This window comes from Empidonax traillii, unplaced genomic scaffold (assembly GCF_003031625.1).
Source record: "Empidonax traillii isolate 1590-97213 ecotype Southwest subspecies unplaced genomic scaffold, ASM303162v1 scaffold1099:size633499, whole genome shotgun sequence".
NCBI lineage: Eukaryota > Metazoa > Chordata > Aves > Passeriformes > Tyrannidae > Empidonax > Empidonax traillii.
In genome coordinates this window covers 321,668-392,269 of record NW_020956292.1, presented here as the reverse complement: position 1 = coordinate 392,269, position 70,602 = coordinate 321,668, and the positions used below count along the sequence as shown (strand labels likewise).

The following is a 70,602-nucleotide window of genomic DNA, read 5'->3' as shown; positions in this document are numbered from 1 at the left end:
TCTCGAATTAAAGCAATATCAAAACATATATCCACACTACAGCAGGATAACCCCAAAAATCCTCGTGTTCCTGCTTGGCACAGAACTCCTGTCATATCTCCCAGTCCCTGTGGACATTGACAGTAACCTTGGGGTGCTTTGGAAAATTCCTCTTTTGTTTGGCCACCTGAACTGAGTCCCTTGTCCCTGCTGGCTCACCAGCTTCAAAACAGAAGTTCAGTGATGGCAGTAAAAGAACTGCTGCCTTTCAGCATGATTATATTAAGACAGGCCCTTTTAATGATTTTCTTCATTGTTATTGTCAATAGTGAAAACAAATTTCCATAAATCACATTCCAAACACCCTTAAAAGGCCTCAGTACCCACTGGTAGAGAGAAAAGTCATTCTCCTGATTTTGAACAGCCTGAAGGGTCGTGCCACTGTCACAGCAAGGTGTGAGGTGCTGGACAAGGTAAGCTGAGAAACAAGAGCACCTACTAGTTGTTTGTTCTGCCAGAGAGCCTGCTCTCTCTTCTCTTCTGACAGGTTCAGGTTGCTCCTTGCCTCTTCCAGTTCTTCTTCCAGCGATTTGGCTTTCAACACGTAGTGCTGGATGCTGCACAGGGAGAGGTAAATCCAGAGCAATTCAGCCAGTTAATGTTGGTCATCAGAGAGGCTCGAAATACAATATTTTTTAGAAGCCACCAGCGACTTATTTTTTTGGCACGGACACTTAACAGATGAGCAACTGCCAGATTTAAGCCTTTTTGTCCAGCGAGTTCATGGACACAGTGATAATTTGTCTCCTCCTTCTGCTGTCACAGGAAGGGATGAAAACCCAGGCAAGCACAGCATCCAAGGCAGGTGGACATAAACAAAAGCATGTTGACAATTTAGCTTGTTACAGTTAAATATATCGTGCTACCTGAGCACATAAACTCATCTTTACGGTGAGTTATTAATACTATGAGTATTAACACTTCATAATTAGCAGCTGCAGGAACCATTTCAGTCCAGTATCCAGGATAAGCTCCCCATCATTTTTTTTTTAATCCTGATCTGATACCCCAAACCATGTATATTTATACAACCCTTTTCCAGGCTGGCTCTACCCTGCAGAGCATCCCAGAGCAGGTGGTCCAACACAAGGGCACGTGTCCCACGCCAGCAACCCTGCAGCATTCTCGCCTTAATCTCCCTAGAAAACACTGGGAATGGTTTGGCAGCTGACCAAACTATCCCATTTTAATTAATTAGGTCAGAGGGGTGCTATGAAAAATAGGCTTGTGCTCCTGGCACTGATACGTCCCCAGGCTACAGAAATACTAAACAAGGGAGACAACTCACCTCAGTTCCTCAAAGGAGTAGCAAAATAGCTCTCACACACCCATTTTCCCTCAGCTTGGCAATGAGTATGTGGTCTGGGATTGGAAGCCTTCCAGTGCTTAGCTGTTCTCTTGGTAATATTAAGCCTTTTTATTGTTGTTGTTGTTTTTGCCTGTTTTATTTTGCTTTACTCCAAGATTTTGCCTGTGTGCACCCTCACCTTGCAAGAGCCAGGCTCTGAGATGGATGACTGATTTTATAGCAATAAAAGGAGGTATATATAAGGAGGAACAGGGCACAACGACAAGGCAAGAGGGTTAAACTACAGAAAGCCAAGAAAATCACTGTCATGAAGCACTGGGGAGGAGAAAAGCATCAAAGCAAGTCTGGACCACTTGGAAGAGCTTAGCTCTGCCCACAGCCATCACAGCTTAGACCTGGTGCCCCTCAGGGTCTCCCACCTTTTAATTTGTTGATGTAGATGCTCATTATCTGCCAGCAGCTTGCTGCTGGTCTCATCCACAGCTTCCAGTGTGAGCTTCAGCTTGTTGTTCTCTTCCTGAAGCTTATGGGTTTTGTACTGCAGGTCAGCAACACAGGTTATCAGGTCAGAAGTCTCCCTGTTCCAGCAACAAAGCCAGGAAAGATTGAGAAAGGTGATTTCACCCAATTTATGCTTTTTAAAATTCCTGATACTGTGCTGCACTGCTTAGAGGGGAGAGAAGAGCCCACAGAGGGATTGCAGTGCTGCACTGTCCAGTCTATTTGCTCTGCACAGAGATGGCAGAATATCTTCAGGGGAGTTCTCCAATTTTATAGACACCAAGAACTGTTTTGGTTTTAAGCACTTTTTTTTAAATGCTGCCTGCAACTGAAATATGCCACCAGACACCTGCCACATCTGGATATCTGCGTGACAGGGCCTTAAGCTTGGAATAATCTCCTCTTTGGCCAATTCTAATAGTTTTGTGTTGACTCTACGATTTCCTGGGTTCTTTCTTTTCCCCTAAGCCATTCCCCACTTATGTTTTCAACCAAAACTTGAACGAGGATCACCCTTTTGAGATCCTGAGAAATTCCAGGGAAGCATCAGAAAGCAGATCTTGGATTTCAGACTGTGCATAAACTACAAATGAAACTTCTGGTACTTTTTAAGTGCTTTGCTAACAGAGTCCAAGTCACAGATGTAACTACCAAAAAACCCCAGCAAACTCCCTACCACAAGAAAAACAACTCCAAACAAAACCAAAGGACCAGATTTGGAGGACATAATGTCTTCTTATTGTTACACACCTAGAGAATTTGGTGGAGGGAAGGATCCAGTTTAAGCAGGGAAACACATGGCAAATCCCTGCTCACAGGGAATTGAAAAGGCAAATGGACACAGAAGCACCAAGATATCAGTAGGAAAAACCACCAGTGTGTTTTGAAGTCTCAGTAGAAGCTGTGAGGAAGGAGGTGACAGCACCAAGAGCCACTGTAGGCTGAGGTCAGCATTAGAAACTCTGCCAGCACAGTGTTCTGGAACAGTGGTTCTAGGAATTTCTGCCAAGTAATTCAAAGCCAGGAGTGCTACATTCTGAGAAAGAATTGCTTAAATGGACTTACATGTCTCCTCTAGACACATCACCCCCAAAGGCCTCCAGGCTTCCTGATGTCACATTCATCCGGGCATGTGTCTTTTTTGCTGGAAGAGGTGGGGGTTTTGGTTATAGAGCAAGAAAGGGGAGTTTTCCCTCAACAGAAACAGAATAAAACAGTCTGCACCTTCAGAGATGTTTTTAGGTGCTGGCAATTCCAGGTCTTCCATGCTTGCTGATGATTCCCCAGTGGCACTATCTTCCCTGCAATAAGAAAGCATCAAAATCAGCGTGACACTAGACCGCTTACAACTCTGTAACATCTATCGAATTTCAGCTAAATCCCACTTCGTGGACGCTGTGTCCCAATACTATCTTCTTTCCAGAAGCCACAGAGGAACTTTATCCTCTCCTGTTTTCACAGGAGACTTGTGAGGCAGATTTATTAAAAAAGCCATTACCACTTCCTCTTGCGGTCTTCGATCCACTCTCCCATGACTGCGTGATATGTTTCCAGGTCCATGGAGACATCCTTCTGATCTGGGTCCAGCATGTTGCACAGCTCTTCAAGACCGCTGTCTTCTGATCCCCGACTGGTCGTGTGCCTCAAATAATCGACTATCTTGGAAACTGCCACTTTTCCTGAAACAGAAACGGGTGTCAAGTGCCAGATTCATCGCAAACAACTGCACCGGATCCAATCGCCCTCAAGAGCTGTAGGCAAGCAGCTGATCCCTGCAGTTGTAGTGTGACCTGGAAAGAAGCAATTTAGATCTTTTGGCTGGGGTTTTTTTTTTTTGGTTTTGTGTGGGGTTTTGTTTGGGTTTTTTCTTTCACTAGTGGTGGGGTTTTGTTCATTAAGTTTTTTCTCTAATACAGAAGTGTGAAAATCAAGTTTACTGATTTTGTGGCCTTCAGTTTAAGAGGAACAAAAGTTGACACATTTGCTGTGCCACTGGTTTCAGGTGTCTTATCAAACCCTGTGACTGCCACTATATTATTCTGCCAGACTACTCCTTTCTCTGTTTACTTCTCCTTACTCTCAAGGCCAGGCTGGATGGGGCTCTGAGCAACCTGGGACAGTGGAAGGTGTCCCAGCCCACGGCAGGGGTTGGAACTGGATGATCTTTAAGGTCCCTTCCAACCCAGGCCACACTGTACTCTATGATCCTGCCACTTTTAGACACATTTAGGTGGAACTGGGAGTTATTCTCTCTTGCTCTGAAGTTCCTGAAAGTTCTTCTTTTCTAGCAGGAAAAACGCTAAAAGAAAGAAACAGTCCTTTCCAACAAGGGTGTTTGCCAGAAGAATGTTGCTCCTCTACCTTCCCCTGCACTAAAATCCTGCAAAGCTCAGCAGGGAAGGAGTGCAAAAGAGGCACAAGATACTTATGGATTTATTCTCCACCTGCCACTCACAGGCACCTCGCTAAGGGAGTCTCGGCACAGCAGGGACTGGCGTGTTCCAGGGACCATGACGGGATCTGAAACGTGAAAAACCTGAGAGAACAAAGTCCCTGGCAGACCTGTGTGTTCTGTGTCACACGCCCAGAAGATTGTGGTCAGTAGGTCCTCCTCAGAGATCAAGCTCACGTCATCGGATTTGAACTCCGATATCTGCCTTCCTCCTGTGGAAAAAAAAAATAATAATATTAAAAAAAAAAAATCAATCTGTTATTGTCCATCTTTATTTGTTTTCTAACTACAATACTATGTTTGTAGCAGCAACATCACACACGGAATACACCACTGCTTGAAGGGCATCTTTTTCAACTTTGATATTTTTTCAGGTGATTGAAACAAAACCACTCCCCTCTCCCCCCAGTAAAACCAGAGCTTTTACTGCCAAATAACACCAGGATCCTCCGAGCTGGGAACGGGTTTCTGCTTCTACTTCCACACACGCATTTTCTTCCCTCCCACTCCAGATATATCGTAGGGAAATCATTGTAGTCAAATTAATTTATTAATAAAACAATCTCTATAAAAATAAATAACAACAAACCCCCCAAACTAAGAGCAACACCCAAACTCATGTATCTTTTTATGCTAAAGGCAGTCTACATTAGTAGTCAAATCTCTTAACCATGAAAATAATTAGGATATTTGGAAAAAAACAGTTTGACTTGATTTATTACTTCCTCACTTTTTACATCCACATTAATATTTTTTAGAGAAAATTTAAGACCTTATTCAGCTCTATTCGTGGTCTTATTAGATCTAAGGGATACTAAAATGTATTGTTACTGATTCAAATAGTAAATAAATGTCATCTACGTAAGTTGAATGTTCAACTATCTAGGATTTTGAATTAGGAGGTTTGGGTTTGTTTGGTTGGGTTTTTTTCAGGATTTTTACCTCTTTCACTTAAAGGAAATGCCTTTGGCACAGGAGGTTGGACCTCAGCACTGTCTGGCTTTTTCTCAGATGTGAAGAAATACAAATTCGGACTCGACGTGAGGTAGTTCTGTTTACGACGCACATCTTTAGATTCGAGCTTTGACAAAGCACGTGGTTTGTTGGGAATATTGGCCTCCTGGGGTCCAAAACAGAAGGGAGAACAGTCCTCCATGGCGCATCCTGGAGCCCAGGGGTTGCTGGATCTCTCACTGCTTTTAAAGACTGTGAAGGTGGCACCTGCAGCAGAGTCCGAGAGGGGCCCGAGGGAAGGGGATGAGTTTGCAGAGAAAACGCTGTCATTGCTGGGACTGATTAAAGTTGGACTGGTGCCATCACGACTTCTGAAAGTCCTGCCTTTCAGTATTTCTTCCAGATTCTTTCTGACGTTGCACTGAGGGCTGTCGAAGTTCCTGGACTGGAACTTGGGGATCTGCAAAGCAGGGTTAGAGACCTGGTCCATCATCTGGATGGACTTGATCTTCCTGCAGATGCTGTCCACTGGGTTGTGGTGCCGTTTCTTAGCTCCCTGTTCTGAAGACATTATCAATTCCCTTCTCTGGCAAAGTATCTGGAAATAATAGGGACGAGAGATAAGAGTCAGGATGATCAACACACACATATATTCTTCGTGCCAATTCATCAGTGGTTTGAAAATTCAGCTGTGACAGAAACCTTCAGTCACGATGTTTTAGTCATCCAGAGAACCAGAATGGATGTAGATTTAGAAAACTGGGGCAACAGATGCAGAAATACTTTCTGAAGTCTTACTGCTCATTCTTAAATACCGTAATTATGGGAGGGGGGAACGAAAATTAAAACTAAAGAGCTCCCTGCAACTTAGCAGCTGACTCTTTGGGTTAAAGGAAGCACCACGTGATGTTACTCACACCAACTGAGAACTGGGGGAGTGTGGGGAGAGTCAGGAAAAGGGAGAACAAGAAGATTGTCACCCTTTCTGTGAACCTACAAGAACAAAAACCCAAACCCCACTGTTTCTTCTGTTTCTTTTACTAATTAGCCACATCTACAGCTATCAATGCTACCCCACAGGGAATTACCCAAAAAACATACCCTGCAAAGCCACTTCATCCTATTTGTATTTTTATTATCTATTTTTAATTATCTGTTCTCCCAGGCAACATTTTAGAAGGTATTTCCTGTAAGTGTGTGTGACCAAGGCACAGGAGGTGCATTTTTCAGGTGACTGAAAAGTAAAACCGAGTGTTCCCAGACTTGAGCTTTTAAGGACCTCCCAACGAGAACAAGAATGTGGCATCCTATGGATTGCCACACGTGAAATTGGACAGATACAGGTTTATAAGTTCTTGAATTCAAAATGTGGTACTAGAATGAGAAGCGTTACGTAGGGAAACACATAACCACTTGCCCACAAAAAAATAACACCACCACCAAACAAAAACCACAACAAAACACACACACAAAAACAAACAAACAAACAAAAATAACACACAACCCAGACTGGCAGTATCAGATTTTCACTATTTCAAACACTAAATTTGCTGGGAATTCATTTTAGAGCAACAGTTATAATTTCATATTTGGTGTCAACACTTAATCAATCCTGTAGATAATAAGCTTTGACTTCCATCTGGTTCTGCTCATCTTTAGATGCCCTCATCAATGGATGATCATGGTTTTTATATAAATAGGTGCATTGCCACGTTTCAAGTGAGGTTTCCATGTCTATCCTAGGCAAATTACAACCCCCTCCCCTGAACTGGGCAGGTGGGAGCTTTCACTGGCCACTATTCCACTGTAAAATTCACATCTCAATTCTTATCTCCCTCCCCCCCCAAAAAAAGCCCCATCCTGAAACTCCAGCACTGAGAAAGGCCATCCACCACCCAGTATAACCCAGCTGGCCTGGAACAGAGCTCCTCACCAAGTCTTTGCCATTGGAAAGAAACAAAAGGAAAACAAGCAATACTATTGGCATTTACCTGTGCCAGTGAGATCATTTTTAAGAGAGATGTTGTTAAATAATAATAACACCCCAAATGAAGCTAGCTGAAACTCCCAAGAATTAGATTTTAAGGGATATTTTGCTCCCAATGTTGTAGCTAAATACCTGTGTCTTTTTACTCAAACTCTGCACCAAGAAGTGAAACAAAGAAACCTCCCCTTCCCAAGAAGTTAGATCCCTGCTTTTCTTCAGGGTAGAAAAACTACTTCCTTTCCCCAAAAACAGCAACATGATTCATTAGCACGTAACACAAGAATTGCCACTTGTATAATCTTGTGAAGCAAGGAATAAAATCACATGGAAGTATTTATTAATAATGGACATAAACACTCAGTGCTCTGCTTAAATTGGTTTATTACAAGCTGCCTGCATGGCAGCAGCTTGGTTTTATATTTGCAGAGGCAAGATACCCAAGGTTATTTTTCTATTGTTGTTTCTGTAAGTAGTAACATTTATCTTAATGAGTAGGTCCTTACCCACAAAAACATTTTAAAATAATAACAATAGTAAGAAGCTCAGAAAAAAAAATTTAGAGAAGAGACTGCTTTTAATTATGTCTGCTTTAAAAGATCTACTCCTTAAAAGTAAATGCCAGGAAAGCAAAGCAGTGTCCTATATTAGGGACACATAATTAGAGGTGCATTATCTTCAAAAGGTAGATGCATTATCTTAAAAACTTTTTAAAATCCATTGCAGTTACATTTAGGTGTGTTCTCTGAGAGTACAGGAGCCTTGAAGCAGATAGAGGTAGCACTCCATCAAAGGATATTAGACTTTTTATCTGCAGTGTTTATTTAAATACCACTTGCAATGCCCCAGGGAAAAAAAAAAACACAAACAAAAAAAACCCCAACCAACCAAACAAAGCCCAAGACCTTATACTTACACTAGCACGTGGAAAAATAACTTCAGTTCCTCTCTGGGAGAAATAGCACAGCTATTTTACCTGTTATCTGAGCAGGAGAAGCTGTCTGAACCCCAGTACTCACAAAAGCAAAGGGCTCATTTGTTGGAAAAATCACCTTTAATAAGATATAACTGTTGCCACTCATCTCCCAGGCTGAGAGGGACAACCAGCTGCAACCAGGAGCTAATCAAGCACCAGGCTCCAGCTTTCTTCCCTTTGTACCTATTTTCCTCACATCTCACCTGCAGCTGTTACTTTAATTGCCTGCAATTTCAATGCCTCTTAAAGTTCTCCCTGCCCTCCTGCACTTATTTTTTAAAACAGCAAGGAAAATCAGGATATAGCTTCTTGCTGTGCCTCAGCTCAGGTTCCTGGGATGTTCCTCATTTCTATCAGCAGTTCTTTCTTCCTTTTCCCACTTACAGCAAAATTCCATGCAGGAGCAGATCTCTCCTAATTTCTCTGCGACAGTTAGAGCAGAGAATGCAGAAATTATAAATTTCATGGCTCTTACCACTTCTGAAAGGAAGATAAGTGTTGAAGTCTCTGGGGCTTATGGTGTATTAAAGAGTCTCTGTGGTAACTCCCTGCTCTGCCCTTGGTTCTGTGAAAAAAAATAAATAATATTTTGACATTGGGATCCTTAAACAGCTCCTCTTTTTATCATTAAACTACCAAACACAATTTGCATTTTAACAGTGTGGATCTTTAGGTATATAGTATATATATATATATTTGTGGGACTACTGCCTGCCCTGTACCTGCTGACTGCACAACCCATCAGACTTCTCCACACACTTGGGGAAATGACACCACTCCTAGAAAAAAAAAAATGTTAGAAGTGCTCTCACAAGTTCTTTGTGGTGAAAACCCAAAATGTGAAAGGGAGACAACATTGCTGTCCCCCCTGCTCTGTGGGAAAACTCTTAAATAAAAGTGAAGGTATTGTCATCTGGCAGCATCACCAAAGTCCATGAAGCTGAGGCAATCAGAGGGGTGTTTTTGACTGGCCACTTGTTCTTCCTTACAAATCACAGGATCCCAGAATGGTTTGAGTTGGAAGGGACCTTAAAAATCATCCAGTTCCAACCCCCCTGCCACGGGCAGGGATACCTTCCACCAGCCCAGGTTGCTCAGAGCCCCATCCAACCTGGCCTTGGACACTTCCAGGGATGGGGCAGCCACAGCTTCTCTGGGCAAACCTGTGCCAGGGCCTGCCCACCCTCACAGGGAAGGATTTCTTCCTAATATCCAATCTAAGCCTACTCTCTTATCATGCAGTGTCTCAGAATCACTTGCCTTTTTTTTTTTTCTTTTTTTTTTTTTCTTTCCTCTCTCAATTCCATCCACTGTTCACAACAAAAAGTTGGCATCCAGCCACTCTGGACAATATGTGCTTCTTACCCAGCTCGAGGGGTGAGACTGTGACAAACCTGCTCAGCCAAGAGGAGCGTGTGTAAAACATGAGCAATGCTCAGCCTCTTCTGTGGCCCAGCTGTGTTGACTTCTTGACAAAGACAAAAATCCCCTCTGCCAAGTTCGTGGGGGTGGAAGAAAAGGTCAGATGACTCCTTGGCCTTCAGTGCTTCTGTCACTGCAGAAGGGTAAGTCCTGCAAGATCCACTCAGACCTGCCCGTCTGAAGAGCTGTAGAGCCTTTGCTATGTTTTGTGCTTTGTTAGATGGTCAGATCTCTTTTCCAGCTTGAAAACTGGAGAAAACTCCTTCTCATCTAATCCCTTTTTCCCGGTGTTTGCCCCAGACTTGTCCATTACTGAAAAAAAAAAAAAAAAGGTTGCACCATCCTAAGGTTCTCTGAACTTCAGAAGTAATAATACCTCTTTCTGCGGTGTTTACACTGTGAATTCTACTCTTTCCTGGTACTTTCAAGCATCCCTCACCCCATATAACATATTGAACTTTTACCTGCAACTATCCCTTGAACTTTCTTCTCTTTTCATTAACCTGCTTCTGCAAACAGTAGTGCCTGGGCCTGATTGCAGCACTGATCACACTGCAGCCCTCAGCAAAGGCTCTGTTACCTCTCTTGTGTGAGGCATTTCCATGATCCCCAGCAGACTGGCTCTTCTACACCTTCTTCTGTACCTCAGGTAGTTTTTAGCACAGTTCTTCCCATGCAGTCCAGAGAAAAGAAGAAAAGCAGCTCTAGCCACTATGTAGTAGTGCTGGAATCAGATTTGCTCTATCAGTAGGTTTTACAAGGTAAACACAGAACTTTCCCCTGGTCTGAGAGGAATGTGTGAGGGGTTAAAGTCCAGAGTCAGCTTTGAAAGGTGACAGAAGCACAAAAAAAAACAGTCCCAAAGAAGATGTTAAGGGGTCATACAGTTCATCACAACGTGCCTGGGCAGGATCAATTTACCAATGAGTCCTAGGAAGGGGTTGGCTCACCTGTTCTCTGAGTTTCTCGGTGATAATAAATCCACAGCCATCCAAGGCAGCCTATTTGTATTTGACTGTGCTAGTGGTGGAAAGCTCACCCCACTACCCAACTTAAATCCCCTCACTGCCAATTAAGTGCAAAATTCTGTTTGCAGCTCCCTGCTTTGCAGACTCTGCCGTGATTTTTCACAGCCTTTTGAGATGCTGTGGCTCTTGTGTAGGAGCCACAACTTGCCCCGCTCTGGGTGCTGCTCAGGTGCCAGGCAGGAGTGAGATTTAACTTCCCAGAGAGTTAACAAGCTAGCAGCAAAGAACAAAGGAAATGAGAATCAGCACGAAACAAAGGTCATGAGTTTCAGGAGATCTGCACCCTGACAGCATCAGAGTATTGTATTTGCTGACGCACCTCCCGGCCACCCACACGCAACAGCTACACCTTCTACCCAAGGGCAAGCCACGGATCACTGGTGTCCTTACCAGCAGTTAAAAATATAGGGGCACAGTGACTGCAGCCTGTATTTTTAGGGAAATATTTGGGGAGGAACACGGCCGTGACGCAAGTCAGCGATGCAGGATTGACCCCAGCAGTCAAAACTCCACCACACGGGAACTTTTTCACTCACCTCAGCACTGAACTTCAATCCCAGAAATCGGCTTTTTATCATCTGCAGTGTCAGGATACGCACTCCCTGCCCTTTAGATTGTCTTTAGGAATAAGAATAGGTTATTTTCTTTCTAATAAGGGGTTGTGCTGGCTGTAACAAGCTTCACTCTACTTCCCTCACTCAGGGTATTGATTACATGCCAAAGCCACTTCCTCCTCTCCGTGAATCAGCTGAGAAATGGCAGCACTGACAATGAGTGCTCCATGTACAGCTCATCATCCTGAAGTGCTGCAGTTTTTCAGTGTGTTATGATCCATAACCCAATTACAGGCCACTTCATTTTCCAGGAGTACCAGCTCACATGTGCCCATACACATCCACATTCATCTTGTGAGAGCAAACACTCTCCTTTTTGAAATACCAAAGCGACTTGCAGTCACTGGTCATAGTAAAAATAAATTATTATAGAGCCCTAAGTCACAGAGAATTTAAGGGCAAAATAAAAACCTTTTGGAAAAAATCATGGAAATGAAATTTGGGATGGGGTTCGTCTCACCTGATGTTGTCTGTGCAAAACGTGGTTTGGAGGCAGTGAAGACACACAGGTACCTCCAGAGGTGCCACTGAGACATCTGATGGTACAGCACTGAAACCATTTAATTTAAGATGATGCTGTCAAGATCCTGCATTTGGTCTTGAGCTAACATTAACCTGACCCCACCATAACCCAGTTCAGGTTTTGACTTGTCCAGTTCAGCTCCCTGGTCCCTCCAGGCACCCTCAAATAAACCCCAGTCTCTACAAGGAGGCCAGTGGGACTCTGGGAATACAGCCAGGTTTGGAAGAGAGAGAGAGAGAGAGACTCTGGCAACACCAACCCAGGGCAGCTCAGACTTTGCAAAGTGGTCACAAGAGAAGAAAAGCTGAAGTTGCTTTCTTGCAGCGTGGTAACACTATCAACCTTTCTCCACACCTCCCATTCCCATCCTCTTCCTCCCCGGTTGCAACAGGAGGGGCTGAGCTCGTTGTCTTCCCAGTTTGTTTTGCTTTGCCTTGTCTCATTCCAGTGGCAGGAAGAGAAGTGTTTATTTTCAGTGCCAAACACATTCGGGTTTTTCTGTCACAAGGAGAACTCTCATGAAGAGAATGTACTTCACAGTGACTGATGCCAAAGGCAGAGGGTTAATTTTCACAGGCTCAGCTGAATGTTTTGATTCTGGTCCTGTGGTCTGTGCATAGAGAGAAAGGTCTAAAGTCACTCCAGGAGGGAATAGGTGAGTAGCTTTACCTTTTCCAAGTCTCTGAATGTTAAATGTCTCCTGGATGCAATGCACAGTTCCCCTTCTAAGGCTAAGGGTTAAACACCGTCAAGAAATGTCTCTGATCTGTCAGAGCAAGAGGAAAAGAGCAGGGAAAATACATGTTTCACACTGAAATAGATGCAAGTAGAATCCTCATTGCTGGCTAGGATGCACCATGGCATGGCCTTTTAAAAGGATAGAGGTGAAACAGCAGCTCCCAGCCATCACAAGAGCTGCTTGAGACCAAAACCTGAACTTTTTTCTTGTTCCTTGTGTCTACACCAGAGCGAAATGCTAGTTCTGTATATTCAATGAACCATGAGCAGAGAACAGAGTGATATTCCTCCTAAAAACCCGATCAGCAGCGACACCTCCACTGCCAGTGTTCTTCAGAGCCCTCCCTCAGGCTCCACAGACATCCAGAGCAAGTGTTTGTCACACGTTATGGGCCCACCTGAATTTGTTGTTCCACCACAGGCTGGCCCTGTTTGTGAGGCTGCTGCAGGAAAATTCTAAGCAGCCAATTTCTGACTCCCTCTTTGCTTTGCTTTGCCCTCCCCTTCTGCTTCCATCTCCTCTTTTACAGGGGAAAAAAAGGCAGGAGGACAGATGTGAAAACCCTGGTGATGGAGCAAGCAAGGCCAGGCATCAAGCATGATAAGCTCTTTGCCCGAGGACCAAACCCACTGTCCATGACTGCAGTGAGTCCAACCATCACTCAGAAATAGTTTATGGAAGTGGCTTCTCTAATCCTTGCCTCTTTTCTGTTTACTGCTCCACTGTTTGACCTATTCAAGCCCGTGGTCTGGGCTTTTCCTCCAACCAGTCCATGAGACAGAAAGGCATCCATGACGATTAACAGTTCAGGGTTGGGTTCTGTTTGTTTGTTTGTTTGTGGGGTTTGTTTGTTTGTTTTTTAACTCAGCTTTGTATTTTCGCTTGTGTGTCAGAAAAACAGATGCAAGAGATGTTTAGAGAATCAAACAAGAGGCTGCTTCCTCGAAATGTATGCCAGGAATAACCAGGACACTGGATAAGTCACTTTTTTGGGGGATGCTGGCACGTTATGAGTGGAGAGTAACTTACCAACTTTTAGCTCCCACAACAGAGAGTAATCTGATATAAATTAGATTATCCTGGCTAGACTCTCATCATCCATATTAATACCTGCTCTGTCTGTGATTATTGATCATCCAGCAGGAAGGTGATGTGCTGCAGATGCACAGGGCTGACGTATCCAGAAGGTATTCACCTGGTTAATGGGGTGCATCTCCAAGTGTATCCGTCTTTCAATCATTTCAGTCATGACTTCCTGCAAGACTACAGGTTTCCCTCAGGAGTCATCAGACCTTCTACTTCTCCATCTACAGGGCTGACAAGAGATCCCTTCAGACTCCCCCGCCCTGCCACAAAAAGGGGAGGGCCCCTGCATTCCAAAGGTTTAAAAAGGGACCCCTGAACATGTAGGAGATCTTGTGACACGTTATCCCGAGAAAAGAAGACCGAACATTTGCTGCTGAGATAAGTATGAAGGTAAGTGAGACTTTTCTTGGTGTGTAGGTAACATTTAGCTTGCAATTTATGTTGGGTTTTTTTTCATGTGAGTGCAATATTTAGGAACTGCAGAGGGGCTTCATGATTTTACCTTAAAAGTAACCTGAGGCAAATATATACATACATCTATTTAGTGTTCTTGAAACAACTGCATTAAGAACATAACCAGGATGAAATAAAACGCTGTGAATCCAGCCAGGATTAGATGCTCCCTGTTGCCCATCACTGTTCTCAGCACATGGTCTGTGAGCACAAGCAGAGATACAACTTGTTCACAGAGGATTCATGCTCAGTGCTTTCATTTGCATGTGCTGCATCAGTGGACAGGCTCCAAGAACCGAAAAAAGCCTGTCTTGTGACATGTCTTGTAATCGTGGTTGATGTTAATAGGATGATAAGTTTAAAAACTCCTTTTTGAACTCGAGGAAGTAGTGATTCGGTCTCCTGGTTGGCTGGCTAGTTTGTTTGGAATGACACATTTGCTTGTTGTCTAAGGTGTGGTAAAATCAAGGTCGACCTTATACCATCTTTCCCCTTAGTTTGGGCATTATTCTCACTTTTGGAGGATCTGATGTCTTTGCAAATAAGGAGCGCAAAAGGTACTTGCCTTGATGGCAGTTCTCACCTTTGCAATGAATTTGACTGGAGAGAATAAAGTGTGTTTGTTTTAACATCCAGCCTCTGATCAGACCAGCGTGCACTGAAACACCCACTGAGCAAGAGGGGGGGTTTTGGCAGCGAGGCAGCAACGAAGGGAAGCACCCTCACATTTAGGTGGGAAGGTCTGAGAGTCTTTTCCTGTGCCTTGTTGGCTCTTTGTTGTGCACAGGGGCTGCATAAACTGACAGCATCTGGGCTGGCCCTGCTCCTGGCAGCATCCTTCGTCGTGTTCTCCTGGAGTGCCCCTCAGGTGAGCTGCTCGGGCTGGACCTGCCTCCCCCACGGAGCTCAGAGGTTGGTGCCACCAGGTATTTGTACTAATTAGCGATACCATGTGATGCTGACATGTCTCTTTTCTCTTTCTGTTCTGTGCAAAGGCTCATTTCCAAAGGAGAAACTGGACCCCTCAGGCCATGCTCTATTTGAAGGGTGCACGTAAGTCCCCAGCTCTTTCTGTTCTGAGCAGATGTTGGCTCCACACGAGCAGTAAATCCTGAGGATGCTGTGGAGGTAGAAGCTCTGAGGACTGCAGGGATGTGCTAATTAGTTATTTCTTCTTGTCTCTGAAACAGTGGCATTGGCAATATTATTATTATTATTATTATTTAAAGAAATCGAACTGAAGAAAGCCAGTGTTGGAAGAAGAAAAGCGAAAGAAAGTGGCTGAAAACGTGCAGAGTTTGAAACTTCATTGTAAAACCTATTAGAAAAGCAGTTTACTTACCTGAAATTATCCTGAAGGGGGCTTAAGACATAGTGGATATAGTTATTATTCCTTTATTCCCATTCAGGCTTTATTAAAACAGTTTCTCAAGCACTAGGAGAGCACACATTCCTATTTCAAGGATCTTTGCATCAGAGCTGGTATAAAGACCACAAGCAACCTCTTCTAAGAGGAACTTAGATCAATATTGTGATTTTAAGGTGGTGTAAATGACATTTTGAGTTTCTGCTGTTAGTCCACAGTTAAAGTACAATTGAATATAAATATAAAATTAGAAGCTTAAGAGAGATTTTTGTCCTTCGATTCAAACCCACAAAAGTCAATGGAAATATTAATATTTTTAATAAATGATACTCTGAATTGTTAATTAATTAGGTAATTAAATTAATTAACTAGCTAATTAGTTAATTTAATTAAAAGCTAATAGGCAGGGTAGGTATTAAGAGAGCAAGAAAAATAGCTTCCTTGAAATTAGAAAAAAAAAATGAAGGTCATAATCCTAGAAGAAATGCAAAAGGGAGACAACACAAACAATGGCAACACAAAATAAATATAGGCTTCAAACATAAACATAACCGAAAGAAGTTCTAGTGACATTAATTTCTATTCATAAAAAAAGAACCCCTTTTTTGTTTGTTTTTATTTTCTAATTATCTCAACTGAACAATGCACCGTGTTACTTCTGTGCCAAGCTTTGCATTATTCTTACTGTTGCAAGAAAGAAATGTGACTTTGTTAGTTTGGGGTGAGGTTTTTTTCATTTTTTAAAGAGAAATATCACTGTAAATGGCAGTACTTTATAGTCCAACAAAGAGATTGAAGGCTCTTGACCACAGAGCAGGAAAGAGGAGGAAAATATGGTAAATCACTCCCTGTGTAGAGTTCCTACAGCAGGTTAATACAAGAAAGAAAAGTGCTGAAACACCAGTTCTATGGAATAAAGGATGTTCTAGCCCAGGATGGGCTAATCTTGATTTGGAAAGACCCTGAGATGGACCTACATCTCCCACCTTATGTTTGCAGAAGTTCTGCCGCAATTCTGTATTTCGAAATGAGCGCTTTAGGGACTGTACAGGAGGAATTCCCACACACTGGGGAGGTTGATTTTAACCCTTCTCCCACTGCTTTTGCAGAGGGACGTCGGTTCATCCCAGAGGAGAGCCAGAGGAAGGACCTGTATGACCGGCTGCAGCTCGGTAAGTGCACGTGCACAGGGGCAGGTGGCACACCAGTCTTTCCACAGGTTATGGGAGAAATCTGTGGGATTTGTTTTCCTGGAATCCTAGCCAAGGCAGCAATGAAACCCCTTTCTGTTAGTTCCTTCACTCCAAAAAGCCCATGACAAAGTGGCTTTCCATTCTTGTGCACCCGTGTGACTTTATTTACATAATTTCCAGACTGACCTGGCTGTTCAGTGGGATTCTCATCAGTATTTCTGACTTGCTTTCTCCACTGGGATAAAATCAAGTCAAGTTATTAATTGTGCTGAACTGAAGTATTACAAAAGTAGATAACATTAACCCCTGCTAGGGCAATGTTTCTGGAGGAAACAGGTTGTTGTAGCAAAGTAAGGAACATATAAAAAAAAATAAAAAATAAAAGAGACTTTGAAATAACCTCCCTCCTAGAAAGATTGCTAAATATCTTCTGTGTTATTTATCAGGCTCGGCAGAGAATATTACAGAGCAAAGGAAATAACAATATTTTCTTCTATTTGTGTCTCTAGTTACATAAATAATAATAAAACAAAACAACAGAGTAAAGAAATGCCCTCAGGCACTAACCAACCACGCATCTGTGATTTTATAATTCTAGAGACACGAAGCCAAAACACAAATCCTTTATCCCTTTCTGAAGCTGCTGCACTGCTCCTTAGTTCCTTACAGAAAGCAAAAGAAGGTAAATGCATGTTTTGTCTTACTCTGGCTTTTTTTGAAAAAGGATTTTTTCAGCATTTCATTTACTAACATCTTAGTAAATTGATCTAGTCTGAACTGAGACAGCGTTCTACAGAGTGCACTGTGTTACAAGCCCAGGAGTTTGCCCAAATTATGCTCTTCCCCTCTTTGGTTCAGGACAGGGAGGGAGAAAAAGTGGCTAAAGCCACCTGGCTGTGAGTTCCTTATTCAAGCTATTAATTGCTTACATCCTGACAAGAAAAAAAAAAAAAAAAGGCTTTATTTAAATTAGGAAATGTGAAGCAAACCCTTAGTAAAATACAAGGTGATTTTGTACCTTTCACACCTTTCCTGAAATGCCAAGAGGGTGTGAGAAACACCTCACAGAATTTACCTGGTGTATGGACAGATGTGCTGGGACCACTCCTGTCTTTGCCACATCCTAAAATCTCCCACTGTGCCTCACAGTAGTGTTGGGGGTCCAAGCTCAGCTGTGCCTCCCCTGTCCTGGCCTAACTACACTAACAAAAAGAAAATTCAGTGGCATTTTGCAAGGAGAGAGAGGCAAACCTAAACATTAGCATTGTGCTTTGGACAAAATACATGAGCAGTTCTAAAGATAAAACAGTCAAAGTGTCATTTGTATTCCAGCAAAAAGAGAAAATCCTCTGAAGCTGGATTTTTATAAATTTTAGTGGTATTTTCCTGAATGTTGGTGCTGTTCCAAAGAGATGGTGGACAGCAACAACCTCCTGAGGGAAAAGGTGATTTATCTGAGAGAGCTCAGCAGAACTGGCAGCCCTTTTTGAAAAAAAATACTATGTGGAATAACATTACCATCATTGAGCAGGGAATAATAAGATATTCGAATTTGGGCAAGCCATGAACTTTCAGGAGATAATTTTCAGGTGATTTTAGAGTCCTCTTGGCTGAGGGCAATGTGCAAATAAAGAAAAAATACCTTATTTTCGTCTATATGAAAAATTTTTGCCCTGTACTAAAAGACACCTCTGGAGGGGGTTTGTATCTTTGCTCTTCAGCAAGCAGAAAAATTCCTACATTTAAAGTGAGAGAAGACATCACCATTTCTAGAGATGCCTTAATATGACTAAGAAGTCACATTACACTAGGTCTGTGCTTGAGGCACATCTATCTCCTGAAAAATTTGCCTGGCTGAACTTACCTTCATCCACAACTTACTTTTCCCCCCCTTTGTGTTTTGTCTTTACAGCTGAAGAGGAGAACACTGATCATCCTGGCTACTTGACAGACAACCTATCAAACTGGTGAAATATTTCAAATTTCTTTAGCATTTGTATTGCATCGACCTCGAAAGCATAACTTGTGTGAGCAGAGTGTTTCATCCATTCTCACTTAAGTTCACCAAGGGTGACATGTAATTTGCATTGCAAAATTCTGAATGCAAAGGGGTTAAAAGGCACAAGTTCAGGTAAGGGGAAGCGTATGTAAAGTTCCTGCTTTCCTTTTGTATGTCACACCCAAAATTTAAAATACACCAAAATACCTGAAAAGAGGATTAAAATGGTCTCTTTTTTTGGACAACTCCTTCATTAAAAACAGTTTTTCAGTTGTCACTGGGGAACCTTTTGCCACCTTCCACCCAGCTTTTTTAACTTTCACAAGGACAGATTCTTTTACCACTTCACTGCTGGCCCTGTAAGGTGCTGATGGCCAATAAATTCAGTGAGATATTAAAGAAGTCCAGCTATTTTTGGCTGCAGGTATCAGTCACCAGAGGGAATGGGCAGCAGCACCTCCTGCCCCAGTTACACACATGCAGAAATGTGAATAATTCTACCGAGCAAGTCCCACTACATAAAGACACTATGGGGACTTTTACACTGTCAGGGCATCATTAATGACTGCATAGTTATTGTGCTTTTTTGTTCCTGCTTTTTGAGAACTGGAATTGTGCGTAACTCTGTTAATTATCATTCCATGCTGATAAGGATGTATCTAGCATTATCCACGTCATTTTGTGCTCTTACTGGAAAGCCCTCTGTAGTTCTCATGGTAATTAAAAAAGTAGCCACATGATTTTTGCGTCCAAGCAACTATGTTTTATTTGTTTGACCTTTAACCCTAGTCATGCCCTTCATCTTTGAACACAGCTTTCCTCCAGTCTTTCTCAGGACACTGCTAATTAACTTGGTTAACTCACACTAACAATAATTCTGCTTCTCCTCAACACAAAGAGAGGCAGCTGAAGGAACAGAGGAATTCATTTCTATCACGGGGTTAGAGGCATTCTCAGTAACTGTTTATAATCTGTATTATTTTATGGAGGAAACATAACTGGAGAAATCAACATGCCCAAGTTTGCTCATTTTTTAAGCACTAATGTATCTTTCAATATGTTGTGTGACAGAATACATTCCTGATGAACTTCACCTGAAGATCAATGGTATCCCCACCAGAATCCTTTCATTAATTTAACTGCCCTTTGTTTCAAGAAATAATGTCAGGTTTCTGGATTTATTTTTTTTAAGAGAACATCATTAACTTTCAGTCAATATGCCCTTTGAATGCTCTTTCACTGGGACTCTCAGCCATTACATTCTTTGGCTCTGCAAGGGAACCCTGATTAAAAGCACTTCATGGAAGAAACTCACAAAGTGCAGTTTTTCCATTTAGTAAACTTTATGAAGGAAAATATTGGCAGCATCTTGGCTTTCACCACTCTCATATGAAAAACTGTTGTTTTAATTATTTTTAAACAGCTAAAAAATAGTGACTCCTTTTAAATCCAAATAATTTTGCCATAAAAGCCTGAGCCTACTTCTGAGAATAGTTATTCTTTCAGGTATCCAAACCAGATTAAGATCGAAAATCCAATTTGATTTTAGGTGGCCAAAAACACAAATAGGCACATTGTCACTTTTATTCCATATGGCCTAAAATAAGAAGCATGTCATTAAATGATGGTTAAGTGTTTGAAAGGGAGGTGTCTAATCAAAGTTGGACATTTGGAGTTCCCCTGGGGTTGGCAGTGAAGGCACCTCCAAAGGTTACATCCTCCTACCTGCTGAAGAACAGGCTGAGTCAACTCCTGGAAACGCCTTTTCTTGAACAGCATGAGAAATTCTGGATGGCTCCTTCTTGACATCTTCATGTTAAGATCTGCTTCTGAAGAGCATTTTCAGGAACTCTCTGCACTTCTAGGAACTGAAAAGCTTTCTGTAAGGCAAACGAAAGGTCCACTTCTTGTTGTGAGGTTAAATTACTCCCCGAGCACTTAGAAGTTTCAGGTGCATTTCCAAATCCGCCTGTGAGTTCTTTTAGCATTATTTTTTAGATTAGATCTCTTCTAGAAGTGAAATAAATCAGTGGGCTAATGGAGCAATTGTTCCCCCTCTTTGAATGTTGCCACATTACCCCGTGGCCTGGAGGTTTGTCTGCAGGGGAAGGTGTTACTTGAGGAAGTTTTGCCAATCACTTTAGCCAAGCCACGTTAATTTCCTCCCAAAGCAGTTTGTTAACAAACCTAGAATTGAAGCAAGATGAAAACAGCAAAAGAGACACACCAGAGGGATCAGAAAATAAACGGTCTGCTGTTTATTGTGGGTCTAAATGGCTGCAGAGAGATGACTTCTCTAAAATTCAAAATGCCCACTGCATAAGACTTTATATTGTTCCACAGGAAGGATGTTTTACCACTGGATCAAGACACTTCTGTGTGCTGTAAAAAAAAAGTTTTAAATTATGTAAGCTTACAATAAACAGCATAAGGAAAAAAAGGAAGACCATTTTCTTTCCAGTGTATCTTTTTTTAACTCTTCCAATATTTCTCTGGTGAAACACTTTTTTTTCCCTCTAATTTTTTGAGCTCTGGTTTAAAGTTCATGTTAGTTTAGGATGGGAAGAGGGGAAACATAAATGAAGCAGGAATTCATTCATTTGGGATACCCAGAATGGAGCTATCTGTGTAGACTATGATTAATAAAGTGATTCTGTAGACAAAGGTATGATCTGCAGTTTGTAAAAGCTCCCGAGGGGATTGTTGCATTCTCTAGATTTATTAACCTTAAGAAATCTCTCCTACCTCAAAGGGGCACAGGAAAATTGTCATTTAAACTACTTCCAAGGTGAAATAATGTTAGGCTTTCCAAGAGTGTAGCTCAAGTAACATTTAAGATTCTCCTAATTATATCACACTGTCCTTAACACAAAGCTTGCCAGGCCTACAGGAGGAACTGTTGAACGGCTGGAGGGACACCCTGCCAGGGTGAGAGCAATGAATTCAGTTCCTGTATTCCCCATGCTGCTTCTTTTTTCCTTGTGGCAACGCTCCAAGGGAAAAGGGAGACTTGATGTTCTGCCTGTCCCTCTCGGCCTCCTCGTCCTCGTCGTATCTTTCATCCTCATCTTCATCTTCGGCCTCGCTGTGGTGGGGGCTGGAATGCTGAGAGACAGAAGGTGATGGTGGCACTGAGGAGGGCCTGGGGTACCTGAAACCTTCCGTCTGGAAGAGAGAGACATGAGTTGGATGTGTTAGCACAGTGTTCCCCAATCGGTTGTACACAGAATTTTAAGTCAGAATATGCTCGCTGAAATTCAAGACTTCAGTTTGAAATTTCCAAACAGTTTTCCGGTTGTAATATCAGTATCTGCAAAACCAGAACCAACCAAGGGTTTTAGGTTTGAGCCTCCTTTCTGCTACTTATTTAAAATAAAAAAAAAAAATTAAGTTGCTCTCTGGAGGTTTGGTTTCAAATAAAATCATTCTTACAGTGGTTCTGAGCAGCCTCCCTTCTCAGACTGGTGCTAACACATACTAGGCAAGAACTGCTTGAAGGTCTGCCTTTAAACTGACCCCTTGCAGTTCCAGACAACATAACCATGTTTAGATGAAGGCAATACTTTGCCTCGGTTTCCCTAGAACATCCTTTCCCAGCTCCTTTTCTGTTTGGTTCGTGCAGAACATCTCCATGACGTTTATCAGAAGCACCATTAGAAGCTGCCACTCTTTTAAGAGGAATTTCAAAGGCCAGCTCCTCAGCTGGTCCAAAGTGTCATAGTCCCATCCAGGGCACTCTAAATCATCTGAAGAGTTGCTCCTTTATCACTCCTGACTGGTGACTGGGTCTATAACTTGTTAATATTTTAACTTTGAGTTCCTATTTCCCTCCAGTTAACTCAAAACTTGCCGATTCTCTTCTCCCTCTTTCTGCCAAACACATACACACACCCACACCCATCTTCTCTCTCTCTCTCTCTCTCCTTGTAAAGCAGTTAAAATGAACTCAAAAGCAGACTTTACCTTTGGTGGAGCACTTGGTTCCATCTCAAATTTGTCTGGGAATGTTCTGCTGAGGGCCAGGTGTCGGGCGTGCATGTAGTACTGCAAGGTAAAAGAGAAGCCTTTACAAGTCAAGGAAGCCTTGGGTAGATTCAAGTAGGGGGACAAAGGAACAAAAAATTAGAGTCTTCTAAAAGATGATGCTGAACAAAGTCTAGACATCTTTTCAGCTAAGCTGAGTCCAGCTGATACTGCTGCCTGTAATGAAGACATTGTTGTGAAGGAGCAATCCATCCATGGTAGATTCACAGCAAAGAAGTCTGGAACAGAAGCTGTGAGAATAAGATGAATTAAGATGGAAACTAGGACTTGCCTTGGCCAATGTAGTTCTTACTGAGGTATTCTTTACCCCTTAAGATAGAATGGGCTCTTTTTTAACCAGGAAGATTGACACCTGTAGGTGTACACATGTATACACATAAACTTCAGACTCATCCTTGCATAGGAAGCACGTGGAACAGTTACAGAAAAAATAGTATTTATCAGTTTACTGATGCCTGGCTTTTAAGAATTTGGCAAAATTATTTATGGATCCACCATACTCCTGAGTTTGCAGCACATGCACAGAATAAATAGCTTGCTGTATCAGGGCCTTATGCTGTGGGGAACCATATAAACACTAAGGTTCTCACACACAGGTATCAGAGCAGGAAAAGGTCCAAAAGAGTTACAAAACTAAGATAGAAGTGCATCCACTTCTTTACTCCTTTGGCCTTGAGAATACTGCTTTGCTGCTGTCTTCTTAGCAGGTAGTCCTGCAGTGCTTTCTCTGTCAAATTAAAAACACTACTTTGCCTTTTAAGGCACAGAGGTAGTTTAGTAGCATTGAGGAGCCACAGGGGCCAGAAACATCTTATGAAGAACGGGTAGGATTTTGGAAAGTGTCCAGGTAGCTTTGGAGCACAGTTCCTACTCAGTGGATGTGCTGCCAGTGTCACCAGATTTTTACATTGTCCTTAGCACCAGAAGAGCTCAGGGTGACTGGCTGCTGCTCTAACCTGTTCAGTCAAGTCACATCTCTCCTTGCCACTGGAGTATGGAAGCACTACACTGGAATGTCAGGGCAGGCTTTGCCTTTAGCACTTTTGGGAGATGCTTGTCAGCACAAGGCTGTCTCACAGAATCACAGAATGTGCCAACTTGGAAGGGACCCACAGGGATCATCGAGTCCAGCTTCTGGACCTGCACAGGACCATCCCCAAGGGTCACCCCCTGTGCCCCAGAGGATCATCCAAACCCTCCTGGAGCTCTGGCAGCCTTGGTGCTGTGCCCACTGCCCTGGGGAGCCTGTTCAGTGCCAACCACCCTCTGGGGGAAGAACCTTTTGCTGAGATCCAACCTGACCCTGCCCTGACACAGCTCCAGCCACTCCCTGGGTGCTGTCCCTGGTCCCCCCTGAGCAGAGCTCAGTCCTGCCCCTCCTCTGTCCTTCCCTAGGAAGTCCTTGCACTTCATCACCATGTGAAGCTGGTTGATCAGCCCGTGAGCTTGGAATTTTTAACACTGGTGTTACACAGTTCCACACACCCTGCCCAGGTATTTCCAGTCCAGGAGGTCCGAGAGCCTCTCGGTTCGGTTCCTCTGGATGATCCTCTGGCGAAGGGACTGCTGACAAAACCCGTACAGGAACTGGGTCAGCTGGTTGCACGACTCGTCCGGGGAGCGGAACCTCCTGTCCACAATGTAGATACCTGAGGGACACAGAGAAGTTGGACATGAGTGGAATTAAAAACGGGATCTGACCTCTCACATGTCCAATCTGCCTTCTTCCACATGGCCTTACAAGCATTACATGTATTACACCCTCTTTTTAATGTTAAAACACAGCTACAACTCTATAACATTTGTTACTGCTCTGATGGAATGGAAAGCTGAAGAGAACTAGGTTTTTTTATTTTCGTTTTCTTTATCTGAAATTCAGCCAATTCTTCAAAACTCAGAGGCTTTGTTGTGGCTGTGTAAGTATGTCCAGAAGGATTCGAGTTTCTCGATAAAGACACCTCATTTTTTTATCTCCCATAGTTTTCAAAATACCGACTGATCAAAAAAACCCCACACAATCCAGTGTTTTTCTAGTTTGCTGTAGAATTTTTGAGTGTGGATGGTCAGAATCAGCCTGTAGGAGAGAGACTGTGTTTTCTGTAGAAAGACAAGTGTTTCCATAGAGACAGTGAACTCACGTACATCAGTCAAGAGACAATTCTGGCAGAGAGAGGGCAGAGGTGAGCTTTGCCTCTACGTAGTTTGTTAAGATTAATACTTTATTTTTGGCACCTTCCTTACACCAGGGTGTTGGGAATACGATGGTACTAGACCTCAGCTGTCTTTCACTGCTCCTTTTGAAGGGCTCAGAGGCATTAAAGGGAAATGCTGGGAGACTCTACGCCAGTACGAGCAGTGGGGAGTTTGGAAGGATAAAGAAGATCAAAGGTTAAAGGGAGACAAAAGAGAAATAACCTGGGAAGGGTTTGGATAAAAACAAAAGTTGGAAAGGCTCATTCAAACATAACAAGCTATTGAAAGCTGTAGATCTGAACTCCACTGCATTAGGGAAATCACCAAATTGAGGGGTGACAACACGGTTGTTGTGCTTTTTGCTTCCCTAACTCAGAGGGGATGAGTTGATGTGGCACGACAAAAATTTTTACCATAAGCTGCTGGGTCAGAAACATGTTCCTGCATGAAACAGCCAAATCCAGAGAGGTTTGTGGTCACACTGGGAATGCCCATCACAGTACATTCAGCTGCCAAAAGAAACAGACAAAAAAAGCGTTTCAGGGCGACAAACTTCATGTGGTTTCACCTCAAGAGAGAAAATAAAAGGAAGAATAAAGAGGCAGAAAAGAAGGTCCCATAACACTGGAGCTGCTCTGAAAATGTCAAGTGAAAACCATAATGCTTTGTTGTGGATTTGGAGAAAAAGTTAAAAAAAAAAAAAAAGGAAGAAAAAGAAATTTTAAACACAAAATTTCATACTGTGTTTGCAAATATATATATCTGAGTTTTCCAGCAGCTAAACTGAAAACTTTCTGGGAGTGCAGTGTTGAAACAGAGAACCCCAGTGTATGGTCTGTATTGTTTGACTTTCAAATTGAAGCCTGGTGTACACTTCTGTTCATCAGTGGTTCACAAATCTTTACAAAACTGATTCTCTTAGGACCAGGATCATCTTAAACCTTGGGTTTGATACTCACTGTTTGTAAATTGGTCCCTGCAGCAAGAAAAAAAACCCCAACCAACAAACCCCACCACTAACTCAGGACTGCATTCACAGTAGAAGTGGAGCTAATTTTTTAAAATCAGAAAACATATGCCTATTTTGTAGTTATTTCTGTCATGGCCATGAGTAAGGATAACTGTCCCCTCAGACTTAAAAAAGATTTTTGCAGATGAAGTTAAGCCCAACCTAAGCCAGCACACAGGTCAAGTAAACACTCTGGTCTTTGAAATGCAGAAAGCCATCTTTGGGGCCTTCACTGATATGACAGTAAAACATGTCTATAAAATATACTTATAAACCTATATTAAAAAAAAAAATCACTCTTTGTTTCTGGGAGATTTAAATGGGTATCAACAAAGAGAATTGCTTTTGCATCAGCAAAGAGAAACCACTCTTCTGACGAGTGTAAACCACAGTTTTCCTCAAAACTGTCAAGTACCAGTCTAACTTTTCTGTCCAGGTCAGAAATCATCCCTGGCTGTCACACTTACTTTATACCTTGGCTGAGGCTAGAAGAGGAAGAGAAATTGCTGGCATGCAAGAGGGTTATATCTTGGAACCGAACAGCTTTCTTACTCAGAGAGAGCGAGAGCTCTGGAGAGCGACAAAACTTGCAGAGTTTCTATTCTGATTCATTGGCTTAAAACAAATGCTCTTACAAGGGGTACCCCAACTTCAGATGTGTATCAAGACTACAGAAAGTATTTTGGAGGACATGAAAAACATGGACTTGTCAGCTTTGATCTTCACAGGTACTCAAGTTCATAGTTCTCACTGATTTCATCAGGTGTTCAGTTCCTTTTTTTTTTTGAATGGGGGCCAAATTTCAAGTCAGAATCTATATGGTCTCTGTATTTTTAGAAATTCCCACTTAATTCCATGAGATTCAGCACCACTGTGTGTATTTGTGGCAAATAACTTAGCTATGGTGTAACACAATTCTCTCAAACCCAGCTGTTATCTTGAATTAAATCCACTGAACTGTGTCAGCTTTCTTGCATCGGATTTCTTGCCCTTTTTTCAACATTTACATGTCTGTAAATCTTCTTTGAAAATCCTTGAATCCAGTTAAGAATTAAGTTATAAAAATTATTTCTTGTTCTAAACCCCCAGAAATCAAAGGAGTACATGTCAGTGTGGGAAAGGGTGCAGTCCAAGGACAAATGTGAGAAGTTGCCAGTCAGTGGATAACACTTTATACCACCCAGCCCCAACATTTTTCCAGCAGTTAAGACCTTTGCACTGCAGAGAAAACAGAGCCTCAAAGAGTTTTTGCAGCCCTCCAGAGGAGACTGGCTGCAAAGCCATTTTACACCAACCCTCCATCCTGGTTAAGGGTACAGGTTGCCTACCTGGAGTGTAACCCCAGGGCTCGTAGTAAGATGGGAAGACACCGAGGTGGCAGCCTCTGACAAACTCCTCATAGTCCAGGGGCAGCAACGGGCTTGTTGAAGAAAGAAACTCTGGATGAAGGATCACCTGGATATTCAAAACTTAACGTTAGAGGTGAAAGAAAACCGTCACGGGTACATTTTAATTATCAATAAGCTTAAGCAATTTATTCACCCTCTTCCTAAGTATCTGGACAACACCTCCTCTGACCAGTCATCTGTTATCTAATCCACTTCCCACACTGAAGTGTATCCTGCACACAAGAATTGTTGCATTCTTGTCCTGGAAACAGAATTGATAATGAACTTTTTTTTTTTTTTTCTGGACAGGCCTTCAGCTTTATCATTCTTCATCAAGAAAAATCATGTGCATTGAGAATTATGCCTAAAGCTGTGGCATTTAGCAAGACCACAGGGGTTGTCTTGGTCTGGTGTACCAAGGCAGAGGATTTCCAAGGGCCTGGAGGGACAGGACAAGGGGGAATGGCTTCAAACTCACAATGAGCAGGTTTAGATGGGATATTGGGAAGAAATTCTTCCCTGTGAGGGTGGGGAAGCCCTGGCACAGGTTGCTCAGAGAAGCTGTGGCTGCCCCATCCCTGAAAGTGTCCAAGGTCAGGTTGGATGGGGCTCTGAGCAACCTGGGCTAGTGGAAGGTGTCCCTTCCCCTGGCAGGGGGTTGGAAGGAGATGATTTTTAAAGTCCTTTCCAACTGAAACCATTATGGGATTCTATGATTTGGGATGTCTTGTTAAGAGGAGGCCTCAGGCAGATAAAGCTCTTGTGAGCCCCACAGCATGCACTGAAATAAAGGAATATTTACCATACTCAACAGATCTCCCAAAAACAAGGAGAATTTTGGACCCGGACATATTAGAGCCTCATCACCACATTCCTGTGCCTAGGGCAACTAATCCTGCTGGAAGACAAAGCTTATTAACTTAGGCTGATGTCTGCATGACTCTGCAGGGCTTTGGGGTCACTGCCCCATTTCCACTGGCAGGCAGGGAAGTGCTTTGTATGATCTGTCCAGTCAGCTTTGGGGGGGGGAAAGTGTGTGGGAAATGGTTTAAACTCCCCTGGGCTTATTTCCCTGCATAAACACACTGCAGCCATCCCTCTATGCCCAGGATATGCTTTCATCCCTTCTTAAAAACAGTCATGCTACTCACTTGAGTAAATAAATGAAGGTACTCAGCCAGTAAATGAGCTGTAGACTCTTTCTGCGAGTTTATTTGATGCCAGTGATTCCACTGGCATTGCTGAGGGTATTTTTCACATGCCAGCTGTGTCTGATTGGATGTGTCACACATTTCTCAAAATTTGTTTTCCTTTTGAAGCTTTTTTCGTCCATGACATTCAGCTCATTAGGAATATTAAGAATTAAGCCTGTTCATGCAGCAGGTAATTTTCCAGTGGTAACAACAGTTTTCTACAAACCTGACATATGCCAAGACAACCAAGTCTGCTGAGAATCAGGAAGAGGTGTCTGCATTGTTTTGTACTATTTGCTTTCTAATTTTCAAGCAGTTGTCTAGTTCCAGGTCTGGGGAATTTTTTACAACATTTATATCCAGTGCATTTTTCCACCCTGCTTTTGTTACATCCAGTGTATCATTACCATGTTATGATCCCAGAATTCACTGGAGACACACATTTAGCAGAGAATATGTTAAGCCAAAGAGAAGCAACTAGGAAGTTGAGGAAAATATTTACTCAGTTATTGACATGGGTTTAAAAACACTGAGAACAAGTAATATGTCATTGTCAGAGATAGTACGGATATGACTTTAAAAAGAAGGTTTGGAAGAAGAATAATTTGAAATATTAGGTTCTACTTGGACTGGACAGATGTTGAGAAAATTAACAGAAAGACTGTCAGACCGAAAAAAAAAACATTGGGAGAACTTGTGAGAGCAGGAGCTGATATTTCTGTGGTTTGACAAAGTAACACGTGGAAATAAGGAAAGGATTTATTTACATACATTTAGTTTCAACCAAAACAGGAATTCTTTCTGCTCAGGATTGAAGCCCTGGTTATTTTCTACAGCAAATACTGAGTATCAGGGGGCTGTTCAGAAGAGATGAATCAACACTCCATGAATGTCTGTGCTCCAACTTTGGACCTCTAGTTTTACGCAAATTAATCTGTGACAGAGTTTTTACATCCAGGTGCAAACAACCCGTGGCACTTCCTTGATTTCAGGAGTAGAAACTCCACACTCTGCACAGGAAGCAGACTGATCCAGACTAGGACTGGATCGAAGAAAGTCCATTTTACATCTAAAATCCCAAGGGCAGGATGTACCTTTACTCTGTCTGTCCGGTTGTTGAAGAGGCCGATGCGCCGGATGGTGTTGAGGATTGGGTCGTTGCTGTCGTCAATCATGTTGTGGGTGGTCACTGGAGGCAGACAGTGTCTCTAAGGACAGAAAAATAAACCCATAAGCCAGACAAAACTCTTGGCAAACAGTTCTGTCACCGTTTTCTGTTACAGTTCTATCCCCATTTTCTAAGGTTAGTGGAAGACAGTGGGAGATTTTGTCACTGATGTGAGCAGGTTTTCATTTTAAGGTAAGAAAGAATGATCACATAATGTTGTCTTCCATATAGCCAAGGCCACAAATGAGACCATAAAATCTGGATTTGCTTCATTTACCTCAAAATACACATATTTGTAGTAACTTTTAGAAAGGCCTACTGTTTATTTTCAAAGGTTTTTAGTTAATATATTGTATTTCCTTAAGAGTTTGATTTTACCTATTTAATAGATCCAGGCTTCAAGAACAACAAAATATTTACATGTAGTGCAGAAGAAAAGAATTAGGAATTTTGGTGTCCTGCATGTGTTCCATGAATTTCCCAAAATAATTAGTTTAGGTCATGCTGGCATTAAAAACAGCCACAGCTGATCTTTAAATGTTACCAATGAGAGGTATATCTGCTGAAAACATCTTCCCAGATGCACAGACAATCCTTGTACAACATAACATTTATCACTTGTACTGGATATTTATGAAAATAACACATTTTCTGACCTGAGTTGAATAGATGGCTCTTTTCATAATGGTTATATCATCTCGGTCAAGAATCTTGTTCAAGTCTGGAATTTCTCCTCTGCCAAAGCAACACAAAGCCTGTTTTACCAAATGACTTGTTAACAGGAGAAAGAAAACAAAGAAACAGCAAACAAGGTCTGATATCAACATGAATCTTTACTTTTTTTTTTTCATGCCCTTTCTATATTCCCTCTATTTTGTTCCCCCATACACTTGCTGACCTGTCAATCAGCTTCCAAAAAAGCTAAGCAATTCTTTTTTTTTTTTTTTTCCCCTCTGTTTTTCAGACACAGCTTGTTATTTGCTGAAGTTCCACTCATCTCACTTGTGCTTTGGGCCATTCACTTCCAACTGTCTTTTGAAACAATATGACTAGAGCACTAACAAATATTACTTTATGCTTTATGTTATGCTACATCCCAGATGTCTCTTAAGACTCTTTACACCACGAGATGCTAATATTTATTTTTTTTCCTCTGTGATTTGTGATTTGCTGTATGTGGTCCCACATCCTTCCTATGGATGTCAAAATTTCCTCCCCAAAGAGCAGAAGCACAGAACCACCTGCACCGCTGGCTCTGCAAGGCAGAGCAAAGCAACCTTATCCACTCACTTTAGCAGGGCATTGTAGAGCTTCTTTCCAAACTTTTCTTTCACAGACTGGGCAATGTCCCTAGGAAGATAAATAAATACATGTAAAAAAAAAAAAAAAAACAAACAAAACCAAACAGGAGAATCCAGGACAAAGCATAAAAGAGATTTCCTGCTGTGGGAAAATCAAACTGTGCTCTGATTAGTGGGCCATGTTTCCCATGTTGTCAACCACGAAAAAGAAAACATATATATGACCCTGCACATTGAAACGTGATCATTAACACTGGACATTAATCAAGGCTGAGAGGTCTCCAGTTCAACTAATAAAAAGACACAAGGGATTTTAAAAGAAGCTCCCTCTTTCTGCCTTATTTCCCAGCTCAAAGACTTTTGAAAACAAGCGTTAGACTGAAAGGCAGTTTGTCGTAATTAGTTTGGAAAACAAAAAAACTCCCTGAAAAGTTTTAAGCTAATAATAAAGCCTGTGCCAGACAAATGTTTTATTTTTGGCTACGAAAGAACTCCAGTTCTAAATGCAAAGAGTAAGTTATATTATTCTGCCCCTAGTTGAAATAACTTGAAAATGTAACTGGAAGTTCTGCTGTCAAAACAGCAAAAGCGCTCTGAATTTGAGTAAAATACCCACTTCCTGGAACTTTTCCTGCCTTTCTGATTTCTGTCCGTACTTTGGGCTAAGACAAAGCTCGTTAAGTGAAATTCTGAACTTTACCAAGCTGAGAATCCACACACCTGTTGTTAGTTGCTCTCTCCCAATTCACATAGACACAATAGTTGATGGGTTAATTTTGGATGAGTTGTAAAGCAGCTAAAATGTCAAACCACACTGAATCAAATCCCACCAAACTCATCTCCCCTCCACCACCATATTTTCTTAGACTCATGCCATGCACAATATCCAAAACTCAGCCCAGATGGAACAGACTGCTTTTGCAGAAGCAGAGGAATTTTATATCCCAGATCAGCCATCGTCCTCTCCTTCAAAAGTGCCATCCTCTTCTTGTATTTCATTTCTGTGGCATCCTTAAAATCATCTAATGCTATTATGTAATACTGTAGTCAGGTGATTTTACCCTGGAGCTCCAGATTATGACCATGATAATGCTGCAGATGATGATGATGCAGAGGGTCTTTTGCTTTCCATGGAGCACAGTGGGAAGGACAGCTGGAAGCAGGAGATTTTCGCATGATCTTACATTTTAGTTTTACCTTTACTGTTATTGCTGTTCCTGCATTGCTGAGTACCAGAGAAATAATCATGTATTAGAGATACAACACTGCATATTTCATGTAATTTAAATTTTCCTTAACATCCATACATTGTTTATTCAATGTGTACCTGTCATATTATAGTCACACTTCACATACTTTATATCAAAGACAAAGCAGAGGCCAAAAGCACTCACTGCAAGCACAGCTGTGTCTCACTGCACTCACATTATTTTCTTCCAATTCCTGTGTAGTTCTCATTAGAAACTCCGGCACAACTTATTAGAAATTAGAAAATTCTCTTTAGAAACTCTCCTCTCACTTCAGCCCTCTAGATTTTAAGCTGACTGCACAGATCCTCCCCACATCCTCAGGGTGTGACATTCCATTTCAGAGCATCATTCCTTTCACCCATCACTTGGCACTTCCAGAAGTGGTACAGGATGGAACATCCTTTGGGCTGAACCATCCCTCGCCACTGGCAGTGCTGAAGGCAGCTGAGACACGTCATTGTTGGGAAGCCAGAGCTGGACAATTAATTCCAACCTGTACATTTGTGGGACCTGTTTCCAGAGTGGTAACCAGGCAGAATGTTCCCTGTAAGTCCCAAGAAGCTGCTGTGTGATGACTCCAGAGATAATCCAGAGAACAGAGACATTTTTCATGGCTGCCTTCTTTCCCAGATATGGCAAAAGCTGAATTACTTCAGTGACCCCCTGTTAAACTATTTCTGTCCCTGTTTTTGGGGAGGTTTAGTATCTTTTAGTCATCGAATTCAGCTGGATTACAGATACCCAGAAACTAAGCCAGAGATCATCTGCTGGAGGCAGTTAATGAGAGAACAAGAAAATCAGTCCCTTTCCCTTACATGGTGCCTTTCATCTACAGATCTCTAAACTAGACTTCTATCATTTTATAGATACAGAATTGGCATCACTTTAGAGACTTTAAACGTGTTGAGACACAGGCAGAAAGGGAGGTCTTGTGGGTTTTAGTCCTTCTGTTTTATGACCAGCTTCCTTATTTCTGCAGCAGAGTTTCACTGCTGCAGCCCCTGATAAGGTGCCTGTTTCCATTCCCATGCTCAGAGAATTAATCTGTAAATACCTTGCAAAATGCAATGGCATTTTTCACCTTTTTAAACAAAATTCATCCCTGATAACCCACCACTGGTTTTTCTTTATGAATTCGAAACTTCAGCTGCACACAAAATTACAGACAATTATTATCAACTGTTATTCTGCTGCCTCAGCCAGCACAATTTCCGTATTTCTACATAGAAAAGGATGTGTAATAATTTCTTTTTCCTGCAGAGAAGCTTCCTGTGATAAATCAGCAGTGAGTCTTTATTTCGTGGGAGCTCTATGGCACATCCAAAGGGAATACCAGAAACAGTCAGAAGACATCCAGAGCAGTGGATTTTCTAGAACATTTGACTTTGTGGCTGCAAAGCAAATCCTACTTGCTAATGTGTTACAAAGAATGGCAAGGGAAGTTTACTAAAAAGAAAAAACAAAACACGGACATAGATAAAAATAATAAATAAAAAAGGAGAAATATTTACCCTCATTTATCATTCTCATCTCTTTCATCCCTGAAATACATTCTAATTACCCACAACCCTCAATTTTAGCAGAGCAAAAAGAAAGGGCATCATTCCTCAGCTGAAACTTTTGCATGTGTCCCGAATTCACTGCACCAAGCCCTTGGAGAGAGTGGGAATTACCAGAGCTGCTTCCTGACTGCTTGTCCTTTCAGGGTTTCCACGTTGAAGTTGTTTGTCTTTGCTGGCATGATGAAGAACACGATAACTGTAACGTCAGTCTTATGGACCTACACGACAAAGAAAGGAGAGGAATAAACCAAAAGAAAAGTAAAATCTCACTGCAAAGTATCACAGCCAACTTTAAGAACTGATCACAGGAAAATCCAATGCACTTGGGCTGCCCAGGAAGGCTCTGACCTCTTCACTCTCCCTTTTTTGCCAGACACACAGCTGAGGATAACACAGGTAAAATATATGTCACACAGTGTCAATAGGTCAGTACAGATCTTCCTGACCTCTCATGGTTTAGAGGCCATGGCTGAGGATGTGGAAATAAACTTTAAAAAAAAAAACAAAAAACAACCAAACAACAAACCCAAAAATCCTACACACATTTTCTCACCTGACACAAACTGGTTTGGCTTAAAGGAGTGAGCAAAGGATTCCTTGCATGAATGAGGTTTTATTCCTGTCACCAACTGTTTAAAGAAAAGCTAAGGGTGAGCCCTGTTCAGTGCAGTAAATATTAAATTATTTTGGGTTGCCTCTGTTTTAAATTTTACACTTAAAAACCTGCTGTTAGCAGGCCTTCTCTCAGACTGAGATACAGGGAAATGCAGAGTGGAAAATAACCTTCAGGAGTCATCTGTCACGTTCAGGTTCTTCCCTTCCCTCTCTTCAAGGCAGGTTCAGGGTCCACCATGCCATGATCTCGGTGTGTATTAACTCTCTGTGCCAACATTATTACCTTACCTCCAAAATGTTAGTGAGGTACTCAAGTAGCAAAGGAAAAAGACTCTATAAAATAAAATAATTGCACCCAATTCTATGTATTTTTTAGGGCACACCACTGCAATGTGTTTCAGAAGCAGCAGCATTTCCAGATTCAGAAGCAGTACCAGGTATTCTGCCATTCCCAATGGAATTACCCCTTGAAACAACTACAGAGCAATAATTACACTTGAAAATGATAAAACACTTGAAAGAACTGCAGAGCTGTTCTTTGAACAGCTAATCAGACGCTGGCATCCAAAATGGAGCAGTAATGCAGTAAAGTCAGGCTCAGCTCGTGGGAGGAGCAACAGCAGAGAGTTTAACGATTCTGTGATATAAATAATTAGCTACAATAAGAGATTGCTGCAGTGGTTGCTCAAGCAACTCTTTCCCTCTTATCACATGAGACTTTCCACATTACCCGTTTTCAGAGTTGTTTAAATGCCATCAACAGGTACTTGATGTTGCCCTGAAACGCCAAACAACTGACTTCTGTTGTGGAAGAAACACTTGGGTTAGGTGAGGCTGTGTGAGTGAATGGAGGAAGGATCTGCAGAAAGTCCACGGTGTGGTAGAACAAGGTGTTCTTAGGGCTTTGGAAATCAATATTTTTTTCAGCCCTGCTGACAACACAGGATCGTTATTTTTATCCAGATTTTCCATATCATTTAAATGCTAAGAGCACAAAAGAGGGAGTCTGGCAACAACAGCCAACTGATCCTTGCTACGTGACCGAAAACTGATTAGTACAACTTTTTCTGTCTATAAATTTAAATGTATCAATCTTTAGGACAGATATGGAGACATTTTCAACAACCTCACTGTGGGTGGTGAGTGCTCTGATCTTTGATCAGAACAAGGCCTAGCTCTTATCTTCCCTACATTAAAAGTAAATGAATTTTAAAAATTATTTAAAAATATTTTTATTAAATAAAACACATTAGAAACATTGCACTCATTTTATACCTGAGGGAACAGAAGCATGGAGAACTGAGTTTCACTTCTCCAGGCTTCCTCACCAGCCCACTGCCACAGTGGGAATTTTCGTTGCGAGATTCCCATCCAGTGTGGTAACAGCAGATTTAAAAGATCATTATCAGGTCCCAGTGAATTAAACAATTTGTTTAAAAAGATATTTTTAAAAGGCATCATTAAAGGATTACTTTTATTTCCCTTCTAGTAGGTAAACCTTCAGGGCAAACTCTTGAATAGCATTTTAATTATTTCTCTCTGAAAACAAGGGAGGTGGCCACGGATTAATTCCTAGAACTATGTAACCAATTATTTTTAAAATGTCTGAGATCATTGTATTCTCTGAGGGTTCAGAAAAAGGGCACTGTGGAAACTGTGAGCATCCCATAATTACTTTCCCATAAACCAGAGCTTATAGGAATCCTTGCAGGTGACTTCCACAGTGTGATAATTTGAACATAAGCTCTATGTTGTCAACAGCTGCACAAGTTTTCTTACCCTCAGCAAAAAGTTTAATCTTGATAAGGCTTCTAGAAACATGTCAGCTCCCTTGTTGGAAAACTCGTATCTCCCAGCAATGAAGAAAAATAAGGTCTTGTCGAGATTGAAGTCCAGGTGGCTGAAAGTAAGAAAAAACAAACAGACAAGAACAAAGTATTTCTCTAGATGTAATCAAGCAAAGCACACAACAGCTTTCTATTCTGGAGGAATTTAATTATTCTGAGAACATAAAGAAAGTGAGGCTGTTCTGCTGTTCTTTAAATCGACTGCCTTAATCTGGCAAGCTGCATCTTGGGTAAATAATGAACAAATCAGCACATCTGCTCTCTGATATCACAATCTGTTAAGCAGAGTTAGGACTGGTGTCTAAAATTCCTTTAGCTTCTGACTGAGAAATCCCAGACAGATATTTGTAGAAGCTGGTAGCATTTCAGCTCCTCTATGAAGCACTCATTAGTCTTCCTGCTTTGGTTCTTGCTTTAAATATTGTCGGACAACCGTTGCTAATTTTTGAAAAGTAAAAGCATACCCATAGAAATGACCTCGAATGAACTCTTGGATCCTAGCCTTGTACATGGAATGCAAATTCTGAAACTCATGCATTGCTGAAAATTTCTTAATGTTCAAGCCATTTGGGGTGACAACATCTGGAAAAGCAGAGAAAAGGCAGAGGTAGACATCTTCAGAGTCAGAGAAATCTTTCAGGAAAGAACCACCGTGCCTCCCGGCTGTCAGCACGCAAACAGGTTACGGGTTATGTTATTTCTGGAGAGGGGACAGCACCGCCTGACACAACAGTCTCCACCAGCTCATTCCACAAAGCTCCTGCACGTGGGCACGTTGGCATTAAAGTGGCTTTTCTCCCCTTTGCTCAGCACTAGACAGATCCTGCCCTTTTGTCCCGTCAAGACTCGGGTTGTGTCTCCGTTCGGCCGTGTTTGTTGTGCAATGTGCCCCTTCCCTCTCGATTTGTGGTATCACTGGTCCCTGCTCTATCACCAGAGACTGAAAGTTCTTGAAAGCAAAAAAACTGCACAGGACTATGCCCTTGTTTGCTGCATGGCACAAGAGATACCCATCCTATCAAGACTTCTGAGGGTTTAGCAGAAAAGGGGGAATATAGGAAACCTTTTAAAAAAAGACCTCCCTTGAGTAATCTGTTGGATTTCTCCTAAAAATAGCCACAGAATAATATGCTTTACACATTTATAGCTGTTCTCCTCCAAGATTCTAAAGGATTTTTCAATTAAAATGTGTCCATTTCCAGCATTTTTAAGGTAGGCTTATGGGATATACACAGAGGGCAGACACAGCTTGTTTCAAACACTGAAATCCAGTCCCTCTTCAACTTCCTGGTAGATCACAGCAATTTAAAGGCTTGCCCTAAATCTAGTTCAAATAAATGGAAAGAATGCTACTTTCTTTTCTTTGAGATGGTTTACGAAAGCCATGTATGGAAATGAAAGGGGAGGCCAGTCCCTCATTTCAAAGGAACACAACTGCCTTAAACAAACCTGCACTTATTTATGATACCAGATATCCTTCAAATACAAAGAATCTTCAAAGGAGCAAGAAGCACTGATTATTAGAGGGCACAGTGGTGCCAGTTCCAAACTTGTTCTCCTGGAGGGGTCATTGGGTGTCTGCTCATCACAACCATTAACTGGAGTAATTTTAAAGGTTCCAAAGGACCTTCAGTGAGATATTATCATTCCCTACAACACATGGTTTATGCAATCCAAACAGCACCTCCTTTGATCCCAGTGCTCATGGTTAACTCCTCCCGTACACCAGGGTTGCTGATGGGAGCACAGTCTCTTCCTTGCCACTGATACAGGTCCTGAACGTCACTTTTGCTGTGATTTTTCAGTCCCAGATGCCTGACATTCGGGGTTTCCCATCCTTTCCCCCATTAGTAGAAGTTTGCATGTCTAGCATTAAACATCTGGCCTGATATAAAACAGTCTCCTACTTCTGGAGAGACTTATGGAGACTTCTTTTAAACACCTATGGCTCTTCTGATTAATCCCCTATCAAGATGATCTTAAAATAAGTACAACCAATTCTCCATATGCTATCTAATATATTTGCCTGACATTTTTCATGCAAATGCCACAGCCATTTTCAATTACTTCCCTGAAATTCAAAGTCTACTTCAGCAATATAAGCGTGTCCCTGACAGGTGAGTGATCTCTGATTAAACCTTATCTTGTAAAGGGTTCTGAAACACTCAAGGTTAAACAGCAGTAGATAAAAATTCAACCTTTATTAGCAGCTATGAAATACCCAAAATTTTGATGGGTCTGTCTTGGAATACCACATTTGAAACTAAAGACCAGGAAATCTTTACTTGCTAGGTACTTAAGATTTGGTTCTCGATGACAAAAAAAAGGACAGTCTTGGTGGGCCTGACAAGGAAAGTTGTGCTTTTACTTTCTCCTGCCCAGCACTAAAAGTTCTCTGAATAAAGACCTCTGTGGCCTCATATGAATGAGGAAGCAGCAGAGCAGACACATCCTCCCTTGCCTTTAGCAACCATCTCCTCCTTCCTCTGCACTGCCCTTTATCCAGCATGGAATAACAGGCTCCTGCAGGACATAGTTTTGAAAAGACAACCATTTCAAACTCTTCCCAAAAAACTAGGAATGCCTGACTGGGTATTTCTGGCCAATTTCCATCCACTCTCTCACATTTATTTTTTATTTATTGGGGAGTTTTGATCCCTCTCAGCCACCACCAGCAGCCTGTGTATAACCTACTGCCACGTCCTCTGATTCATCTGCAGCTTCATTTACCCTTTCATCAGGATTGGGGCTCAACCCATATCTTAGTCAAGGTTTTGAGAACAAACTTTGGTGGCCCAAAGCACCCAGTTCACTATTTCTGCTCAACAAACAGTAACATTCTGAACCTGTGTGGGGCAATGTGCCCTCACCCTGGGGAAGAAGTGATAAAAAAGAGCTTTGTCCCTATGTCGAGTGTTTTCTTGTTGTTTAATGAATTAATGACATTTTTGTTCAAAAAAATCTTCCAAAGGAGGTCAAATCAGAATGTTTTGACTTCTGTATTTGTAGGAAAGAAACTGGCAATAATTTAAGTAATATTGGCACAGTAGTATGTTTTCTGCTAAGAAGTCACTAACATTCAGGGTTGACTCATACTTTTTCAGAGTCTTCTATGATTTTGATCAAATACATAAAGATAGGAAGCCTAGATCTAGATCTCAACTAATACCTAAGTCTCTTGGAATTTTGATTCAAAGCCTTCTGTACTGCCAATACGTTTCACATCTGAATGAAAACATTAGAAATCCTGTAATATCAGTTTTCATGGAAATGTAACTTAGGATCGCTGACAAGAATCTTGCTTGATACTTCAAATAAAACAGGCTCAACATCAGATAGTCAAACTTTCGACAAATAAAATTTGTTTGACAAAATATTGATCAAATTATAAAAAGCAGTCACTCTGCCAGGGTTAGGCTGGCAAATTGGCCTTTGTCCTGGTGCAAACTTTCCCCATGCAATCAGGTTAGCTAAATTTTAAAGGCACTTTTCCAAGTGATAAGATTTACGATTTAAATTATAATCCAAGTTTAACATTAAAGAGAAGTAGCAGAGACAGCTCTACTTGGTGCATTTCTCGGTTATTTTTAGCTAACAATTTGGTTACAGAGTTTATCTCTCAATAAATGCAAATAAAAGTTAATTGTGCCAATTCTTCATCCCCCTTCTAAAAGTTTATTTTTGAGGTGGGTTGAGAAACACACACAGACTTTCAGCATTCAAGTTCCTTTGCAGAATTCAAGCTCAATGACCTACTGAAGGATAAATGCTGAACTTTCCAAATGGCCACTGTGGATTTCACAACTTCAGAGAGAATAAATAGTATGAGAATAGACCCCTACCCAGTTTATCTGTGGTCTAGGATTCAAAGAAACTAATAAAGTACCTATTCCCATCAGAACATACTTTCCACTTATAGTTGTCTCCCAGGATTTGGGGTGGCAATTCCTACTGAATTTCTATCTAGCGCTGTCAACGTGAAGCATGATATTTGTCAGTAATTTTTTAACTCAAACATTAAATATATTTACTTGGTTTCTTCACAGTTGCAAGAATAATCACAAAAAAGCTCAGGCCTGTGAGTCTCTGTGCATGGAATTCTCTTCAGCTTCAACTGACGTTTTATCTGTGAGCAGTCTGCAGATTTTCTCTCCCAAATTAAACTGGAGTCATACTCATTTCAGTCTCCTAAAATCCCAAAACATAAACTATGATTTCCAAAGGCAGCTGTTGCGAGGAGAAGCCTCATCCCAATATAAAACAGCTTCAGAAGTTGGATTTTCAGAGGTCAAGTGCTCAGCACTTCGTAAAAATCAAGACCTTTCAGAAAAATCCCAGTTTAGATGACTGAATGCTTAAGGGACTTGTTTAAAGGTGTCACGTTTCAAATGAAATTTAAAAAAATCTAAGTTCGTCATCCTATTGACACTTAGCCAGGAATGAGGCAAAGGATTCAATGAACATCTCTTTTGTGTTGATTCAGGAACCACGATATGGCTTGAAATTAAAGATAACAATCCCAAAGTATAATTAGCACTGCAAATCACCTAAAAAATATACAAAGGAAAAAAAAAAGAAAACTAAACAAAACAAGAAAATAAAGTCTTCTGAGTATTGCTTAGCTTAAAATAACCAAGATGTGAACACACCTGCTCAAAGAGTCTCCAGAATCGTCGTGCAGTTTTCCCCTCGTGACGCTTACCTGCACATGGAGCACTGGACTGACTTAAAGAGAGCTTTAATGACACATCACCCTGGGATTCATTACCTTGCTCAAACTCCATGCATGGAGCACAAAAAGGGTTTGAAATTTCGTATTTTATGAGGCCAACACAAAGGGGAAAATCAGGCAGACTGCTGGGCACATAACTCGACTATTTTAGAAAATATTATACGTATGAAGCTTTTCATGGTTTGGCCCTAAAAGCATGGAAACCCTGGCACAGACAAAGCTCCTGAACCTGGATGTTCTTGCAAAGAGTAAAATCAATGCTCTCCTAAAATGGTCCTGAAAGCAGTTTATTAAATGATGCTGAACTTGATTTCTTCTGGACTGCACCACACGCTGCTAGAATGTGTTCCGAGCGATATCATCTGCACTCGAATTCTGAAAATTGGTTATTCTCTGTCTCTATTATGTTCCTTCAGTCTAAGGAAATGTAGATAGTAGGAGGAAATACAGCAAAAATAAAAACAACAATTTGGGTCTTACCAGGAGTTCTTTTAAGCATATGTTCTGCTTCTGTGGCTGTGATCTGTGAGACCGTGGTGAACACATGGGCGCAGTGCACAGATGCCCGTTCCATACAGTACCGGTGGTAAATTTGCCTCTCTCCAGCTTCCTTGTCAATGTCAAACTGGTAAATGATAAAACAAACACAGAAAAGACACCTGTGTGTGATGAGCTCCTCAAACTTATGGCCTCGAAGGAGGTTCCTCGTGCCAAGCTCGGTTTCCCCAGGGAATGAGAATCGTGGGATAATTCTGTGGTTTTGCTGTTCCTGTTTTTTGAACTATTTTATCAACTTCAAAGGGTTCTGAAGGAGCAAGAGAGGTCTCAGGTCCTGCGTGTTCCTGAAAAAATGGCAGCTCTACAACAGGACAACTAGATTAATGATGCCACGAAAGGTAAGGATCTGTGGTATTTGGCCTGCTGGCTGAGAATGGGTGGAATAGTGGGAATCACAGAGAGAGAAATGTAGTTGTGGTGGAGAGGCAGGATATGAAGACTCAGACACAACTCCTGAGCGGACAAAGAAAGTAGAAAATGAGATATTTTCTGATCCTGAGAGATGTTCTTTCTCCAACTTCATCGCTGTTATTTTGCTGCTTCTCGTGTTTCAATCTGAACTCCATTAATTTCTAATTTCTAAGTTAATTTCTAAGTTTTCTTACTAGATGAGACCATCCCAAATACCAAAGCATTTCTGAATCACCTTTCAACCAGGCAGCTACTGCTTTTTTTTTTTTTTTTTTTTACTGAGCTTACATCATCCTGATGCAAAGAAAAAGCCCAACACCTTCCGAGCTTAAAGGTTCAAATGTTCACTCAGATGTCCACTGCAAAACCGCTGCAACGAGTCTAAAAAAAGGCGTCAACGATTTCAATTAAATTACAATCCTCTTAGTCTCAAATGATGTTTCACTTATGGGAAGAGAAGTCTTGACCTCCTAAGGTTGACAGAACAGGCACCAAAGGGACTGTGTGGGTGCCATGGAGAGTGACAGTGACTCTCAACGAGCTCTGTCCTTCTCGCTGCCTAATGCTGCACGGTCTGACTTTGATTGCATTTGACTGTGGGACTTCATGGCCTGTCAGAGATTTAACCCTTATTACAGGCAGGGCAGACAGCACTTTCTATAGTTAGGGCTGTGTGACCTCTGCTTCCAGCACTTTAGAACTCAGCCAGAACAAAGCTATTCAGACCCTGACCTTTCCTGCCAAGTGGGTGCTTAATGTCGGTACAGAACATATTTTAGGAAACTTGATCAAACGTGAACCATTTCAGGGGACTAGAATTAAGCAAGCAGCTTTTAATTTTTACTGAGGCAGGTATAGATACAGATGTAGCTACGAATGTCTTTGCTAAGAAAGTACTTTTATCTTCTTGAGTGGTGCTACACTACTTATGAGAAAGCGGCTTCCACTCTATTACTTGAAAATGCCACCCTAATGCGACCAAAAGAAAAGGGCTCTTGATAAATCTCAGCTAGAGACTTCTAGAGAAATTAGATGATTTATTTTGGCATTGATGGTCTTCTAGACCGAGAGTTTCTAAGTTTGCCAAAGAGATTTCTAGAAAAGGTAGGAAATGCACTTTACAATGTGCTACCATTTCTCAGTTGTATCAGCATATCTCATATTTTCAACGTTCCCCATGGGAATCTTAAATCATCTTTTCTCTAGGACATATATCTCATTTGTCACAGAAGTTGGATGGTAGAAGGAGCACTGAGTAGGAGGGCAGAGAAAGAAAAAAATAAAGGTGAATTAATTTTGACTTGGTAGAGTGCCACAGATCCCTAACATTGTGAATCACTTACCCTAAACCAATTCACACACAGCTTTTAACTGAGTATTTGATTGTTCAAACATTCTGTGCAAAAGAAAAAACAAAACAAAACAAAACAGAAGGGGACAGTTCTTTAAGATGCTGGACAAACACACAAACGGGATGGGCACCACTGCAGTCAAAACTATGTATGCCTTTTCAAATGCATCTGATTTTGCATTAAAAATAATGTTTAAATTGCTAGCAAACAAACAGTTGCTCAAACTTTCAAGGGTTCTTGTTGTATTTTCCCTTTCTCAGGAAGAACGGGTTTCAATTACAAAATGTGATTAAAAACTAAATTTGGGGCATGTTCACTAACTGTGGAAAAACACTCCCTCCAACACTACTGGGAGAAAGGTTCATAAAAAAATTGTTGAGCATTGTGGCTTATTTCTAGCTAGCTTTTACTTCTTTGATTGCATGAAAACACTTTACACATTTAACACATATCAATGCTTATTTCTTCATTGCTATTCATTGTCTCATATTTTGGAAATGAGAAGTATTTTATTTTGCACATGCTTGCATGACTTTTGGCATTTTTCTGCAAAAGTTCACGATTCCAGGGCTGCTGGGAAGTAGAAACAGAGGTCAGGGAGTTCTCACATTTCATTTGCTCTCACTCTCCAGCAGCTTCCACCACTAATCAGCAAGGCAAGCCCCTGACTTCTGACCTCACTTATAATGTGGAGCAAGAACTGTGCGCTCCTGAGCAGGCTAGACAAGTGAAAATAGCCTCAGACAAGTTGAAGGGCAGGTTAAATGAAAATTAATTGATGAGACAGGTGACAAATTTAGACCACACTGCCCTGAGCTCACTGTGCCAGCATCAGCTCCAGAATTAGAAGCAATGCGGGGCTGTGTGGAGCAAATCTTGCCCACATGAACAGCAGTGCAGCTGCTTTGCTCTCCACCCCCAAACCACTGTTCCTGCCCAGCAATGGGCTCTGCCCTCTGGGTGCTTGTCCACCTCTGAACTGTGTCCCATGTCCAGCCTGAGCAAAGCAAAGCACCCGTGAAGTGCGTCACGCTGACTGATGTTTGTTTGCTGTCACCAGCAAAGGGGAACACCAGGCACACCACAAAGGGAAAGCTGCACCCAGGGGAAAACAGATCTAAGTCACAATAACTGTCTGCAGACCCATTTAGGGCAGAAAAGACCCCTGGGATCATCGAGCCCAACTGTTTGATCCCTCAGAGGTTGTTAAAGGTTCCTCCAATATCCACTTCCCTGTAAATATTTTGCTGCTTCTCCCAGTGAGGATCCCCTCCTGCCCTGCCTGTTAGAAACCAAGCAGATTATTAGAATTTACAAGATGGAATGAACTAGAGGAGGAAAAGACTCCTTTGTAAGCCCACTCTAATTTCAAAACAACACAGGAAGATGTCCCACAGGCTCAGTGCTTTTGGAGCAAAGCTTGCATCTGCTGCAGTGCAATCCTGAGGAAAAAATTTCAGCTCATTTCTGTCTTTGCTAGGGATCCATTTACTGAGTATAACATTTCATTCATGTCCTAAAATCTAACGTGTTAGGAGGCACAGCAGGTAATCACTGAACCTCCCAGCATGGCATTCTGCTTAAGACATCTAAGATGATCTTTGAATGAAAAAAAAAAAATCAAGTAGTGATGGGATACAGGTGTTACGTTTCTCCTGGAAGCAGAGAACAGTCACTGAAGTAGCAAATCCAAATCTGACAGTCCTACTTCAAAATGATAAAGACAAAGTGCAAAATAATCCCAAAGCACAAGAAGAATTATTCGAGAGTGGAAAAGGAGGAAGGACTGTATTGGCTATGTAAATACTTCTCTGAAAGACAGATAATTTGGCACAGTCTGCATAGACTCTCCTAGGTACTGACTATGCTTTCCTAAAGAAAAAAAAAAAAAGTATGATGAAAACCAATGGAAGTTAAACCAGTACAACTGCAAACTGGCATTAAAATACATAATTTTCCTGAATAAAACATTGTGACACCTTTGCAGAACAGACTACCCTCACCACTTAAGCCCTACTACCTTGAGGCTGGATAGCATTTTTGTTAAGTATTTTGTATCTCAAAAAAAAAAAAAAAAAAAAAGTACAGGTTTGATGCATGAATATTTAACTGAGGATTTTAGTCAGAGAATGAAATAATCTCTTCTGGCCTTTTAAATCAGCAGCACACTCGAGTTCAAAGTGATGCTGCAGTGGAATCAGAACAGTCAGAGGTAGGTCTGAAGTCCCAATTCCTCACCCACCAAAAGGAAGAACGGAAAGCCCTCTGCTTTCAGCATAATCTCACTGGTTGCCAGTGCCTGAATTATGTAAGAATGACTCTTTTAAAACGCAGCTTACGTCAAATTTACCTCCCATTGACTGTTATCTTGTGCAAATAGAACTCTCATTCTGGTACAGCTCTGCAGTGCCAAAAGAGAATGAAATCTACACTTCCTGGCTTAAATCAGATTTCCATTAGCTGCTCTGCTGACAAAGAGGATCAGCTCAGTGACAGCCTGGACAGAGCAGCACTAGTTGCAATGAGAGCCTGTGCTCTGATATTGGCAGCATAAAAGCTCTTGGCTGTTCATTTTCATTGGGATTTTTAGTACTGTTCCTTTCAGACTTCTTGGGATGGGGTTTTCCACCCCTTTTGCAAACCAGACTCAGCTGCACTTGCATGAGCCCAATGAAAATGTTGCAAGTTCTTCTATACAGAAGAGTCACCCAAGGCAGGGTAATAGAAGTAAAAAAAGAAATGAAGAATAATACTAAGGTTTCCTTCTTCTCACTGCAGCACTTTTCCCATTATAACTCAAATGGGTTTTTTCAGTAAGAAGACTGAAAAAGAAGACTTTTTTTGTAGACTTCAGCATCAGAGGCTGAAGTCTACAAAATTCTCCATTATGCCAGGCCAGTGGTCCCCAAAACCATTCAGATGGTCACCTCTCAGATGAAATTCCAGGTTAAATCATTTGTCAAAACGAGCTGTCTATTCACCTATCAGCTTGCCCAGACTGTCTCTCAGTCAATTTATGAAAGGTGTTGGCCTATTTAAAACCCTAAAGGGATGAAATGAGACCAAAAAAAAAAACCCCAGAAAACTAAACTAACAACAATCACCACAAAAAAAAACCAAACAACAACAACAAACAAATTAAAAAACCAAACAACAACAAAACCAACCAAACAAAAACCCCAAAACCAACCACCACCTAAATAAGCCAGTCTCTTTAAACAGTGGGGAAGCAATAAAAGATTAACATTCTGGATCTTCAGCTGAGAGGTCAGTTCCTCCTGAAGAGAAAATGGCTCTACAGGCTCAGAACTTTTTTCACAGAACTTCCTAACTTCTGGATTAGCTGTTTTGGTTCAGTTTATCTCGGCAACAAACATAACTCAACAGTGTAAAAGCCGCACTGGACATGGGGATAATGGGAGAAATGCACTGCTGGTTGGACTATTTAGACCTCCAAGACCTCTCCAAAACTTCTGTGGGGAATTAAGCTCATAACACACTCCGTTTATTAGTGAAATTATGAAGTGTTGCCTGTGGAAGAGTTCAAGCCAGTAACCCACAGGTAGGGTTGGCAGTCCCCAGCCCAGTCATCTACCTGGGGATCTTGATTTGCCTAAAACTAGATAAAAATTTCACACACTGCCAATTACTGGGCAAGAACTGTATCATTTCATACAGCAGTCACAAAATCTTTACTGACAAACTGTTTGTTTGACCTTAATAGTTTACTGCTGGAAGGCAACAACAAGAATAGTCTGAAGATCTATCTCTCTGTATCATTTAATTACAACCTCTCATTTCTCTACTGACTTCTGGGCCAAGCTGACCTTTTTACAGGCAAAGGAGCCCTCACTAAGATAGTTAATTTTATCAGGAGCAGCTTTATCACACCCTAAGCACGTTAAACAGTGGTGCAACAACTTGGCATCATTTCCTTCATTGGCACCTTTAAATGTCAATCCACAGAGGGCATAAAGCATTATTATTATTATATTCACAAGTTTCTTCCCTTGAATATTATTTACAGCAGTTTACAGTAATACTCTAAACTGATACTTATGTTTCATTCCATATATTCTCAGAATAAAATCTGAAGAGACATTTCTGTGTTTATGATGTAGCTGATGGTTACCAGGGGAGTTTGTGAAGCTCTGCAGAAGGGTGGACAGTACCTTCTCACATAATGTTGTCCAGCCCATGTGTGAACAGAAAAAAATATATTATTGCTGTGGCTAGATTGTAAATATATTCAAATCTTCAAGTCTACTCTGATGCGAGATCATTACTTTTTCTACTGAGTACACAGAAAAGGGTGAGGCACCCAAAGTTACCATGCAGGAGGAAAAAAAAGTTGCTTTTGAGAAAAAACAGACTATTTTCTGGACTTCTTGCAGCTCATCAAATTAACCAGAAGCAAAAGAATTTTTTTTTTTTTAATTTCCTTTCAAAAGAAAAACAAGGCTCTGACATAGTATTTTAAGTAAATTTTTAGTAAAACAATCAACATTCTCTTTTTTTAAACACTGATTTCTCATTTTGAATGCCCTCATTTTGTTTTTTTTTTTTACTATTGTTTCCTTACTAACAAATTATGTGTAAGAATGCAAGGGTTAATAAGTGAAAAAAACCCACTTCCTCAAGAGATAAACCTGACACCACATGTGTTTAGCTCTTTCAATCCAGCTCTTTCCAGTAAAAAATAATTCAATGTACCTTCAAAGCTAAATTTTGCATATGTACACCTAAAGAGAGTATGAAGAAGCAGGAATATCTGGACTCCTCGACTGGGTTATTTGTACAGCCTCATTAATGCACCTAAAAATGTATCTAATTTAGGAGACTGATTTTAGTAGGAGAGAGATGGAGAGAGATTGGACAGGCAGAAGGGATGGGACAAGGGGGAATGGCTTCAAACTGACAGAGAGCAGGTTTAGATTGGATATTGGGAAGAAATCCTTCCCTGGGAGGGGCCCTGGCACAGGTTGCCCAGAGAAGCTGTGGCTGCCCCATCCCTGGGAGTGTCCCAGGCCAGGTTGGATGGGGCTCTGAGCAACCTGGGATGGTGGAAGGTGTCCCTGCGCATGGCAGGGGATGAAATGAGATGATTTTTGAGGTCCCTTCCAACCCAAACCATTCTGGGATTCTGTGATTCTGTGTTTCTGAACAAGGCCAGCACTACAAACACCTTAGGCCTTATCTTTGGAAGACAACGTTCCACGCCATGTCAAGCTTCAAACATCCAACCTAAAACTGCCAACTGAGTAATTTTCTTCACTGCTTTCAGCCAAGAAAACATATGCACAATGACTACTAACTACTACTGACTTAACTACTTCTACCCTCACTAAGTGCTGTAATGCAAAAATCTCTTTAATTCAGCTTTGTCTGTGACCATATTAGAAACCCCAGCTGGTGCAATGTACCTGTGCTGAAAGCAGTGCTGAAGACGTTTGGGTCCTTGAAAGGTTGGTTTCTGTAATGCTTTGAGTGGAAAGAAAACAGTGAAACCCCAAAACCACGAGACAAGTTAACAAAAATTCCAAGAAACAGGTGTGGCTCCTTGGAACTTAGAAAATGCTTCCTACATTTGCCAGGAAGTATTTGCCATTAAGCCTAACCTGAAATGGTTGAAATTGGAACAACTTATTATGACTTGTAAGAATTAAGAAATAGGCTGGGGAAAGAAGAAAACCACCCTTTAATACAATTCCAGGGTATTTTGAGCAAGAGGAGGGCTGCTGGTTATTTTTTCTGCTGTCTTTCATAACGAAAGAGTATCATGAGGCTGCACCTGCAGGGTCAGGTGATGACCACAGCTAAAGAGGTTTTACCTTCCCTGGTTACTCATGGTGCTCTAGTCCACCGAGCTTTAAGATGACATGCCTGGACACCTCACAGTCTTACAAATACCATTTCTTGTGCTCTGGAACCGACAACTGATCGTGGGTCAACCACAAAGGATCACACCAGACAAAAACCACAATATATAGTGCAGCACAGTGAGCAGAAAAGGAGCCAGGAGCTGATTAGCTCAAAGGAAAGGAAGGAATGAGAAAAATGTCTCTTACCTGGTCAAGATTGTTGTAGAAGTCAATACTGGCTGCACACAGGTATCTCCCAAGCAGAGTGGCGTGGGTGGTGAAAATCGTGGCGACAGGAAGTTTCTGAGACCGAGCCAGTATCAAACCCACTCCTGCCTGCCACTCGTGGAAGTGGGCAATTATATAGGGCTTGTCCTCAAACTGACAGGAAAGCTGAAAAGAGAAATAACATACGTGGAACAGGCACTATCCTGCCCATCATCCCAGACCCGTGAAACCTCTGGGTTTGTTTTCTTTTTTAATATGATGCTTTTTGAGTGCTTGCTTTCTTTCCTGGGACAAAAAAGTACAACGTTTGAAGTCTTGATTTCCCTAATCCTGAGCCTCAGAACAATCTCCTTCCTCAAGTGTCAGGGAACTCTGGCAAGGACAGTCACTCTTATTTCCTTTTACTTGCTCCTCTGCTGTTGAAGCTCTGGTTTGGATAAGAAAATCGTGAGCATCTATGACAGACAGATGATTCTGCAGGTGAGCTGAGCTTCCCCTCTGCAGAGTGACATCTGAAAGTCACAGTGCCACCCTTAATTCTGTCTGTCTGTCTGTCTGTATGCCCTGTTCAAGGCAGTTTCTAGTTGCTGAGACATGGCTTGACTGCCTTCGAGGATAGTTTGGGAGTGTGACAACTTGACTTCCACAGGAGAAGAAAAGGGAATTTGAGATCCTACTTGGAGAGCATCCTGTGACAAATAAGGGAGTTGAGAAGAAACAGTGGGAAGTGACATGAAGACACAGCAGAATTCACATAGGGCAGCCCCTTCCCCCTTCTCCTGGAAAAATATAGCTAAAAGACCATAAATACAAATTTGACCTACATCAGGTATCCAATTCCTTAAAATTATAAACTGGAGAATAGGAACAACATCCCAAAGCTTTTTTTTTTTTTCAGTCTGCAGGCAAGGCTGAGGTTTAAAAATCTCTGGGTTTAAGAACTGTACCTCTTTTAAAAACCAGGCTGTTAATGATCCAAAAATCACAGCATCGTTGGCTTCTTGGTCATGAAAGGGGATCCCTATGTTGCTGGCTTCCCAAAATTCACCTTTCCACTTGTCCAGATTCCAAGCTGCTGATCCTATGTCAAATAATAAGACATATGGGCTGCCCTCTATCAGCCATCTTCCAAAAGAGACCTATGGAAAAGAGGCGAGGTTACATAAAAGACAGTAAATAAACAAAATATAAAATATAAATAAATATAAAAAATAAAATATAAATGAAAAGGAAAATAAAGAAAATGTTAAAGTGAATGTCAATGTAAGTTAAAACAACTGTTTTCATCCACCAAATCTAAAGTATTTTACACAGGGAATATGTGATCACAGTCCCGCACACCAAGAACTTGAAGTTTTCCTTGCAAAATACACTGAATAATACTGGAACAAAGGAAACCACGATCTTTAGAAACATTTTATTTTTAAGACTTTCATTTTACGTTTTCATGGCAATATTAACCTTTTTCTCATGGAGATTAAAAAAAAAAAAGCTTAGGAGGACTGCACTTGGTTGAATAATGAAGCTTTATGTTCTTATTGAAGAACATTTGGCTTTGTTCTTATTTCGAAATTATTATTTTCTTTCAGTCATATTTGATTGCCACATTTTGGCAATCTTTTACCATTTATGCCAGATCACTGGGGATACTTGTGTCTACCATGACATTTTCTCATTCTTCCCACCTGGCAGAGTAGAAGGATCAACCAAAGGTGTACTAATGCCTAACCCACATCAGGCTAAAAACACAGCTCTCCTGCTTTATCTTTAAACGTTTCTAAGAGTTTAGAACTTCACTGCCTTAACTGACCCAGCTGTGCACAGTCAAATTACCTCACATTAATTCTGCCATCAGAATGGCTGAGACCTCAGAGGCTGAACCCAACTCTGATGTTACAACAGGCTGAACAGAGGCCAGGTCTTGAAAAAAAAAAGGAGTTGAAAGCTCTTGGGCCTGTTTGCACAAAAAACACAGGGCGTAACAAAGAGAGGTTTGCTCCTTATGTATTTATTCCAGGCCATCCCGATTTCTTTATTCAGGGAAAAATAGGTTAAAAGGCAGGGACAAACCAGACAAACCTATTCCCCCAAATGTGTAGTCAGGTTGTGGCAAGGGACACACCTGACCTGAGAAGTTTGGCACCCTGGGTTTAAAACTACCCATTGTGATGCATAAGCAAAACCCAGACATGAATGTTAATAGGATCAGTGCAGCCCCTGGAAACTACAGCGTCATTATTAGAGATCAGAGCTAGAGCTGACGTCCCTGGGACAGATTTGCTGCTGCTGCATATGAATATTCCAGCAGCACAGTGCACATGTGAGCCTGGCAGAGTTGGCTGATTAAATGGAATGCATTGCTGGAACAGCATGAAGTGTATATATAGCACTGCAATTAATCTGCCCCACGAGTCTTGAGCTGCTTTCCAAACAAAGGAGTGTAACACCACTTGCAGAGACACCTCTTTATAAGCAACAGAGGCAACATGGATAACTTGGTCGATCACTTATGAAAATCTGATAGGAATAAGTTAGATTAGACCTTTTAGTTTGAGCCTGAACAATGGAAGCATCACATCAGTGTCCCCAGCAGACACTTTCCCAAAGCTGTGGCACATATTCATTCAGCAACACACATCTGCATAACATGCAACAGGGCATCAAATCCTAATAGCTGCAGGACTGCTCTTACAAAGAGAGATAGAACATTGCCAGAGCCACAGCTGGTGGCAGTCCAAGAACCTCATGAATTTTTACATTAAAGTGTGCCGTGCCCCTTGGCCACAGACACTTGTAAAAACTCTTCCTTGCTGCTGTCCCAACATCTGCTCAGCACACATTATAAGCAGAGAGGTTTTTCCTCCTGAAGGGCCTAAAGGCTGGATCAGAGTGAAGGCAGGTTCTGGATCTAAGCTAAAGACTGTCAAGAAAGGAGGTCAAACTCAGCATGTGTAATCTTCCACCCATTCTCAGGTCATCAGCTGTCCCCAAGGCTGCAGGTGCTTGCAGCTGCTCATCAGCACAGCAGATTCCATCCCTTTCATCAACATCTGAAGAAATTTATTCGTAGTATATTATTGGAGAAATCAAGTCACAAGGTGTGACTGAGACCACACAGAAAACACTGGTCGAAAATTGTGCTGAACCTTGTTAAAAACTGAGATGAATTCGCTGCTGGTGTGGAGGTTTAACCTCCCTTCCTGGGGAACGGACAGTTCCCTAGGACTATCAAGCTGCAACGAGCTGAGGAAGGTAAAAAAGTCCCTTCCAGGCTTTCAACTCAGTATAACGCTACATAAGAAAAACCACAAGCTAGTGGAACCCTCTCCTCGCTCCAGCACCAGAACGTGGAATGTAAGGGCTCAGTCAAAGTAAGGTCATGTTATACCCACTGAAATCTCACCCTACCTTGAGACTAGATAAATAAGTCATTAATCCAATCAAGCAGTTAAAACCTGTAATTGGATAAACCGGTTCTTCCTCAAAAATAACCTTTAATGAATTGACTGTGCTGTTCCACCAGTGGGTTCTGAGCCTCTCCCGTGGTGACATTGACCAGGACTGCTGTGTCAAGTGGAACGGCGAGAGCATTAACCCGAACCGTAATCTCCTCAGAGTCAGCTTTGTTGCCCTGGGAAGCAGCAGCAGCAGCACATCTGATTTACCTGACACCCCTGGCTTTTCATGGTGTCCATTGCCTTCTTAATTGCAGCGCTGGGAGGCTCACAGAATTCCACCTGAGTCTTCACGTTCTGCTCAAAGTAGGGGCCGATCAGGAAATAGTTCTCGCCCCACTCGTCCGCCGTGGTTTTGGCTTTGGTCTGGATCACGGTGTAAATGCCTCCCACTGCAAAGGAAGACCACAAAGAACAAAACATAGAAAGGAGAACGGGCCACAGATCTCTGTAAGAAGCTCCAACCCACCTCTAGTTAAACCACTTCACACATGTAGGTTTTAAGTGAAGCCCAGACTCTAACGAATAAATAGACATTCAGTCTCTTAAATGATATCAGAGTTTCACTGCTCAGTTGAGGGATTCAAATCCTGGGGCTCATGCTTCCACTCTCTCATTGATTCTGCTGCATCCCAAGCACAGCCTTCTGCTTTCTTTTTTTTGCTGCAGTTCTAATTTTCAAACATATTTTTCATTATGTGGTAAGAACTGAGCTGGCACTTCCACCTTGTTTGACACAAATCACTGAGAGAAGCGGAGGGACTGATGGATTTCACTGACTAATAACGATAAAAAATGGATTTAAACCAATATCCACAAGACAGAAGGTGTCTTGCCCCATCATCCTTCTAAAGAATTATTAAAGCTGGAATGAATGTAGCCTACACTGACAATAGAAATGTCTGTACTGTCCTTGGCAATACTCCAGGCAAGAAGACTGTGCTGCACCTCTCAGCAGTGACATCCAAATTACATGTGGAATCAGCACTGAAAGTTGCCAGTGATTCATAGCTGGCACTCCAGGCTCACTTTTTTCAAGGTACTGGGATATCCAGAGGTGCCAATGCACCTCATCCAACTGCACCTGTTGAGAATCTTGAGAAGTTACCCACTTCTCCTTAAAAATCTGCCACAACCAACCACTATTTACAATGCAGCAGGATGACCTTTTTTGGGAGATTAGTTCCCAGATTAATTAAACTGTATCTCCCGACAACTACAGAAAGCTTTCTGCAAAGCCTGGTATCTTACAGCCCTGAGGATCCCAACGACAGAGATACATATTTAATTAGGCTCCTAGAAAAGAAATTGTGCGCTTTATTTCCTTTTTGCTACAAATATCCCATTTGTTTTGAGTGCTGGAAGGATCCCTAGCTCTAATATTTTCATGTCAGGATTCTAGGTACTTTACAGAAGAAAAACAAATGCAGTTCCAATCGACCAGCTTGCTAATTAGAATTAGTACATTAAATTACTTCCCTTAGCAATTCAAGCCCTAAGAAGACAAGAATCTCGCAGATCTGTGTTACGAAATCATACTCACAATTTTAGACTTTCATGTCATATAGGCATGGGACTGCAGAAGGAAATTCATGCATAGCACTATTACTCTCCATTTCATTAGGACCAGAAAGCTTAAAAAACCCTAATTTATAGTCATCATATTCTTCCATGGCTGCTTTGCACAAGGATTTAGAGAAATCTTAGGTAAGTAACACTGTATTTTCCCTCTGCTCACAAGCTGAGAGATTCTACTGAAACACCCTGGATTCAGATAAACATAAAATTTTAATTATATGAGGCAAGTTGGAAAGTTCAACCTAGAAAATGATAGTTAGGATGGTATGCCTGTTCTTACAGAGTGGTAAATGCATCATGTGAGCAGAAGGGGCTTCAATCCAACACGGATGAACAGGAGGCTTGGTGGAAATCTTAGTCATGGTTTGAATTGGCAGGAGTACAGAGCTCAGAATGTGGAGAGAAGGGAGTGCAAAGCAGCCTGGGGATCCAGGGGGGGGGAAAAAAAAAAAAAAAAAAAAAAAAAAAAGAGAAAATATGACTTGCAAGGATGAAAGATAAAAACATGATAAAGCTGTATATGACTAGAGTGGTGCAAAGGCCTTTCCCCCCATCACCGGAGTGAAAATCAGCCTCTTTTCACGCTGCAAGGGGGTGATCACCGAGCTGAGGAGATGAAATTTCCACATATATTGATTTTAAGAGTAATAAGGAAGCTGCAGCTCGTGGGCTGAGTACAGCCTGGACCTTTGTTCTGCACAGCCAGCAGCTGAGTGGTTTTTTTCCACAAGGTTTTGTATGTCCCAAAAGCACCCGAGATGTAGGGAAGGCCTCTTATGAGGGGAAAGGCTGCAGATTCTTCCGTGCTCTGCCATTGTAATCTGTTGCACAGCAAGGTAAAAATAAACATTTCAGGGCATTTATTTGCCTGAAATGCAAGGAAAAGTACTTAGGATCAAATGCTATTTTTTTTTAAATTATTTTGTAAATACATATATATAATGTACATATATAAAACTGTAAATTATAAAACCAGTGCATGTAAAAATTCTTCAGAAAATAGCTAAATATTTAGACAGATAGCCCTGTTACCTGGTCCCAAAACTGGCTTTTGTCTTCCCAGTGACTGTGCAAATATGACTCACAGAGCATGTCTGTGCATGAGCTTTTTAATTGACAGGGGAGGGGAAACTGTGCAAGTGAAACTATGGATGTGGGAAGTGTTGGGTATAACTTAAAAAAAGACATCTTGAGAAGAACAGAGCAATGTCTAGAATAATGCACTGACTTTTGAAATCACACTTTTCCATAGCAAATTCAAGGAGCACACTATATATCATCAAGAGATAGCTTATACATGCTCAGTTACTCTGAATTCCCTGGAAATATCTGTGCCAGGAAGGAATATCCTACTGAGTAACAGGGTTGATGATATATTCACTTGGAGCCTTGGAGAATTCTCAAATTACTTCCAACAATTTAATTAACCTCCCTATTCTTCCCCAATAAGATGTTTCAAGGCCATATTATAACCAGAAAACCTTCCCAAATACAGGGATGTACCAAAAATGCAAGTTGCAAGTTTCTGCCTCTGAAGTTTTGTACTTTGAAACTGGGTTTAAAACAAACAATAAAAGAAAAAAAAATGAGAAATAGAGGCAGAATCGGGAGAAATCAGATCCAGAGAACTGGTTTGGAACATCACAAATACAGAGAATTAGCAGTAAAACGGGGATACAGAGATAGTATAATTTTCTGGTCTTCACTAAAATGCTTTATTCAAACATTTAAAGTTTTAATCGTTTTTAAATGCCCTTAAAAGAAAAATCTTTCTATTATTTCTTTTTAAAATATGGTTTTAACTTTTCCACTAGAATAAATTAAATCAAGTTAAAAAGTAAATAAATAAATAATATTTTTCCCACATTTATTTCCTTTTTTTGTTTGTTTGTTTGTTTGTTTGTTTTCTAATTTAAGGGAAAAAATTACCCAGCATGGAAAGGGGAATGAAAATGTTTGGGAAAGAAAGATTTTTTTTTTTTAATTCAAGAGAAGTTTGACCTCTTCCACACGCTCTTTTCCTACACAACAGAGGACCAGGATAATTCCAGGGCTCTTCAGCCTCTTTGCCACGGCCTGACCGGGTCACTCTGGAGGCCCCAAAGCTTTCCTGAGAACCACATCTGCCATGGGATCCACGAGAGCAGTTTGACCCCAGGGTCAGGATTCAGACTGACTTCACTGCCACAGGCACTGATTACATCAATCACCCTTCTGCCCTTCTCCTCACAATGTGTCTCTGGTCTACGCAGCTGTGATAAAAATTGGGACTGAACTCCTTTTTTTTTTTTTTTTCTAGTACCTGATTGAAATTTTATTGACTGATTGATTGCCTGTCGAGATATTCTGGGGACCATTAATAGGATAAGGTTGTAAGAGGCAGGTGGAAAAAAAAAAAAAAAAAAAAACAGAATCTTCAGATGGCAGATGTTTTTTCATGTATTTTTTCTGGGGCTATGTTTGTGGCCAGCACTCATCACAGGATAAGAAGTTCTCTGCGTTCTGTGAAATTCTAGCATTCCAGGCATATTTTGAAATAATGCTGAAACACTGAAATTTACAGCAGATGTCCACAATTGAGAAGCTATTTCTGTGTGCACCATCCCCAGCGTATAAAGATTTCATCAGAAATTGGTTTGACATTGACACACCACCCCGCTCTAGAGAGGCACAGAGCTCTGATGCTGTGCTCATGCCAAGTTTATGCCAGCACATCCCCACTCCCCAAAGGGTGTTACTTCAGCTGTGTCAGAAATTACAGTATTCACCTCTTCCGGGGAAGTTTCATCGTGGAAAGACATTTAACACAGAGGGGGTAAAATCCTGGTCCCGTGTCATTTCCAAGAGTCCAGATTTTCACCAGAGAAACTGCACAGAGATCTCTGAACCAAGTTTTGCTTTTAGCACAGTCTTCATTCCAACGGGGATGGAAAAAAATATTAAAGATTCATCTCCCAGTGACTCTTGAGCTGATCTGTTCACAGCTGAACGATGATAAAAGCTGGCTGTTTGCCCAGCATTTTTAAGCATTCTTCTATTTTCTATCTAAAAGCTGCTGGTGGTGCAGCAGGGGATACTAATCTAAATATCACTGGAATTACTTTAAAGACATCTTCACAGAGAACAGACCAGATCTTGAACATTCTCAGCCCTTCTCATTAACGTGGCAGAAAACCTACTACTGACAAACCCAAGGCAGACACAAGATCTACACTGTCTGTAGGCACTTCATTTTGTGCTCCTGTCCTTAAAGTTTTCATTGATCATGTTATGGGGGAAAGAAAACCTGTCTTTTTTTCCACAGATAAAAGACCAGACCTGGCTTTACTGGGGCATGATGGTCAGGAGAGAAGGGGAAGGGTGAAAAATGCTGAGCTTCCCCATGTGTTACCACCAGGTATGTGGCACTGCGTTTTTCCCCTTCTGCCACAGAAACACAGTGGATCCACTTCCCAGTGTGGGTCTTGCCCACCAGTGAAAAGCCAAATAAAGTGAGGGAAACCTGGCAAAACAAACCACACTTTTCTCATTTCCTTAGCAGAGGACTTTCAGTGCAAGAGGATTTCAATGGTGTGCTTGGTTTAGGTGGCAAGTTCCTTTTCACATGACTTGGGGGAAATGAGAGGGAGAGTTGTGCTGGCAAATGAGCCTTTTTTATTTCTCATTCCCTCATCTCTGCTTGCTCCAGACAGAGAAGAGGAGAGAGAGGAGGAACTGAGAGGGCAGAGCTTTCCAACACTTATGTCAGAGGTTGTAGCTTAGCACAGGCTGCAGCCAGGATAGAAAATATAAAAAAGGGAACATGGAGAAGTAGAAAGCTCTGCCTTATGTGAGTGTTAAGTGATCTAGACTTTAAAAATTATAAAAAAAAATAAAGAGGGACAACTTCACTGTTCCAGCTGCTGATAAAAAAGTGATGAGACTCTGGAATTAATGGATACTTGTGGATCTCTACTACTGCTACTCTGACACACCTCTACATTGCCAGAAAAGAAGAACAAGACCTTCATGTTAAATGCTTGAAATTAGCTTGCCAGGCAATAAATCCAGCTAATTCTTGTCTTGCCCTCTGTATTAGGAACATATACAGCAAGTCTATATATGTACAACAAACTCTAAAGCATTCAGGAGTTTTAAATCTATGTGGGGTCACCCTACTTTGTCAAAGAAGCAATTCCTCTTCTGCTTAAGAGGGTGGGAAATACACAGTATAAGCTATTATTTCCTAAGCCTATATATATGTTCTGTGATGACTCTCCCTGTACTTTGCTGGCTGCTCTCTCACAGAGCCCTAACATTTTCCAAGAACTGTTTATAGAAGTTAAGTCACCAGGGAATAGTATCTTATCACATGACTTAGACATTCAATTGCCTGGCATTTATAGAAAAAAACCTCTCAGTACCAAGAATTTACCAGGAAAAAAGGTTGAAACTCTCTTGATAAAGAGTTTTTGCACAGATGTTTCCACTCAGGGTTGGTTAAAGGAAACTCTGCACAGAGATCCAATTCTAACAAAGAAATTGGTTTCCCTGACTAGTTCTGTCAGCTCCATTCAAATATATGGGATTGGTAAGTGGTGCAATCAAAGGCACCTTATTTTTTAACTGACTGAATAAATATTCACTCATAAATATTCCTTCTCCCATAAATCGTGAGAACAGTAAATTTTAGCCGTGTCAGTAGATTTGGCTTCAACAAGAGCTCTGTGGATGATTCAGAGATTCGCTGCATTTTTGTACATACACAGCAAGAACCGATAAATCTAATTGTTTTACTTTTTCTTAAACGTGCTGTGTGATAGCCACAGCCACTGGGTCCAGATGACTCATTTTATAGACATATAGATATATATATATACATACTATGGAGTGCAGAGATGGTAGTGAGAAGAGCTGAATTCCCTGGATTTCTGCTGCCATCTGCTTGCCAGAGTCTTACTCATCATGCACACTGCAAGAGGGAGCTGCACACTCCAGGTTCTGCCATTAGTAAGTGAACTCAAAAGTTTGACTGAAGCTGCTGCAAAAGAAGCCCACAGGGATTCAAAGTGCAAAAAGCTCCTCTGTAGCACCTTTGGGTATTGGTGCAGCTCAGCATTTCAAAAAGAGCAATGTAAAATTGCCCTGCAGTGCAGACTAAACACCAAAAGCTATCACAGAATAGTAGTTCCTACTTCATGGGGATAAACACCAGCACTGCCTGCTCCTCTCACATATATTTACCCTTTAAAGTTAAATTCCTTACAGATTACAGATCCCCTCTCCTGATTAATCTCTATTTATCTGCCAGGACAATAATACAGACAGGGTCAATCATTTACTCAAACTTACTCCCTTTTGTGGTGAAAACAGAGCTTGTTCCCCCTCAGTGAACTGCACATACCTGAGAGGGGATAAATCAACGAGTGAGTTAGAAATGGGAGGCAGGAAGATCTTAGCCTGACAAGCAGGTGCCCTTTGCCTGACCAGCTGCATGCAGTGAACAAACGAAGCACCACATGTGTTTGCAAAGACCAGTCCAAAAGAGTTTCAGCTGGTCACTGACATTTGTTCAGTGGCTGCAATCCAGCTGTATTTATTTACCCCTCTTCCAAGTCTGGCCTTTTCTGTACACTGCTTTAGAAAGCTGAGGAAGAATCACAGAATGTTCTGAGCTGCTCTGGATCTGATTATCTGTTTTACACCTCGTTTTCACGCCCGACATTCCCAAGTGGGAACTTGCGTGGAAGGTAAAACACAAACGCGTGCAAAGCATCACCTGTACATCCCATACATCTGTACACCCAGACTTCACCACCTGGACGTTTGAACAACCTCTCCCTGGTGGTGAAACACATAAAGACACGCTGACAACCCGACTACGCTCATCCCACACGAGCAGAGGGAGACGCAGCCCACGCGCGGCGTGCAGTCACACACGGATGCCACACGCCCTCCTTCCAACCTGCTTTTCCTTCCCCAATCTCCCCTTTAATGCCTTGCTTGTCCAAGCCCTTCATGCCTCCCCCACTTCCCCCACCGTGGAAGCAGCAACGCTAACACCCAAGCGTTGTACGAACCTTTGTTGGCAACCTCCCAGGAAACTTCGAAGAGCAACAAGTCCTCCACTGGCAGGTCTTCATCCTCCCAGTGAGGAAGCCCGTTCAGAGATGTCATGGACAGTGATCTAGCCAGCGGCATCTTCTTCAGCCCTTGGGTGCTCTCCACACAGGCCACAGCAGTCAGCCAAGGTCCAGTGAACCGTGGCAGTTCCCTGCAGTTCTGGTCGGAGCAGTCTGCAGGTGCGCTGGGATCCGAGGAGGAAATTATTCGGATAGCTGGGAGCTAATGGGTTTAAACTGTCTGACCACCAGCATTAAATTGGCTCAGGGAAATCCTCAGGGCTTGAGAAGCAGCTGCTGGTAGAGGTAAGAATTTAAGACTGACCTGAGAAAGGTCTTGACTGTTTTGGGGGCAGAGCTCCTTCTTTTTCTTCTTTTAGAGGGGGTAAAAAACTGCTTTGGAGCTCCTCAGCCCCAGCACTCGGAACCTCCCACCACCTCGGGGAGAATGGAAACAGGAGGGTTGTAAAATCAGCACCGCCCTGAGCAAACTCCAACAGGGAGGACCCTGTGAGTTCACCACCTGATTTGAGTCCAGCCCCTGAGTCCTCCCCTCGAGATACACCCTCCCATTAACAGCCACGCACCTTCCCTACCTGCTGGCCACTCACCAACCGGGCTGTAGTAGAGTCAGTTCTACATGATGTCTCTCGGGATCTTGCCAGGTTCAAGGCTGTTACCTGTTCCTCTTCAGTTCATGGTCTGTAAAAGCCTTAGTTTACCTCATATCCTTCCCCCACAATCATTTCCAGCTGTGATTCCGGGACTCTGCAAGAGCTGTTGGCTGCATTCTGCTCTCCAGCAGCCCTGCAAGCCCTGTCAGCTTTTACAAACAGAGCTACAAAGGCTCTCTCTCCCTACTTTGTCATTCTCTTTGCCCCTCCTTGCAGTCCTGATCCTTGATTTTCCACCTGGTTTCTCTTTCTTATGCCATAGATCTTTTCTGGCCTCTGGGCCCTTGTGCTCCACCCAGAGAACTCTGTGAGCACCGAGTCAGGGCTCCAGCACAGAGCTGGGGTGCTGCAAGCAGTGCACACACATCTGCAGAGATGCTGGTCCCTCACTCACAACCTGAGATCCTCCCAGCTTCCCTGCTTGGAAGATTCTTATGTCTGGTTGAGGAGCCAGTGCTTCTGGGGCAGCTGTGTGAGTTAAATCCCACGCTGAGCTCGGAGCCCAGCCTGCCCAAAATCCACAGTTCAGCAGGGAGCAAATCTCCAGGTGAGATCCAGGACATCTCTGGCACTGTGGAGAATAACACAGCACCAGCAGGCATAGAGGGGAAGGCTCTGAGCTCACTTAAGACAAAACAAGTCCAAGACAATCGGTCTGTGGGACAGGCAGCCCATCTGAAAAAAAAAATCTCCTAGACATCATACATAATGAATGATACAGCTGAGCCTGCCTTAATGACTAACTACCCCCCAAAAGACTTGCTCTTCCACTTCCACTTCCCATGCCCTCCCTGCATTTATGGCACTCAGACCCATCCCTGGGCTCATGGATACAGCTCACTGAACTAACCTAAGGATGTAGGAAACTGTTTTGCCAAGTGAGGAACAGGAGCTGTCTCAGAAAAGAGCCTGGCAAGAGGGGATGGAGAAACACAGCTTTTACTACTTGGATCAGGTAGCAAAACCAGGTCATCCTATAGTTTAAAAAATCGTGTTATTTAAAAGAAAAGACTGTAATATTTTAAGGCTCCCTTCATTTCTGAACACCAAATCTGTTCCACACTTTTCCCTGGACGCCCAGCCTGAGGGTGAGGCTCACAAAGGCCATCTCAGGTGAGGACTTCCACTGCCCCTAAGCATTCCAAAGCCTGGAAGACATGCAAATAATTTTATAGCAATGAAGTAAAGTTGTAATAACAAAATTTTTAAGCTCCTTGTATAGTCTGTGGTTTTCAGGTTCTTGGGTGTCGTGTTTTTCCAGCTTCTGCTTGTAGTAAGAGGATACTTCTTTCACTTTTTGAATTTGACAGAAGGTGGTCTAAGTCCTTAAACCTTGGAGAATGAGTTTGAAAGGGTCATCAGATACCACGAGATAATTTCACAAGCACCGGCAAGGCCATCACTGGGTGAGCACAACTCACCTTTCACAGGTTGGAGATAACTCGTGGGGGTTTTTAACTGATGTGAAATGCTCAATAGCGCTGTGAACATCAGTATTAATTTGTATTCCGAGTATATTTCCCTTTATCCAGTCTGCATGTCTTAAGGAAAGTTTTTTTTCCACACACAGCCATCCCAAATCCCTGCTTTTTGTTTTCAGTGGGGGAAAAGCATATGAAGTGCCTAGGAAAGGCTGTCTCCCACAGACAATCCAGAAAGTTTCATCCCTGCAAATGCTCTTAATTGCTAGAGGGCAAAGGGCCCTCCCTATTCATTATATTTATGGCCTGCAGGGATTATCTGTGGGATATCTGGTGCACTTGGAATTATCCAGGTTTGCAGCCATGAAGGAGGTCATAAAGCTGTGCACCTACAGCAAAATGACATCAGAACTCTCCAGGAGAAAAGCTGTGTTCTGACATCGGGAAGAACAACCATCAGCTGTCCTCCTTGTCAGGTGCAGTGAGGTGCAAGTGGGGAGAAGGATGCTCTGCTGACACTACAACCATGTGCCATTTTTGTCCCTGAGACAGGGAAAGGTTGTGGCTACGACTGCACGGTTTGCTCCTTTTTCACAAGAACAGAGCTCATGCTGAAGTGGGAAGGTGGAAATGTACCAACAAAAGAGTAGCTTTTAAAATATAACATTGATTCAAATATTTTCCAGAAGTCTGGAAACCAGTGAAACTGGTTTTGAGTCTGGCCTATCCAGGTTCTCATGTTGTTTTTTATCACTAACTACAGAGATGCCCTTTGGTAATGCATTATTCACTGTGGGGCAACTCTGCCAGACATCACTTGTTACCTCTCTAAATTCTTTTTCAGCTCACAGAAGTGAAACAATTTGGCTTGCAAGGACACTGGACAATAGCAAGGTTGAGTTTGACAAGAAATGTATAAAACGTGTGTCGTTTTCCCCAAATTTCCTGTAGTCGTCTGGAGATGGCAAAGCAAGGACAGCACTGTGCACTCTGCCCTACCTGAAACTCCTTTTGGAACTGTCCCCTCCTAGGATGCCATCTGCTCTGCACACTTTGATCCAGCTGCTTCTGAGTAGATCAAAGTTTTCTGCCAAAAACTCACTCAGCGCATCACGCCAGGAGGTGAGCCATGGATGTTGTCTTCACACCACAGTCCCTCCACAAGAACCCCTTCAGACAACCTTTTATGGTGGAAAATCAGCTTCAGTCTCATTGCTGCAAGTGGTGTAGGGCACAAAACACCCTCCATGTGTGGGAGTTTACGAGCAGGTGACTGTCCAGGACTGGCTCGTTCTGAACAGAACTGGAGTTTAGAGTTTCCCTACAATAACTGTAGGGGAAAAAAAATAAGACACAGGTGTTAAAAATGCTCATAGGCATTGAGGCAAATTCTAAAGGAGGAAAAGACAATGGTCTGTAGCAGTTACTGATGCACACGGACTGTACTTTAGGTATTGGGCAGTAGGTGGCAATGGTGGCATTAACAGGAGTCCTCCAGTGCCCGCGTTGTTTTGTCACTGCAGAGTTTAGGGAAAACTAGGGAGGTGTTCAGAAATGCTCTAGGGACAGCCCTCAGTGCCTGCCTGACCTCAGCAAATTCAGATCAGCCCAACTGCGAAGTGATGGCCTCTGTTCCTTCTTCGTGCAAGGCCAAAAAATCTTCCAGGTCTCACACGAGTGGAGAATTATTCCTTCCAGTGAGAAGACCCTGGGAAGCGGCCAGGAGGGAGAGAGGGCTCAGAACCTTCTGAATTTTTGGGGGAGTGATGTGACATGATGGACTTTCCTCAGAGACACCCAGTATGTTCTGTCCAAAATAAGCAGGCAGGACACACCAACCTAAAGCCATCAGCTGGTGTGAGTGAGGCTGGTGTTCCCAGCTCTGCAGAGCACTGTGGCCTCTGCTGCTTCATCCTCAGAGTTGAGAATCAGTTACCAACCCTGCAGACACCACCTCGCCACGGGCAAGTTTAATGTTAATCCTATTGGACTTGGCTTTGGAAAATGATGTTAGACTGCCATTCTCATTGCTCTCCAGCTATGTGTTCTTTTTAACACTATTTCACTGTTTAAGCCTGACTTCAGTGTCCTGCCCTGATTTTATCCTTGGACTACTAAAAAAGCAGCTGATTTAATACTAAAAGTCAGTATAATCCCTTGTGTCTCTGTTGTCTGTCAGTACCTGCTTGTCTGATGTTTGCAGGGTAGTCAGACTGACCTTCTGCTCTACAGCCAGGATCTAATTACCTGGAAATGCGAGGGGGTCCAGGTCCTTACAGCAATTAAAATAACATTACTGATCCTACCTTGTGTGAATGGAGCAAGTTGTCCTCTGCTTTCTGAAGTGCTGCTTCTTACTGCTCTGTCCAACAGCACCACGGTGTGTTCTGGTAGACCAAGGAGTGGCAAAGGTACCTCTTGACACACAGGAACGTGGCTAAAAACCTGTATTGCCTTTCGTAGGATAACAAGAACAAAGTTCAGGTATCTTTGAAGTACTATGATAATAGAGTTATTAAGGAATTAAGACTATATTATGGATATTATGGATTGACTCCAAGGAATAGGCTGGTGTTGTGTCAGCACAGACAGGGAAGCTGTTTGTTCTACAGCCATGCAACTGCTATGTAAAGATTGTGTGAGAAGATTCCCAACAATAAAAATAAAAAATAATTGCAATATAATTCATGTACTTGCATAGGGCTTACAAACATCAGTGAATGCAGATAAACAGCCTGAAGAGCCTGTTTATAAAAATCTCAAAATCCCCTACCTGAGATGCTCATTCCTATTTAACAACTTTGAACTAATCCCCCATAACATCCACAAGGCTACTGCATTGCTGCTGAAGTTTTTTTAGAATTTTCCTTCATGATGGGAAAAAAAAAAAAAAAGGTAGAAATCAAAAAGAAGTAGCAGCACAGTGAGGTTGCTGATGTGCTAAGAAAAGATCTCACCATGCAAACCACTGTTCTTTCCTTATTCCTTTATCTGTGTTCTCTCTTAACAGACCATACTTTTGCCATTAGCTCTCTGGTTTTGCTTAAAGTCCAGGCACAAAAGACCTTGTGACCACTAAAAAAATAAAAACCTCCAAAAAGTGGCCTTGGAGGGGATGGAAGGAGCAGCTGAGAACCACCAGGTGACAGCAGCTTCCCAGCTTAAAACACTGTGCCCATGTGTCAAAATGCACCAGCCTACCCTGGGGCTGTTTGCTGAGCACAGAACGAGCTGTGACCCTAAACTTTAATGGGTGAGGATGCAATCAGTGAGAAAACTGTCTTACTGCAGCCCAGTGATCTTCAGAAATCAAGATTCACCATCAGAAGGGGAAAGGCCCCACTCCCTGCCCTCCAAGGCAACCAGTGCCTCTTCGTGCACATCTCCCAAGAGTCCTGCAAGATCATGTCCCACAGCACAGCTCTGAATTACCTCATTAACTGAGAACAGTGTAAGAACAAAGCCAGGAAGGAACTGTACAAGGTTCCTGGACTAAATGTGCTCAGGTGCATACTCCTAATGGGTGTGTCCTGCAAAGAGCAGCATTTTATGCCACTTACCTCACAGCAGCTGATCAGGAGCAGTTCTCAGCAGGAGCTATAAGCTAATCTGTCCAGGGGTGGAAAGCCTGGATCTCCACACCAAGTTATGAAAGGAGAAATCAAAATTTTCAATCTCCTGTTGGCAAAAAATTCTGGTATTTAGCCTGTCACTGAGAATAAAACATCTCCTAAGGCCTCCCTGGGATACCCTTTGTAAATAATGCTGTCAGCAACATCCCACGCATGATATTTCAGTAACTATATGAAACTTATAAATCACAGAAGTTATCCTGCAATAGAACAAAACTTGTGACCTCTCCTTTTCAAAGGAATCACAAAAATTAAGCTACTTGCTTATAAAAATTATTTTAGTCCACTATGCAAAGCATTTTAAATTGCTCCATCGTAGTCTCAGACCATTTGTTATGGAACAAAAAAATCTTATAGACCCCTGAATTATGACTTAAGATAGATTTAATACTGTTTATCCTCTAGACATTCTAGAGTGACCAGTTCTAGGCATGCCAAGAAAGTACAGGCTATTTTATGGTAATGTCCATAATTGTGATTAAGAAATAATCCTTGTTTTTAACAACTGTTCTCCGTATACATGAGCACTTTAAAAAAATCACGTTGAAATTTAGAGACTGAAGACCCAACTTGAATTGTTTAATAAACAAGACTATCACCATGGACTCCAGCCTAATGCTAAATAAAAAACCTCCTTGAATTTTGGTTGTCAAATACAAAATAATCCACATTATAGAAACTAGGCATCATTACCAGGCAAAGAATTTAATCCAGGAAAGAGAAGTATCTACAGGACTTTTCTAGGCATAATCTTATTGTTGGCATATTTTTGGCAGGTGGCTCAGAGACAAATCCCCACTCCATTTCTTCTACCCATCAGTAAAAAAACTTAGGAATCACTCTATCAGAAATAAGAGAGAACTACACTTAGCCAGCACCTGGACTGAGAAAAGGCTTCCACTCAGGTGGTGTTAATGAAATCCCACCACAGGCTATTACTACATTATTTCTAACCTTCTGAAAAGGACATGTCAAGCCATACTTCCATGTAAGCCTGTGGCAAACATTAAAAGAGGATGCCAGAGTAGGCTAGATAATTAGATACTAAAAATAAGTCACAAAAACAACAAAACATGCCTGAAAATTGCTTTATTTGTTCGTAAGGTTTGTGCGTTTACAGCAAGCGTTAAGTTTAGCTACCATGAACCGTCTGGAAGAGCATTTAATGTTAACTTTGGAGATGTAGAGTGAGTAGAGCCCATATCTGCACACAACATGCTGGTTTTTCTATGGCTGGAATCTGGCATTTATGAGTTACAGGTCTTTGATGTCCTTCTGGATGTTCCACAGGGTATCCGCGCTCTTCCTCAGCTGAGTCACCTCATCGTCCTTCAGCTTTTGGTTGATGACACTCGTCAATCCAGAGGCACTTAGGACAGAAGGCAGGCTCAAGAAGACGTCATTCTCAATGCCATACATGCCCTGCCACAGGCAGAAGAGATCAGATATGAGCCCAACTGCCCAGATGTGCATTTAGTTTATACAACAGGAAGCATCCCGAGAGTAGAGCTAAAAAACTATCATTCTACAGCCTGCAGAAAAATTTCAGTCAGCATATTTGAGAAAATAAACAGCACAGAGCTCTTCTGGATCAAAAGACTGGCAATGCCAAGATGGCTGATTGCAGAAACCTCACCTTCAAACCTCCTCAAACCTCTCGCTTTTATTTATATACAGCAACTATCTGACAAGATTCAGCTGCAGGATTAGGGCAGGTCATCCCTCCTGCTACAGACGGAGCAGTGAGTTCAACCTGCTCAGAGTCCTTGCTGCACCAGGGCTCACAGAGCTGGTCCAGACTGGATGCAGCCAGTCACACCAGCTAGAAAAGGACACAGTTCTCCCCCCCAGGACCTTTGCTAGGCAGTGGTTTGTGGAACTGCAGCTGGGCCTCCATGAAGTTTTCCAGTTTTACACCAATCAATCTGCATGCCACAAATGGCAAACTTTACCCAAGGGTAGGTACAGAGACCTTATTTTCAGCTCCATACTTGTGAGAGGAGTAGGCTAAGAGGTCAGCCTAGAAGGAATGGCTAGAGTAAGCTCCCATTTTAAATTCAAAGTATTTTACAAAGCTTCCTTTGTTCAGCCCCTTGCAAATTGAGACTACTTAGCTTGTCCATAACAACAAAGTGAACCAGAGCATCCAATCAGCCACCACTTCTTACCTTCACCAGTGTTGAGATCGAATGAATCCTGTGCAAGTTCTTCAGCATGGTCTCACAGAGGTCAGCAACACTAAGGCCAATAGCCCAGTTTGTGTATCCCTTCAGTTTGATCACCTCATAGGCACTAAGGAAACACGGAAAGACAGTGGCATTTAAGATTCCTTCAAGACACTGTGTGAATTACTTAAGAAGAGTGAAAGTTTCCCATTTAAGAAAAAAAAAAAATTAAACTCCTGGAACACTTTCTAAGGTATGGAATTCAAATATCAAAGTAGGAGAGTGATGTGTTTCAGCATTAGAAGATAAAGCATAAAGTCCACATTATCCCATATGTATAATAAAGAATATCTGTTGTTCTCACAGGATTAGCTGAAAGGAAAATTACTTTCCACCTAGGAAGAGTTCTTAGTGTTAAGTAGAAAAGCACACCTAAAGCTAATAAATTCTCAATTTCAGTCAGTGGCACAATAATTCTGAGTGCATTTGGAATACATAAACATTCAGAGTCGAAGCCATGCACTACCTACACACACCCCCTGGTGTTTTTAGCCAACATCCAGAGAGAGTGCAGGAGAGCACATTCAAAGCACAAGCCAGACAAGTGATTTAGCAACGTGTAAAAAAACTTCCCTGCATCAATGAACGAGATTTCCCCCAATTCCAACGCTCTGCTCACAGAAACACACTGCCCTTCCCTGGCCTTGTGCCCTGTGAACCACTTAAGAAGCTCCATGAGAGAAAACAAGCACACACAGCTCTAAGCACTGCAGTACTTAAGTGAGTATGTTATGCAATAGCTTGTCTGGCTGCAGGATAATGAAAGAACCAGGTGAAATCCTGCATTTTTGTGTTTAAACCAGCAGCCCCACTTACCCATGCAGCCCTCTAAATAAAAGGGCATGAAAGCTGCAGCACATCACAAAGACAGTGGTGCAGACAAGCTGTTTTCGACATCACATATATCCATGTTGTTCCCTCGAGTCATTGTACCTGTCAACCACTTTCTTGTGGACCTCCTTCCAGTTCTCAGGGTCTTTGTCAGTTCCCATGGCAGGATTCAGCTGCTGGAGATTCACCCCTGCCACGTTAATTCCGCTCCAAACAGCCACTGGAACAGAGAGAGGACATAAATTTCAATAGCACTTTGCAACTCCCCCTCCACGTTTCCCTGTCTGAAACAGTTGGAACCATAAGTAGCAGCAGTCAGAACCACTATAATGTTTGAGGCAGATGTTCAGTTTTCATTTAGCTGCAGTTAATTCTGAGAACTCTGGGTGTCAATTATGAGGCTGTTTTAGTACTGGCACTTTCACAAGTTGATTGTAACACGTGACAGCAGAACTTTTGAGACCTTGGGAAGGTGTAGACAGCCCTCTCTGAAGTCAGAAACCTCAAATTCTAGCAAAAAAGGCACATCTTAGCTGTTCAGCCTTTTAGAACTAATTCTGCTCAGATCTGCAGCAGGGATGTATTTGCTGTTTCACTCATCAGTGTTAGGTTCAGCCTTCAAGAACCCTACTCTTACTTACACGAGTGAGAGGGTAGCAATATGCAAACTTAAAATATCAAGAGAGGAATTTGCACCTCTCTTCACGCCAGAAGCTTACAAGGCAGGCTCATTCTCTGTTCCTGTGAAGTAACCAGGAATTCTGAGTTACTTCAAAGCAAAAACTGCTGCAGGATGAGCTCTGTGTATGCTCAGCCAAACTCTTGCTTTCATTAGGGTAGGGCTGATCAAATGCAATGGGACACTGAAGGGGTGGCTCCCCTAGAAAACACACAGCACAAAAATATGAAGCAGTACCAATGTACACAGATATTCTGCTGCATCATTTCAGACTTTAAATACATGAGCTGAATTAAGACAGATGGGCTTCTTTGATTTGACATGGTTTTAAAACCATCTTTTAAGTAGCACAGAGAAAAGTCATGGAATGAGGTAAGGGATAATTTTGTTAGCCTGAGTGTGGATTGCCAGGGTTTTCTGTTACCCCTAACAAGCTCTGCCCTTGACTTAAAAGGAGCTGATACTGCTTTCAGAGGAGAACTGTGCTACAGGCTATGTTATGGTACTCCAAAAACTGAGGATAAAGAAAAGTAGTAAGCTGTAGCCTTTAGGACACAACTTGAGCTCACAAAATTGGCCTTTTTGGTTCAGGGTTTAAATTATTGAAGATGTGCAGCTATATTTCACAGGATCACAGGATGGTTTGGGTTGGAAAG

The 70,602-nt window shown here is 41.9% G+C and overlaps 4 protein-coding genes and 1 long non-coding RNA gene across 9 annotated transcripts in view; 1 reads left to right on the top strand and 4 right to left on the bottom strand.

The window, feature by feature from the left end:
• The window catches only part of LRMP (lymphoid restricted membrane protein), a 38,555-nt gene extending 32,729 nt beyond the window's left edge, over positions 1-5,826 (bottom strand). The window contains exons 1-7 of the mRNA XM_027904899.1: positions 5,244-5,826; positions 4,412-4,513; positions 3,348-3,528; positions 3,074-3,150; positions 2,915-2,993; positions 1,768-1,926; positions 479-596 (exon numbers count right to left, since the gene is read on the bottom strand). Of these exons, the coding sequence (XP_027760700.1) occupies positions 479-596; positions 1,768-1,926; positions 2,915-2,993; positions 3,074-3,150; positions 3,348-3,528; positions 4,412-4,513; positions 5,244-5,826 (1,299 nt within the window). The remainder of the gene's footprint in view (positions 1-478; positions 597-1,767; positions 1,927-2,914; positions 2,994-3,073; positions 3,151-3,347; positions 3,529-4,411; positions 4,514-5,243) is intronic.
• An 8,129-nt stretch (positions 5,827-13,955) lies between these two features.
• Positions 13,956-18,665, top strand: SPX (spexin hormone). The gene is made up of 6 exons (XM_027904865.1): positions 13,956-14,017; positions 14,868-14,948; positions 15,076-15,133; positions 16,556-16,618; positions 17,238-17,321; positions 18,552-18,665. Exons 1-6 carry the CDS (start codon positions 14,012-14,014, stop codon positions 18,608-18,610), a joined length of 351 nt encoding a protein of 116 aa, XP_027760666.1. The 5' UTR covers positions 13,956-14,011; the 3' UTR covers positions 18,611-18,665.
• Positions 18,666-21,207: 2,542 nt separating this feature from the next.
• On the bottom strand, positions 21,208-60,949 carry GYS2 (glycogen synthase 2). 2 transcript variants are annotated; one of them, XM_027904864.1, is made up of 17 exons: positions 60,810-60,944; positions 60,443-60,669; positions 53,016-53,197; positions 50,298-50,489; positions 49,330-49,515; positions 41,421-41,565; positions 36,673-36,790; positions 36,141-36,261; positions 33,858-33,964; positions 30,924-30,983; positions 30,290-30,368; positions 29,560-29,673; positions 27,213-27,339; positions 25,289-25,384; positions 24,168-24,331; positions 22,602-22,682; positions 21,208-21,803 (listed from the first exon to the last, which is right to left on the bottom strand). In XM_027904864.1, exons 2-17 carry the CDS (start codon positions 60,561-60,563, stop codon positions 21,582-21,584), a joined length of 2,115 nt encoding a protein of 704 aa, XP_027760665.1. In that variant the 5' UTR covers positions 60,564-60,669; positions 60,810-60,944; the 3' UTR covers positions 21,208-21,581. The 2 variants fall into 2 exon arrangements, with proteins under 2 accessions (XP_027760665.1, XP_027760664.1); XM_027904863.1 differs by having other exon boundaries at positions 60,443-60,949.
• On the bottom strand, positions 38,281-41,414 carry LOC114068606. The gene is made up of 2 exons (XR_003573627.1): positions 39,919-41,414; positions 38,281-39,516 (listed from the first exon to the last, which is right to left on the bottom strand). It is a non-coding gene; the product is annotated as an uncharacterized LOC114068606 (long non-coding RNA).
• A 6,336-nt stretch (positions 60,950-67,285) lies between the features above and the next one.
• Positions 67,286-70,602, bottom strand: part of LDHB (lactate dehydrogenase B) — a 16,684-nt gene continuing 13,367 nt past the window's right edge. For 3 of the 4 annotated variants that reach the window (XM_027904861.1, XM_027904862.1, XM_027904860.1), the window contains 3 exons: positions 69,370-69,487; positions 68,380-68,503; positions 67,287-67,633 (listed from right to left, as the gene is read on the bottom strand). In XM_027904861.1, the coding sequence (XP_027760662.1) occupies positions 67,466-67,633; positions 68,380-68,503; positions 69,370-69,487 (410 nt within the window). In that variant the 3' untranslated portion in view covers positions 67,287-67,465. Of the gene's footprint in view, positions 67,634-68,379; positions 68,504-69,369; positions 69,488-70,602 lie in introns of all 4 variants that reach the window. The other variant, XM_027904859.1, reaches the window with a different exon arrangement.

Excerpts from the sequence above, each read along its gene's own strand:
- SPX (XM_027904865.1), top strand. Across the intron at positions 15,134-16,555 it reads GCTCTATTTGAAGGGTGCAC|AGGGACGTCGGTTCATCCCA; the intron begins GTAAGTCCCCAG and ends CTGCTTTTGCAG. Across the intron at positions 16,619-17,237 it reads GTATGACCGGCTGCAGCTCG|AGACACGAAGCCAAAACACA; the intron begins GTAAGTGCACGT and ends TTATAATTCTAG.
- GYS2 (XM_027904863.1), bottom strand. The coding sequence starts at position 60,563 with ATGCCGCTGGCTAGATCACTGTCCATGACATCTCTGAACGGGCTTCCT. Across the intron at positions 41,566-49,329 it reads TCTACAACAATCTTGACCAG|TTTGACATTGACAAGGAAGC; the intron begins GTAAGAGACATT and ends ATCATTTACCAG. Across the intron at positions 27,340-29,559 it reads ACCGGACAGACAGAGTAAAG|GTGATCCTTCATCCAGAGTT; the intron begins GTACATCCTGCC and ends TTGAATATCCAG.